General features: G+C 45.8%; 3 protein-coding genes, 1 non-coding gene and 1 pseudogene across 7 annotated transcripts; 1 reads left to right on the forward strand and 4 right to left on the reverse strand.

The window, feature by feature from the left end:
• Nucleotides 1-2,093: 2,093 nt before the first annotated feature.
• Nucleotides 2,094-2,165, reverse strand: Trnaw-cca. Its single transcript has one exon. It is a non-coding gene; the product is annotated as a tRNA-Trp (tRNA).
• Nucleotides 2,166-26,463: 24,298 nt separating this feature from the next.
• Nucleotides 26,464-27,083, reverse strand: LOC104858070 (annotated as a pseudogene).
• Nucleotides 27,084-30,020: 2,937 nt separating this feature from the next.
• Nucleotides 30,021-39,571, reverse strand: Rnf112 (ring finger protein 112). Of its 2 annotated transcripts, none has more exons than XM_010618143.2 (15): nucleotides 39,509-39,571; nucleotides 35,649-35,861; nucleotides 35,451-35,491; nucleotides 34,491-34,776; nucleotides 34,110-34,316; nucleotides 33,837-33,971; nucleotides 33,537-33,641; nucleotides 33,094-33,144; nucleotides 32,751-32,807; nucleotides 32,596-32,670; nucleotides 32,351-32,468; nucleotides 32,044-32,213; nucleotides 31,912-31,965; nucleotides 31,667-31,741; nucleotides 30,021-31,560 (listed from the first exon to the last, which is right to left on the reverse strand). In XM_010618143.2, the coding sequence occupies exons 2-15, from the start codon at nucleotides 35,700-35,702 to the stop codon at nucleotides 31,090-31,092; spliced, it is 1,899 nt and encodes a 632-aa protein (XP_010616445.1). In that variant the 5' UTR covers nucleotides 35,703-35,861; nucleotides 39,509-39,571; the 3' UTR covers nucleotides 30,021-31,089. The 2 variants fall into 2 exon arrangements, with proteins under 2 accessions (XP_010616445.1, XP_010616446.1); XM_010618144.3 differs by lacking the exon at nucleotides 39,509-39,571 and adding an exon at nucleotides 35,263-35,331 and having other exon boundaries at nucleotides 35,649-36,043.
• An 11,922-nt stretch (nucleotides 39,572-51,493) lies between these two features.
• Mfap4 (microfibril associated protein 4) lies at nucleotides 51,494-54,956 on the forward strand. Of its 2 annotated transcripts, XM_010618141.3 has the most exons (6): nucleotides 51,501-51,797; nucleotides 52,076-52,154; nucleotides 52,367-52,521; nucleotides 53,208-53,304; nucleotides 53,383-53,565; nucleotides 53,918-54,956. In XM_010618141.3, exons 1-6 carry the CDS (start codon nucleotides 51,792-51,794, stop codon nucleotides 54,163-54,165), a joined length of 768 nt encoding a protein of 255 aa, XP_010616443.1. In that variant the 5' UTR covers nucleotides 51,501-51,791; the 3' UTR covers nucleotides 54,166-54,956. The 2 variants fall into 2 exon arrangements, with proteins under 2 accessions (XP_033618643.1, XP_010616443.1); XM_033762752.1 differs by having other exon boundaries at nucleotides 51,494-51,797; nucleotides 53,208-53,565.
• A 112-nt stretch (nucleotides 54,957-55,068) lies between these two features.
• On the reverse strand, nucleotides 55,069-60,162 carry Mapk7 (mitogen-activated protein kinase 7). 2 transcript variants are annotated; one of them, XM_010618138.3, is made up of 7 exons: nucleotides 59,893-60,162; nucleotides 59,383-59,619; nucleotides 58,679-58,844; nucleotides 56,841-57,919; nucleotides 56,075-56,739; nucleotides 55,596-55,729; nucleotides 55,069-55,451 (listed from the first exon to the last, which is right to left on the reverse strand). In XM_010618138.3, exons 2-7 carry the CDS (start codon nucleotides 59,612-59,614, stop codon nucleotides 55,298-55,300), a joined length of 2,430 nt encoding a protein of 809 aa, XP_010616440.1. In that variant the 5' UTR covers nucleotides 59,615-59,619; nucleotides 59,893-60,162; the 3' UTR covers nucleotides 55,069-55,297. The 2 variants fall into 2 exon arrangements, with proteins under 2 accessions (XP_010616440.1, XP_010616441.1); XM_010618139.3 differs by lacking the exons at nucleotides 58,679-58,844; nucleotides 59,383-59,619 and having other exon boundaries at nucleotides 59,893-60,157.
• Between the last annotated feature and the right edge of the window lie 6,232 nt (nucleotides 60,163-66,394).

Below are 66,394 nucleotides of genomic sequence, written 5' to 3' on the forward strand. Positions count from 1 at the left end.
CAGTCATCTGAAAGCTCATGGGGGTTCATTCACGAGGCCGTTGCCTGGGAGCTTCGGTTCCTCATCAGGGGAACTTTCCAATGGGACTCATCAGTGGTGTCACAGCTGGGCAGCTGACTCTCCCCGAGGCCAGCAACCCAGATGAGAGCAATCAGGAAGCCACAGTATCTTTATGAGTTGGTCTCAAAGTCACATACTATCACTTCTGCTTTTTATTACATATAGTCATTAAGTTCAGAGTACACTCAAGGCAGAGGATTAAGTACCACCTTTGACAAGGTCAAAGAATTTGTGAACTTATTTTGAACCACTACAATATTCCGTCTTATTAGGGTTTTTTTTTTCAGCTATGGCCTGCTGTTTAATGTACCTACTGTTTCTAATTTCAAGTATTAAATCTTTTATTGCTAGAATTGTTTTAGTTATTTTAAATGTACTGATCTTTTCGTTGCTTTTTGTTCTGTGGTCAATTTTTTGGCTCCCTCTTCTTTCTTTCTTTCTTTTTTTTTTTGTACCGGGGATCAAACTTGGGTACTTGCACTTGGGTACTTGCACTTGCAAAGCATGCGCCAGAACCACTGAGCCAAATCCCTTTTTTTTTTTTTTTTTTTTTTTTTTTTTTAATTAAACATGTCCATTGTGTATTCTCTATCTGATAATCCCCATACCTGAAGTCCTTGGATCTGAAACTGTTGTCTACTGTTTTTTCTGCTTCTTATTAATAAAGTCTTGGCCAGGCGTGGTGGTGCATGCCTGTAATCCCAGTACTTGGGAGGCTGAAGCAGGAGGATCACTGTGAGTTCGAGACCATCCTGGGCTACATAGTGAGTTCCAGGTCAGTCTCAACTACATAGTGAGACCCTGTCTCAAAAAAAACCAATAAATACATAAATAAATAAATAAAAATAAAGTCTTCTCTTTTAATTTACTTTCTCTTAAAATTCATTGTAAGTGAACTGTTAGAACTTTATATACAGAAAAATTTAAAGCCCTGATATGAAGGTGTATTTCTTGTGCCAGAATGCTGTGTGTTCTAATACCCTGGGAAACTATAGTTCCTTGCCCTAAAGGCTTTGGACCCTGCTGGTGGAGCAAACTCAGATGGAAGATCATGATCATAATAGTAGACCTCACAGAGCTTCTAACAAGATTTATTAAATGTTAATGGTATATATATATATATATATATTTTTTTTTTTTTTTTTTTAAACATCACTATGTAGTTATGTAGTCCAGGCTGGCCTCGAACTCATGGCACTCCTCCTACCTCAACCATCTAAGTGCTGGGATCGCAGGCCTCAGCCACTGCATGTCTATTTTTTAAGAATCTGCCTCTATCCATTTTTCCTCATTTGCCAGAGGTAATCACTGTCCTAGAGTTGATATGTATAAGTCTCACCCATATTTTAAATATTGATCCAAATTAAGTACCATATGTATTAACGGTTAAGCATCCCTGATCCAAAAATGCCAAATGCTCCAAAACTCATAACTTTTGAGTACCGACATGATGCCTGCCACAGTGGAAAATTTCATACTTGGGTTGGGGTGTGGCTTAGTGGCAGAGAGCTTGTCTAGCATGCATGAGGTCCTAAGGTCCATCCCCAATACCGGGGGGAAAAAAATCCAAACCTAATATTATGGGTCGGACTTTCAAAATGCAGATACATCAAAAATACTTTATGTACTTACGTTCAGGCTATGTATATAAGGTATGAATGAAGAAAGTGAATTTTGTTTAATTGAGAAGAGAGTTTAAGGTAAACAAGGAGAGATACGTAGACAAAACCCAGTACGAGACTGAATGGTCAGCCCACCTTTGGGCAGAGATCTCTGGCAAAGGAGTCCCGGAGTGATTTGGACCAACGGGGGCAAGTGGGTGTGGCCTGGAGGGGAGGCGGCACCCTCCCTCCGGGATCGCTCCGGGACTCCTTGCAACGCCTCACGTCGGTCATCAGGAGGAATCTCTTTCTCTAGGAAATGCTCAAGGAAAGGAAAAAGGAATAGGGACTCCCTCGGCTCTGTGGAGGTACAGCTGAACTTGAAGTGGCCTAACTTGTCTCCTTTTTGAAGTGCGGGAAAAAAACCCGGGCTGACCCCGACGTGACTTGAACACGCAACCTTCTGATCTGGAGTCAGACGCGCTACCATTGCGCCACGAGGTCACATCGGCTCTGGGGCTCTGAGTTGCTAAAGGCCTTGCTCTGCCGGCTCCGTCCGAGGCTCCGAAAGCTCAGGATCGGCCGGGTGTTTCCTCCCGGATCCCAGGGTCTGGGGACCGAGCAAAGAGCCCCGAGCCTCACTCTCGGGAGCTGGGAAACCGGCGCCTCCGAGGCAGCCGAGTTTGAGCTGCGGCGCCGCCTCCCGCCGTCACCAGGCTGCGACACTCGAGCTCCGCCTCCTCGGTGTCTCGGAGGGACCACAAGTGGGACGCGGGGTTCTAGGGGACGCCGGGCTCGGCCCAGACGGGCAGAAGTGGCCCCAGGTCGCCGGCTCCCTGGGTGTGCGGGAGAACACCGCGGCCCCGCCCCGCCCCGCCCCGTGAAATGGCAAAGTCACTGTCTCCCGGCGAAGGCCTCGCGACATTCCGAGGCCAGGACGCGGGGCCCCCGCAGCCGGGCCCTCCCTCCCTCCTCTGCTGACCCCTGCGGAAGAAAGAACTGGGGACCCGGGAGGCGGCACCCACAGCCGGCAAACAGCTTGATAGGATAAGCAAGCTGGAAAACGAGCCAATTTTTTAAAGCCATGAATAGTTTTTCCTTGAAGAAAGTCAGGTTATATATGGAAGAAGATTAGGATCGAGGAAAAATTCCACCAGCAAAAAGTACTCTTTGCTGATAGTTCCACGTGCTGTATTTCTTCCAGATTTTTACCCACTACAATATAGGAGTTTTTTTTTTTTTAAGTTTTTTTTCCCAATGAACTGATCACACACAAACAGAAAAGTATCTGAATTTTCAAAAGGTGCAAATACTGTATCGAGGTGCATCCAGATCAAGATAAAAAAATAAATAATCAGCATCCCCTTTCCAGTCACTCCAAATTCCTTTTTGAAATGAGATTATATTGTCAATAACATTTTGATAATTTTTAAACTTTTTTTTCCTTGACCTGTACATTTGAGTTAATGCTTTACCCTGGCATAATTTTAAAGAGTTTATTGTCTATCTCTTAAAGTCTCTGCTTTTTTAAAATTCCTATTCGGTGAATAAACTATTAAGAAAAAGTTATTAAATAAGGTAAAGCACTATCCTGGTATGTTTAAAGACCATCCGTCTTAATAAACACAACACCCACAGAACCTGGTGGATTTTAGAGAAGGAAAGATCAAGGATGGGCCCCAGTCCTTGCAAAAACGAAAGAGGTCCCCAGTGGCTTCTGTTGCTCCTAGAGAAGCTTGTGGGTGGAGGGGTCTCCACTGACAGAGGCCACTGCTTCATTGGAACAAAATATCCAACACCCATGACTTAAAGGAGGTTTATTTGGCTTACAGTTTCCAGTGGGTTCAATCCAGAGTTGGCTAGCTCCAAGGCAGAAATGGCATGGTGGAGGGGCCTGGCAGACGACAACTGCTTCACCCAATGGCATCTAGGAAGCAGACAAGGAAAGAGCCAGGGACAAGAATATGCCCTTCCAGGGGACACCCAAAGACCCACTTCCAAACAGGTCCCAGTCCCTACCAGCACTTTTAGGACTGGATTCATCCATGGATGAATCACTTTCTGAACACATGAGACGTTGGCCAAATATTTCAGATCTAAACCGTAGTAGTGCCTTACCTGCTCACCCTGACTGGCTCTACTGCTCCTTGCAGTTCTAGAAGCCTCAGCCCAGAAATCATAAAGAACTGCTTCTTTATTTTACAAAGTGTATGTGGAAAGAATAAACCTTTTTTTTTCCAGAAAACAAATTCCTATGGAAGATAAAAATTTTCAAAATTAAGAACAGTCAATGATCACTAGATTAAAAAAAGATAAAGATAATTAACAACATTGGCAAGGATGTGGGGAAATAGATACTGTAATACAAGACTAGAAAAGAGCCGGGCATGATGGTGCATGCCAGTAATCCCAGCACTCCGGAGGCTGCATCAGGAGAATCACTGCAAGTTCAAGACCAGCCTAGGCTACATAGTGAGTTCAAGGCTAGTCTGAACTACATAGTGAGATCCTGTCCAATAAGGGAAAAAAAAGAAAAGAAAAGAAGCAAACTGGTACTCCCTTCTCTGGATTGTTTTTTAAGTGCTGTCCAAGCATTTCCTCTTCTATAGAATATGAACTAAAGAAACAGTTGAGGATGAAGGCAAAGGTGCACCCTCCAAGATGGTTTTCATCAAAATTGTGTTTTAATAATGAGGCATTAGGGCTGGGGATGTAGCTCAGCAGGCACAGCACCTGCCTGGCAAACATGAGGCCCTGAGTTTGATCCTCGGTACCAAAAAAGAACAAAGTATTAATGAAGCATTAGAGCCATCTTCACTGATTAGGGTTTGCGTTCAGCCTAGATATCCCAGGCAAGAAAACTGAACTTTTCAGGTGCTTGCCTTAACACTGGGTGTCCAAGGCAACTAGAAAAGGGGATGCAGGGGTGAGAACACAGTCACTGCATTGGAGGGATAATAGTATTATGCCACAGGCACACTATAAGTATTGAAAACACATAAGGTTTGGCTTTCTCGTCCCTGTTTAGTTTAGTATCATCTCAGACCTGGGAAACTGCTCTGTTTGTTAACAAGAAAGTAATTTTTACTTGGCTCCTATTTTCTGAAGGGCTCAGACTATCCCAGCTCCCCAAAGTCCATGTCTTCAATAATCCTTAACAGATTCTAACCAATGACCTATAAACTGATCCCTACCCCCAAGAAAATCATGCTACCGTGTGGAGTGGGTTATTTGCACCACTGTTGTGAAGGTTTATAACAGCCTCAATATCATAGGCATCTGCGGGGACACTGAGTGTGCTGGGGGAGCAACACATGTGAGAAGCCATTGGTCAGTGGGAGAGCCAGGCCACCAGGAATCCCTAGCCCAGTCTCCCAGCTGGTGGGAGCTCGATAGAGAAATTAGGTGGGAATGGCTTGCCCTGTGTCTCAGTTACTTTCTTGCTGAGACACAATACTAGACACCACAACTTAAAGAAGAGGATTATTTTGGCTCACAGTTTGTAGTGGTTTCAATCCTTAGTTGGCTAGCTCCAAGGCATGACCATGGGAAGCAGCGTGATCCAGGAGAGGGGAGGGAGAGATACACTGCCAGGCCATGCCGCTGTGACCCATTCCTCTGAACAGGCTTTATGTCCCAACATCATGTTTAGCTTTAAACTTATCAGTGGACTAGTCAACTGATGATTATCATGCCTTCATGATTCAGTTACCACCCATCTACGAGTACGTGAGGCTTTGGGGGACATCCAGATATAAACCATAAGACCCTGTGCCACCCCATTGCTCCTTCACAGAAGGACTACTTCTGGAGGGTGGTGACCTCGGCTTGAAAGCTGAGGTGGTGAGGGCTGGCAGCTCGAGACTGTCCACTAACTGCCTCCTTGTGGCTGGGTAGTCCATTCTTAGAACTGAGGGGCACATCAGGCATCTGCCACAGCATGCACTCCACTTTCTGCTTTGTTTCCCTCTTTGTTTCTCACCCGTCTCTGATGTCCTATTTAAAAGCATCAGTGTCAACTATGAATGAGTCAAACCTACTCCTCCAGATTCCTGGGAGTAAAATCTCTGGATCAGCTTCTACTGTCCTCTGCTCTCCCTGTCTCCCGTTAACCTCCTTCCTGCCAGAATGTAGCCCACAGGAAGAAAAGGAACTCCTGTTTGCACTATGACAGAAAACCTTTTCTCTAAATCCCAAACCAGCTAGCAGTTCAACTCTTCAGAAGGAAACCTACCATTGAAACTAGCACACTATGTTTTCTTTTGGGGAATGGAATTAAGGCTAGGGCCTTGCATGTACTAAGTACATGCTTTAACTCTGCCCCAAACATTCTAAACTTTTATCAGAAATACCCACTGGGGAGCAATATGGGCAGACAGTAGGTCTCCCTCAAGCCTCATCTCCTAGACTGGCAAAAAAAAAAAAAAAAGGCTACTCAAAACTCGTGAGAGGGAAATAGAAGTGGAATCTGGCTTCTGTGAAGAGGTAAAAAGAAAAGAAGGGAGAGAGGGAGGGAAGGAAAGAAGGAAGGAGAGAGTGGGGGAAGGAGGAAGGATTTGGAGAGTTTATAAACTTTAAGAATTTAGATTTTCATGATTATTTTGTTGGATGCCAGGTGTTCATTTTTTGTCTTGTGACCCTTTCTTAAAACAGAAAAGTCGTAAAGGATTTACCAGTTAAACAGTTGCTCCGTCTCCCCTCTTGGTCCTTCCCTCTTTTAGAGCTTCTGTGATCTCTTAGGCTTTGGTTTTTCTGAGGACATGATTCAGTTTAAACCCACACAAATCTGGCCAAGTGGAATGACCTTCCATGGCCTCTGCTACAGTTTAGATCTGAAATGTCCCTCAATGGCCCCTGTGTTGAACACCTGATCCCCAACTTGGTGCTATTGGAAGGTGGTGGAACCTTCAGGGTATGGGATTTAGTGGGAGGAAGTTAGATCACTAGAGCCACACCCTAGAACGGGACAAAAAAGTTTATTTCTTACAAGGTGAACGCGCCTGCTGAGTGTCATCCATTGAAAAGGCGAGCTGTATACACATTGCAGTGTGTGCTCCTCCACCTTCTTCACTGCGTCTGGCACCGTAAGACTCCTGGCTCTGCCTTCAGACGCAGAATGACCATGAAAGGTAAACGTTTCGCGTCAATTCGGGACATCGAGTCAGCCACGACAGTGCAACTAAAAACACTAAAGAGGACCTCCCGAATCGCTTTAGTAAATGTCAAGGGCAATGGGACAAGTGTGTTCAAAGTGAGGGGGAGTATTTTGAGGGGTATTCATGGCAAGATGTCTTTTACTGAAATAAACTTGTTAAAATGTAAACATTCACCGGAGTTTTCCATCCTAAAGCATATATACGTTAATATTAGCCATCAGGGGGCGCTTCAAGCACAAGGCTGGGAGAACCTCTGCCTGATCTTCCCGTCCCTGGGTGGAGACCTAGAATTTGAGTCTAACCGCCCAGAACCTCAGCCTGGAAGGTCTGCGGCTTCTAGCGTTTCCTTTAGGTGAACGGAAGCAAAGAAGCTACCAAATAAGATGCCACATTCTAGTAAGAAAGAGTATATCTTCTAGTAAGTAAGAGCCCCTTAATTTGTGCAGAAGTTATTATAATGGGGAACTGACATCTGACTTACATCCTCGGCTTTGCTTTTATTCTCAAATCTTGAGCTGTAGTTTGGTCTTGGACAACCCTTTCTTCTTTGGGTCACAGACTTCTCATGTGTAGAATGAACATTTCAGACGCACGATGTGGAAGATCGCATCTGGTTTAGGATTTCCAGGGTTCGCACATTTGCTTGGTGGAGATTTTCCTCCATACCACTCCATAAATTTTCCTGAGTCTGTGAGATTTTTGAAACCAGATAAAACTAGTGGATTCTTTCTGCATATTGCTAGGTGGTCTTCGGCCACCCATGGTGCTGGGTTACGCAGTTCTGCCACCTCCTGACTGGTGCCCAGTTCTTGGCAATCCCTCTTGCTCTGGCTTCACACAGGGTGAAGTAACTGGGAATCTCTCTGTGTATCTTTCCCCCACCGGTGGTCAAGGCACTAAAGCCTGTCTCTCGATGGAAAAAAAAATGTGTCATTATCATTTTCTCCCAGACTCTCAAAACCCATACCCAAACTTGGTTTCTAGCAAAGTGACAATTTTCTGGAAGGTTGCAAACAGTTTGAGATGGGTCTCTGCAGATTCTTCCCAAAATCTTTGAACCGAATGGTCAAGGGAAGCGAAGTGCTGAGAAGAGGGGAGAAAATGAGAGGCTCCTGGAGCCCTGGCAAGAAATTAGTGGCTGGCTCTGCAGTCTTCTCCTGCACCCTAAGTCAGCCCAGGGCTAGATACTAGAAAACTCAAGATGCCCCTACACACACGAGCCCATGGAAATCATTCCAACTAGCATTCCTGAGCCTGCTTGCTTTGCCATGCTCATTCCTTCCATCAGAAGCAACAACGGACTTCTGCTTGCGCTTTCACCCATCCTTCTCTGCCTTCTGACCAAGCTCAGAGCGTCCTGTGTGGCCCTGCTGAGGCAGTGTGCTCCTCATCAGGAACATAACAGTCAGATCACAGTTATCTCCTGATCTTTTGCCTCACCATATTGAATGTAAGCAAACTCCTAGGTATGCAGTAAAGTTCTGACCCTCATGGAAACTCTGCAGCTGTGCACTGCACGTGTGGGCCATGTGGGACCCACCTGGAGCTTGCCTGGAGAGGTGACCCAGGGACGCCAAGTGACTGCTGGGAGCAGAGGAACATTGACACTTCATCTTCACTTTACCAGTCACTCACTGGGGGTAGTTGTTGTCTTCCAGGCTACTAGATTCGTAAGGAGCCACAGAATGGAGTTAACCTCCTTTATCTGAAGAGGAAAATGGGTCTCAGAGAGGAAGTGATACCAACATAGCAGAGTATAGTTCAACCTTGTTGCCTCTCTCCATCTTGTTCATGGCCTAAGCCAGGCTGTAAGTGAGAGAGGAAAACTATAAGTGAGCCCACATAACAGAAGGAATGAATGTTCTTCTCTTGTAAGAGGCTTGAATCAGAAAGAGTCCAAGGAGATTCCTGAAACAGAGGTGAATAATTTAAACCTGCCCTACCTGCAAATAAGTTTGCAGGTTCGTTGATTCCCATCACAGAATAAGAGGCATGGAAAGGATTTATTAGGCAGAATTTTTAAAGTATACACTCAAAGAAATAGAATGAGGTAGTCAAGAGAGGAAGAGGTGTGCTATTTTCTGGCTTTGGGAACATTTATGTTTCTTTTGAGAGGTAGAAACCTATGGAAAACATGCCCCACCCACCAGAAGGATACTGGCTTATTTTACAATTATTAGCCCAGTTGTTTTTTTTTTTTTAAACTGGTTAATTTAAGCAATGTTTGAATTTTATCAAGCTGCTCTTTATTTTAGGTTTATATTTTAGGTTCATATTCCTTACTTTCTCAATAAGCCAATTTATGGTCTTAAAATATTTTTAAGGAATTTTGGGTTTGACAAGTCTGGAAGGAAAGAAGCCTAACTTAACCAAGGGAATCATGGTATGAACAGCCTTGGGTAACTTGGAGCAGGGCCTAGAAGTGGCAGTTTTCTTAAAAATACACTTTTTAGTTATGATTTTCCTTGTCTCATTCTATCTTCATTTCTTACTTCAGAACTATTCCTCCCACCACCACTTAAAAGTTTAGAAACAAAACAAATGGGTCAAGGATGGGTGCTCATGCCTATAATTCCAGCTACTCAAGAGGCTCAGACAGAAAGATTTCAAGTTCAAAGTCAGCCTGGGCAACTTAGTGAGGCACCATTTCAGAAAAAAATTGAAAAACACTAGGGATGTAGAACAGTAGTAAAGTGTTTGCCTGGCATATACAAGACCCTGGGTCCATTGCCCAGTACTGAAAACACCCAAATAGAATACATTTTTCTCTTTCCTTTTGTCAAGCTGACCAGGCTCTCTGTCCTCATTCCTGCAATTATCAATTGCTAACTTTGTTATCTTTGTTAGAGGAAAACAACAGTGCCAAAGGGTGATTTACAGTTTATTGGTGAATTTATTGGGGCTCAGAGAGGTGACCTGTCCAGAGTCACTGAAAACAGAACAAGTTGCTAAACCCAGTATTTCCCTGCCCAGAGAGCAGCAAGGGCCCCAGAAGCCCACTAGAAGTCTGACTCCACAGACCAGTCCCTCTGGAGTTTGCATAGCTGGTGTGGTAGATAACCCTGGTCAAGCCACGGTCTGGTTACTGGTGTTAATAAAAATTATGGTGGGTCCTTAGCTACCTTATTCACTGGATCTAGCACCCATGTAACTTCTGCTTCTTTCCCAAAGTCAAAATGACCATGACAGGTAAATGTTTTGAATTGATTTAGGACACGGAGGCAACCATGACGATGCAACTAAAGACTCGTGAAAAAGGGTACCCAGTAGTGCTTCAGAAAGTGCCAAGAACGATAGGATGAGTGCGTTCAATGTGAGGGGAGTACTTTGAGGGGGATTGGTGATAATGTGTCTTTTACAATAATCAGTTGTTAATTTAAATATTCACCATATATTTCAAGCACTCCTCCTACATTCACGATACTGATGGAGAAGAAAATGCCAACAGAGAGTACTGAGTCAGCAAAATTGCCCTTGGAAAAATGAGGGAGAAATTGGGGCTCTTACAGACAGATAAAAGGTGAAGGAGTTCATCGTCACTAGAAAAATCGCTAAAGACAGTTCTTCCAGTTGAAATGAAAGTACATGAGACAGAAACACTAAAGCATATTAAAATATAAAGTTTTCTGGTAAAAGAAACATAATATAATGGATACAAAATACAGAAATATATGGGCCAGGGATTTAGCTCAGTGGTTCTGCCACCTGCCTCACAAGCAGAAGGTCTTAACTTTGATCCCCGGCATCAAAAAAAGAAAAAAAAACAGAAATATGTAATTTATGACATTGATAAAGTTTTGGAGGAACATATAAAAGAGTACAATTTTTGCATGCAGTTTAATATATATTATTACAGCTCTAAGATGTTTTCTACAATCTCCACTGTAACTACAAAGAAAATATCTATAGCAGATGCACAAATGAAAATAAAGGAATCAAAAGCATGACACACACACAAAACACATACACAAAGGAAGGCAAAAGAAAGAAAAAGAGGAACAGATATAACTATAAACCATATGGAAAACAAGGACCAAAATGGTATTATAAATTCTTTTCTATCAATAACTATTTTAAATGGACAAAACTCTGCAATCCAAAGCATAACCAAATACATATAAAAAATGAGACTGATTGAGTTGGAGGTGTAGCTCAGTGGTAGAGTACTTGCCTGGCATTTGCAAGGCCTGGGTTCTAGCCCAGAAGTGGAAAATGAAACAGAACAAAATAAACAAATGAACTCTATGTTGTCTACAAGAGATATACAGTTTAGATACAAGAACAAACATAAACTGAAAGTGACAGGATGGAAAAAGATATTTTATGCAAATGGTACATAAAAAACAGCAAAGTTAGTCATTGATACACCATAAAAAAAAACTCTAAATTGAAAACTGCCAGAAGAAACAAAAAAGGATAATCTCTTGTATAATGGTAAGTCAATTCACTAAAAATATCATAATAATTATAAATATATATGTACTTTATCTACAGACTTATAAATCTACACATTTTCATCATTCCATACTTTGCTTCTCTCTAGACTTTCTTTAAAACAATATGGACCATTTTTACTAATGAGGAATGTAAACTCACACTGGCTAATGATATGAACTTAAATTTCTAGAGAATGAGTAATTTAAATTTTGTACATTTTGAACTATAATTTGGCTTGATTCAGTTGTTCTGTTTATAATTTGCCCAAATTATAAATGTGAGTCACAGAATTGAATGAATCCATATAATTTATTTGTGCATGTGAAAATACACGTGCACATATATACATGTGTGTGTGTGTGTGTGTATATATATATATATATATGAAAGTTCACACCAATGTATAAAGCAAACACTGGCAGAGGCGAAGAGAGAAACAGAAACACAACAACAATGGGAGGTTTCAATGCATCACTTTTAATAAGGAATAGATTAACCTGACAGAAGATCAATAAGAAAACAAAGGACTTGAGCAACTCTGTAGATCAGGACTTACATATGCACAGAACACTCCACCCAACAAAGGAATACACATTTTTCTCAAGCACATATAGAACATTCTTCGAGACATATCATATGTTAGGCCATGAAACAAACTTTAACAAATTAAAGAAGACTGAAATCGTATTAAGTATGTTTTCTGAACACAATGGAATGAAATTAGCAAAAGAAAAGTAGGAAAAAATCACAAATACATGGAAATTAAACCACACATTCTTGAACAATCACTGACCAAAGAATAAATTACAAAAGAAATAAGAAAATATCTTGTGGCCCATCATACTAAATACATCATACTAAAACTACATGGATGCAGCAAAATAGTACTGAGGGAAGTTTATAGCAATAAACATCTTTAGAAGATCTCAGAAAAGCAACCTCACTTTACACCTCAAGGAATAAGATAAAGAACAGGTTTTACCTAAAATTAGGAAGAAAGTCATAATCTATAATAAGCATAATTAAATGAAATGAATAAAAAACAATAGAAAGGGCTTTTAGCTCAGTGGTTCTGCTGCCTGCCTCACAAGCGCAAGGGCTTGAGTTCAATCCCCAGTACCAAAAATACAAAACAAAACAAAAAATAATAGAAAAAATTTAATTGAGTTGGTTTATTGGAAAATATCAAGAAATTGACAAATGCTTAACAGGGCTGAGGAAAAAGAAAATATTCAAATAACAAAAATCAAAAATGAAAAAGGAGACATTACAACTGACATCACAAGAATTAAAAAGGATTATAAGACTCTAATATCTTAGTTCATTTTCTGTTGTTATAGCTGAATGTTACAAACTGAGAAATTTATAAAGAATAGAAGTTTATATATATCATGGTTCTGGAAGTTGTGATATTGAAAATCATGGTGCTGTCATCTGCTCAGCATCTCATGCCCTCCTGCTGGATCTTTCCATCAGGTGATGAGATAGAGCAAGAATACTAGAGAAGATCACTTTTATAACAAAGCCACTCCTTCAAATCACTTGTTAATCCATTAATCCTTGAGTGAATGAATCTATTCGTGAGAGGAGAATGCTAATGATACAGTTACCTCCCAAAAGCCCCAACTCTCAATAATGATGCATGGGAACCAAGGTTCCAACACATGACATTGGTAGATACCATAGCAACTACTATGAACAATTATATGTCAACAAATTGGATGACATAAAAGAAATAATATATCCCTGGACACAGATCACCTACCAAGATTGAAGCTTGAAGAAATAGAAAAATATGAAGAAACTTAGAACAGAAAGGAAAGTGAATCAAAATATTCCAACAAAGGAGAACCCTGGACTAGATGACTTCCCTGGAGAATTCTACCAAACATTTAAAGAATTCATGCCAGTCATTTTCAAACTCTCCCCGCAAAAAGGTAAGAAATGGTACACTTCAAAACTCACTTTAGGGCCAGGGATTTAACTCAGTGCACAGCACCTGCCTTGCAGGCACAGGTTTCAAGTTCGATCTCTGGTACAAAAACAAAACAAACAAACAAAAACACCTCACTTTATAAGGCCAGCATCACTTGGATACAAAAAGCTGAAGATACTACAATAAAAGGAAACTATAGGCCAATATCCCTAATGAATACTAATCCAAAGATCCTCAATGAAATACTAGCAAACTGAATTCAACAACATATTAAGTGATTATACACCATGACCAAGTAGAATTTATCCCTGGGATGCAAGGATGGTTTAACATAGGAAAACCAATAAATAGAATACAACACAGTAACAGAAGGAGGGACAAAAATTATATGATTATCTGAGTTCACATAGAAAAATGTTTGACAAAATTCAATCTTTCATGATAAAAATCAACAAAAGGACTAAAAGGAAACTAACCCAGCACAATGAAGGGCATATATGAAAAGCCCATGGCTAACATCATTCTCAATAGTGAAAAATGAAAAGCTTTCATTTAAGGCCCTGAAGAAGGTAAGGATGGACATGCTCACCACTTCTGTTCAACATAACTAGAAGTCTTCCAGAATAATAGTTAAGATAGGGGCTGGGGATTTAGTTTAGTGGTTTCACCACCTGCCTTGCAAGCAAAAGGCCCCAAGTTCCATCCCCAGTACAAAAAATAAATAAATAAAAGAAAGAAAGAAATAGAGGCAGAGTAAAAGGCAAGAAAAAGGTTCATCCAAATTGGAAAGGAAGAAGCAAAATGAGCTCTGTTCACAGATAACATGATATTATCTGTAAAAAGTTCCAAAGATTATGCAAAAAAAAAAAACTGTTAGAAGCTGGATATGTAGTCTATTCCCTCAATCCTAGCACTCTGGGAGGCTGAGGCAAGAGGATCACAAGTTCAAGCCCAACTTCAGCAACTTAGCAAGACCCTGTCTCAAAATTTAAAAAAAAAAGATAGAAAGAGCTGAGCATATCGCCCATTTCCAAGGTTCTGTGCTCAATCCCCAGTACCAGGGTGGGGTTAGGGTAGTTGTGTTTCTATACACTAGCAATAAACAATCCAAAGAAGAAATGAAAAGAGTAATTACATTTACAATAACATCAATAAGAATAAAATACTTAGGAACAAAGTTAACCAATCAGTTAGGATTCAAGACTTACTCAAAACTGCAAAACATTGCAGAAAGAAATTAAACAAGAAGGTCTAGAGGTGTAGATCAGCTCTGGAGGGCTTGACTAGCATGCATGAGGAACTGGGATTGATCCCTAGCACCACAAAAAAGAAAAAAAAAAACAAAAAGAAAAAAACGTATGGAACAAAACATAGGCAAAAGTTTCATAGCATTGAAATGGACACTGATTTCTTAGCAATGACACCAAAGGCACAGATAACAAACAAAAATAGACAGATGGTACTACACAAATTTAAAAACTTCTATGCAGCAGGGAATACAATCAACAGGATGAAGAGGCCAATGAAATGGGAGAAAAGGTTTGCAACCCATATTTAAAATAAGGGGCTAATATTTAGAATAAAGAATTTCTACAATTCAATATCAAAAAACAAAAGCCCTAAAACAACCTGATATTTAAAATGGACAAAGGAGTCGAATAGACATTTTTCAAAAGATGTATGAATGGCCAACAGGTATATGAAAGGAAGCTCAACATCACTGATTGTCAGGGAAATGCAAATCAAAACCACAATTAGATAGCATATTATACTTGTAAAATGGCCACTTTTTAAAAAAGTCAGAAAATAACAAATGTTCATACAGATGTGGCAAAATTGGGACCCTTGTGTACTATTAGTAGGATTGTAAAATGGTGTCACCACTGTACAAAACAGTGTGCAGGCTCCCAAAAACTTATAAATAGAATTACAATGTGATCCAGTAATCCCACTTCTGGGTATTTATTCAAAAGAATTGAAATCAGAGTCTTAAGACATGGTACCAGATGGTAAGATGTTCAAAGCTGGTGTCTAGAAAGCACTCAACCCCTGTATACTTAGTGATGGGTAAAAGAGTGAAGTAGACCAGGCAGAGGGTACATCTACTGGTGAGCAAACTGAGGGTCACAGGAGGTAAAATCAATGGTGACAGGGCAGAAGTTAGAGACTAGGAAAATCTTAGAGCCACCACTTCCCCTCTTAGTAGCAGTGGGGCTCCTGGCTATGTTGTGAGAACTGTAGAGCCCCTGACAAAAGCACAGTCCCAAGTACAGCACACCCAATAGTATCATGGCCAATGGCTGGCAAATTATTTTCCTGTAGGACTGTGAGGCTCTATTCATCAAATGTAATTTGTATTCATCAAATCCTACATTATTGGAGTCAGTAGTTGTACATTTAGGCATTTCTTTTAAAGGGAAATTAAAATTTAAAAAACATACACCCAAGAAGAACATGTTATTCAATGATTTTTTTAAATGATGGATTCTTTGTAAAGAAAAAATTGGGGGAGTACTCTACTGGGAAATATTAATATTGATGTCAATTACATAAATAAATAATACAAACTGTTGAGTGTATGTATAACATGCTTAAGTACATTTAATTAATGTATTCAAATTAACATATTTGAATATTAAATATTAATATTAATCCATTCTTTTTTGTGGTAAATAAAATACATGTGATAAATATGGACTTGAAAACATATTTAAAGTATTAAATTTAAAAAAATAACTGGATTGTCTATATTTTTAAAATCCTCCTGGGATTTTGACTGAGACTGTATTGAATCTGTAGATTTACTGTGAAGGAATCAACACCTTAACAATATTGAATATGTCAATCCATGAAAATAGTATATCTGAGCATTTGTCTAAATTTCTTCAACTTTGCTCAGTAATATTTTGGAATTTTTTATTTAGAGGTTTTTACACTCTTTTATTAAAATGGAGACCTAGAAACTTCCAGGAAGATGGCAGAGTGGTAAACAGTAGAGAGAGGGCCTCTCCAATGTTTGGTGTCCAACCACTGGAATACAGCAATGTGAGAAAGCGAAGAAGGAGGGAAGTGAGTCCCTGAGACCCAGGAAGGATCTGAAACAAGTGAAGCCCACCATGAGAAAAACAAAGAGAAAGTCTCCAACAAGAAGGAGGTGGGAGGAGGCAGCCCAGACATGCAGTGTGAGAAGGGCAGTTCAAACCTGCAGACAAACCAAGACTACTGGCAACCCCAGAGACCTCCACAGAGAAACACACCAGTGGAGTGGAGCGGTGGACACAGTAGACTGCAGTGGTTGGTGAGTTGTTTGGGTTTTGGACATCTTCCAGGAGAGAGCAAATGGCTTGTAGCCATCTGAACAGCTGCAGGCTGGCTCCATCTAGTGGCTTCCAGTGTCAGTGGCAGAGTTCGAGTCAGCAGGTCAAAGAACCTAATTTGAGCCAGTGGGTGGTGCACAGACTGTTGCAGGTTCCCCAGGTTCAGTTCCAGCCTTACAGCCAAAAACCAATCTGAATCCCAGAGGAACTAAAAGTACAGGCTTTCTGGAATTATCTACTACCCTGTCATAAAGCTAAACCTGGCTAGCTGGGATTAATCAACTTCAATCAGGACTCAATGAAGTCTGTCTACCAGTGACAACATAGACATGGCTTGAGGTGGACAAATTTTTCCTGTCTTATTTTATTCTTTTTTAAAAATTTCTCTCTTTTCTTATTTTTGTTTTTTCTTGATTGTTCTTATTTTTATATGAGCCATGAACAAAGGAGCACTCCAAAATGTTCTGAAGGATATTCTAGAAAGAAATAATGACAGTTACAACTCGATGAACCCCAATAGAATGAATCCACTAGGCAAGGTAAGAAAATAAACAAAGGGGGAAGAAAGGAAGTCAATAATAGGAAAATAACTTGGCAAGAATAAGTCCATACATATCAGTTATAACCATCAATGTCAATGGTTTCAATTCACCAATCAAAAGAAACAGACTGGCAGAATGGATCAAGAAGCAAGATCCGACAATATGCTGCATACAAGAAACACATTAAACCCAAAAAGAAATTCATAGCCTGAAAGTTAAAGGATGGAAAACAATACTCAAAGTAACAGGAACTCAGAAAAAAGTAACTATTCTATTTGCAAATAAAGTGGAGCTCAAGTCAAAACTGTTTAAGAAAGACAAAGAAAAATCACTACATCCTTGTAAAGGGAATAATCCAAGATGCAGAGATAACAATCATAAATATATATGTGTGTGTGTGTGTGTGTGTGTGCACCAAATACTAGTGTGCACAACTATATGAAACAAGTATTAACAGACATGAAAAATCAAATAAGCACTAATACAATTATAATGAGGGACCTCAATACCCCACTGTCACAAACAGACCAACTACACAAAAATTCAACAATGATATATCAGATCTAAACCAAACTTTTCCACAAATGGATTTAGTAGATGTCTACAGATTGTTCCACCCTACAATACCAGAATATGCATTCTTCTCAGCTCCACATGAGACATTCTCCAAAATAGACCACATACTAGCTCATAGAATATGCTTGAGTAAATGCAAAGGAATTGAAATTATCCTGTGCATAATTGGAAATCAATGGCAAAAGAAAATACAAGAACTTCATAAAACACATGAAAATTTAACAACACCCTCCTGAACAACCAATGGGGCACAGACTAAAGAATAAATTAGACAGTATCTATAATTAAATGATAATAAGAATACAACATACCAGAACCTATGGGATGCAATGAAAGCAGTCCTATGAGAGAAATTTATAACAGTGAATACAAATATCAGTAAAAAGAATGAACTCAAATAAATGACCTAATGTTGAACCTCAAGCTTCGAACTCAAAGCTCATACAGAGAAGGAAATTATAAAGATCATAGAAGAAATTAATGCAATGGAGACTAAGAAAATTATACAAAGAATCAACAAATCTACAAGTTGGTTCTTTGCAAGATTAAATGAAATTTACAAATCTTTAGCCAACCACATCAAAAAAGGAAAGAAAAATCTTAAATTGATGCAATTAGGAATGAATAGAGTGAAATTACAACAGATCCTGCAGATCATCAATACTTACTTTGAGAAACTGTGTTCTACTAAGATGGAACATACAGAAGAAATGGACAGATTCCTAGATCCATATGAATTACCAAAACTGGATCAAGAAAACATAAAAAGTCTAAATAAACTAATGTCAATCAATGAAATTGAAGATGTAATTAAAAACATGCCAACAAAGAAAAGCCCAGGCACTGGCAGATTCGCTGCTGAATTCTACAAGAAATTTAGAGAATATCTAATGCCATTGCCCCTCTAACTCTTTAGTGACATTGAAAGGGAAGCAATACTCCCAAAATTCTTTCTGGAAGCAAGCTTTACCTTGATTTCCAAACCAGAGAAGGATCCAACCAAAAAAGAGAAACACAGGGCAAACTCCCTAATAAACATAGAAGCAAAACTCCTTAAAAAGATATTGGTACATAGAATTCAGCAAATCATTAAGACAATTATATACCATGACCAAGAAGTATTCATCCCAGGGATACAGGAATGGTTCAACATTTGCAAGTCAATAAATATAATATACTATATTAACAGAGCCAAGGACAAAAACCATATGATCATGTCAATACATGTGGAAAAAGCATTTGACAAAGTCCAACAACCATTCATGATTTTAAAAAACTTACATGAAATTGGTATAAATGATCTTTATTTCAATCCGATAAAAGCCATCTGTGACAAACCAACAGCCAGCCTCATATTAAATGGGCAAAATCTGAAAGCTTTCATTCCAAAATCAGGAAGAAGACAAGGATGGCCACTATCACAAGTCTTGTTCAATATAGCTCTGGAAACATTAACCAGAGAAATTAGACAACAGAAAGAAATAAAAGGCATAAGGATAGAAAAGGAAGGAGTTAAATTATCAGTATTTGTGGATGACATGATATTTACATAGAAGACCCCAAAAGCTCCACCAAAAGACTATTAGACTTAATAAACAAATTCAGTAGTATAGCTGGATACAAAATCAACACTCATAAATCAGAAGCATCCTTGTGTGAATAACAAACTCACTGTGAGAGAAACTAGGGACACAACACCTTTCACAGTAATCCCCCCCAAAAAATAAATGAAATACCTAGGAATCAGTCTAATGAAGGAAGTAAAAGAAACCTATATTATTCTGAAAAAAGATCAAAGAGGATATAAGAAAGTGGAAAGATGCCCTTAGTACTTGGGTAGGAAGAATCAATATAGTGAAAATGGCCATACTTTCAAAATTGTTATACAAATTTAGTGCAATGCCAATCAAAATTCCATCAGTGTATCTCACAAAATTAGAGAAAACAATCCTAAAATTCGTTTGGAACCAAAACAGACCTAGAGTAGCAAGGACTACTCTAGGCAACAAAGGCAAGATAGGGGATATCACAACCCCTAGTTTTAAATTATACTACAAAGCTACTGTGATAAAACTGCATGGAACCAGAGGGGAAAAAACCAGACCCAAGAACAGAACAGATTAGAAGATGCAAAAACAACTCCAGACATACTCAGCTACCTTATCATTGACAAAGGAGCCAAAAACATTCACTGGAGGAAAGTTAGCCTCTTTAATAAATGGTGCTTGAAAAACTGGCTTTCCACTTGCCAAAGATCAAAACTACATCCATATCTTTCACCATGCACTAAACTAAAATCAAAATGGATGAAAGATATAATTATTAAAATGGAAACACTAAATCTGATGGTAGATAGAATAGGTGGAATTCTTAAAGACATTGGTGTAGGCAAAGACTTTATAAACAAAGACTTTATAAAACCTCAGTCACACAGGAACTATCATAAAGAATCAACAACTGGGATCTCATCTTATTAAAAAGCTTTTGCAAGCAAGAGAAACCACCAACAGTGTGAAAAGACAACCCACAATGTGGGAAAAATTTTTGCCATCTGTTCCTCAGACAAAGGATTAATATCTAGCATTCTAAAATAAAGAATTCAAAAAAATCAGACCCACCCCAAATTTAAAGACCCTATCCACAAATGGGCATCTGAAATGAACAAACCTTCCCAGATGAAGAAGTAGAAATGGAAATAAATACACAAAAAGATGTCCAATATCACTGGTTATTAAAGAGATACAAATTAAAACAACACTGAAATTTTGTTTCACTCCAGAATATTGCTGCTATCAAGAAATCAACCGGGGCAAAAGAAAGAAAGAAAGAAAGAAAGAAAGAAAGAAAGAAAGAAAGAAAGAAAGAAAGAAAGAAAGAAAGAAAGAAAGAAAGAAAGAAAGAAAGAAAGAAAGAAAGAAAGAAAGAAAGAAAGAAAGAAAGAAAGAAAGGAAGGAAGGAAGGAAGGAAGGAAGGAAGGAAGGAAGGAAGGAAAGAGGGAAGAAAAGAAATGAAAGGAAGGAAGAAAGAAAGAAAATCAACCAATAGCAAATGCTGGAGGGACTGTGGGGAAAAGAAACCCTTCTCCACTTGTTGGTGGCAGTGCAGACTCATGCAACTACTGTGGAAATTCTCCAAAAAACTAAAACTAGAGGTTCCATTCAACCCAGCTATTCCCCTTTTTGATATCTTTCCAAAAGAATTAAAAGCATCATACCACAGTGATATATGCTCACCCATATTTATAGCGGCACTGTGTAATAAGTCTAAATCTTGGAAACAGCCCAAATGCCCATCAACTGATGAATGGATAAAGATGTGGGGTTTTTTTTTAATACAATGAAGTACTACTCAGCCATAAAGAAAATCTTGAGACATTTCTAGGTAAATGGATATACCTTAAGACTATACTCTTAAGTGAAATAAATCAGACACCGGTGTACATACTGCATTGTTTCTCTGGTGTAAGAAACTGAAAGTGGAAATAAAGTCCAAAATGTATAATAGACATTATGAAATAGGAAGAAAATGTTCAAATGGGGAGGGGCATGGGGGGGCAAGGGAAAGGAAAAAAATGAGACAAGAAGGAAAAATGGAAGCAAAGCTTTTATAAATAAGGTGGAAAAGAGGGGTTGAAGGGACGGTAGGAAAATGGGAAAAAATAAGAATCAAGATATATCATGTACAGGTACAAATTCCCTATGATAGATGTGATCATTCTGTATACCTAAAATGTACCATTTAATTTTTTTTTTTAAATGAGGCCTATGCCAGGCATGGTGGCACAAGCCTGTAATTCCAGTACTCTGGGAGGCTGAGGCAGGAGGATTGCAAGTACAGGTCCAGCCTGGACTACACAGTGAGTTTGAGGTCAACGTGTAACATAGAGAGACCCTGTCTCAAAAAAATAAAATAAAATAAAATTAAGAGACCTAATGTTTTAGTTATTTTGAATCTATAGTAACAAAATTACCATAGTTTTTTACTGACCTTTTATCCTGCGACTTTAATAATTAGTCCTAATTTTTTGTTAATTTCATACCTAATCATGTTTTATGCAAATATTGACCATTTTTTCCCTTTTCCTTTCTTATTGTACTGGCATGCCTCTCATTGTAATATTAAATATTAAAAGGAATCAAGATGATGTGTCACATTCACAGTGACCCTTTTTTTTTCAAAGCCCAAGATCATGAAGATTTCTTTCATTTTCTTCTGAGTGATTTTTCACTCTTATGCTTTATTTTGCCTGTGAATATCTACTTGTTCCAACAAAATTTATTAAAAAGAGTATTCTTACCCCAAAATTTAGGATGAGAGAAGAACCAGATTCTGTCCAAAGAAGCTGACATTTGGGGGCCAGGGATTTAGCTCAGTGGTTCTGCCTCCTGCCTCGCAAGTGCAAGGTCCCGAGTTCAATCCCTGGTTCCAAAAAAAGAAGTTGACATTTGGTCCCAGTAATAGGATGCAATTTCTGTTTCCAAAGAGAAGGTATTAAATAGATGTATTAACTAAAGAGAAATAATACATTGAAAGTTGTTGTTTGTTTGTTTGTTTGTTTGGTACTGGGGATCAAACTCGTTTAAATAGATGTATTAACTAAAGAGAAATAATACATTGAAAGTTGTTGTTTGTTTGTTTGTTTGGTACTGGGGATCAAACTCAAACTCGTCCTTGCACTTTTGAGGCAGGCAGCTGCACCACTGAGCTAAATCCCTGGCCCTAAAGTTGTATGTTTTTAAATAACCAAAGAATTGGAAATGTAAACACAATTAAATCACTAAGATTCCAGGAAAAGAAGGGCCCTCATTAGGTGAGGTGAGATCATTAGATATCCCCAAATAATTTGCTTAGCCTGAAAATCGACAGAATTGCCACAGGAAGAAAAACCCTAGTAGAAAAGAAGCAAGGGAATGTAGGATGTTACACCAAATTTTTTTAAATCAACTAAAAGCTAGACATTATTTTGTAAAGAAACAACCAGATGGAAATCTTAGAATTAAAAAGAATAAAAACTGTAATTTACAACTCACTAAAGGAGTTCAACAGATTTTAACTCGCAAAAGAATTAGTAATCTCGAAGGTATAGTGAAAGAATTTGTGCAAAGACTATGAACAAATTAAAAGAAGAATGAAGGAAGGGCCAGGGACTTAGCTCAGTGGCACTGCAACTGCCTTGCGAGTGCAAGGTCCTGAGTTCAATCCTCAGTACCAAAAAGAAAAAAAAAAATACTGAGCTCAAAAGAAGAATGAAGAAAAATGAACAGAGCCTGGAAGAACACTGAAACAATTGTGTTATTCTCATGAATATGAGGAGTTATGTTCTAGAATCACAAATAGAAGCCAATTAAGATCTTCAGGTTTATTGTACTTTTGTCTTTTTATAGATTTTATATACTAAGAAATCATGTACGGGATGCACGTGGCCAGTTTAAGCCTTCCTGTGCTGTGGCAGCTGCTCAGGAAATCTTAGAAGCTTAACTTTTCCCTGGAATTAAACCAACACAAACCAGGTTAATAGCAGTAGTTAAGGCTGCCATTCTGGGGTCAGGACTTAAAATAAATCTGCATACTAATATTAAATGTCTGCTTAGGGTCTTCATGGAATAGGGAAGATTTGCAAAGATAGATTCTTGAATTTGACAGGAACTAAAATATCTCATACAAAATTAAGAGCTGAGTCACCCTAGCATTGCTACTCACATGGAGCAAAATGATGACATTTCTAAGGGAAGTGATTTTGATGCAAAGCAGCAAAAGCAGTTGTTCACGTGAAACAGAGCCCAAACTTGGAAGTCTCACCTTAACATGCCCAACTTTTATTCATTTTTAAAAATTTGTGTCACAAAAAGAAATGGACTGAGAACCCACCTTGAAATTTTTCAGCTGGATGAGGATAATTAGCTGACAGAATAATTCATGTACCATGGTCTCAACTTGCTTAATTATGTTGAATCATCAACAAAAATCATCTCAAAGAGGAATGTTAAAGGCTCTGGACCCCTACTCTGTATGCTGAGCTGATGGCATTATCCAAAACATGGTAGAGACTTGCTGTTCAACAGCAGAATGCCTTAAATACAGGATTCCTTACCCAAAGTATTTGCAGAAGTTTCTCCTCAAACTTCACCAGGTACTTGGTGGCAGGTGGATTCCATAAAATCAAGGCCTGCAAAAGGTAAGAGATTTTGCCTCATTCTGATTTGTAGGATGTCCAGGGGACCTGAAGTCTGCTGTCATTCAGGAGTGATGCAAATCATGCTATCACATGCCTTATCACCTTCGATCCTCTGGGAAAGTAAAGCAGATGAATTGGACTCTGAAGAGTTCATCCAGTGCTTTCAGCCACAGCAAGATCAGAGAGATCTGGCTCTGCCAAGGATGTCAAGACTCATTCATTATCGTCATCATCTTCTCAGCCCACTCTGCCTACCTCTAAGCCCCTCAATAAAATGATTCAGCATTCAACTTGACTGCCAGCCTTGCTAAAAATGAGAGCAAACCCTACAAACAAGCACAGTTGGCTCCTTTGAACATTTGTCTGGCAGGTTCATGAGTTTGGGTCTGAGATCATATCCTGTGCCCAATTTAGCTAAGTCCTCTTATAATCACGTTCTATACTTAAAGGGGCTTCTCTCTTCCCTGGAAACTCTAAAACATAAAGACAGAGGGGCCTGGAAGGAACTATCACAGGAAGTCCACCACCTTTATCAGGCAGTGGGGAGACTTCATGTACCTAAAGATGTTTCAAAGGAAAGACAGGCTGTCACCACACTGAGACCTTCTCAAATGTTTATCAAAGGGAAAGAAAAATCTGAGTGGAGTCACACTTTCCATATGAAACCAGCTTCTCTAGAGGACTGGATTAAGGGTCCCACAAGGACATGAAACTTCTCATTTCTAGAATAATTGACCAGAAAGAGCCATTCTAGTGAATTTACTATTAGTGTTATTATTATCATAGATAGCCTTGCTTGCCTGCATTAGTCAACTCTCCATTACTGTAGCAAAATACCTGAGAAGTTCCTTATGAGAAGGAAAGTTGTGCTTTGTCTTGCAGTTTCAGTCCATGTTCAGTTGGCCCATTGCTTCTGGGCTGAGGTGAGGCAGTACATCATGATGGGAACATGTGGTAGAACAAACTTTCTCACTTCATTGCAACTGAGAAACACACATGCACAGAGAGGAGAGAGAGAGGGAGGGAGGAAGGGAGAGGGGTAGGGAGGGAGACTGGAATGCCCAAACTTTCCCAGGGACCTAACTTCCTCTCCCTAGGCTCCGCTCCTTCACTCCTTAAAGGCCTCACCACCTCCCATCTCCCAGTAGCACAGTGGGCTGGGAGCCAAGCCTTTGACACATGAGCCTTTGGGGGACACTTATCCAAGCATAGTGTGGCCTATTCACACTAGTGATGACCTACTTTAAGACTCACAATTTACTAGAAACAAACATATTATTTAGGACATTGTTTTCTTTCTGTACTCCCTGTAGCGGTCCTCCTATCTCTCATCAGCTCCATTTTGTATTCCCAGGATAGACAACTCTGGACTTAAGCCCAACAATGAGAATGTCAGCAGAGTGGAGGCGTGGCCATCTTTCTGAGTAACTCTCGCAGTATTGAAGTAAACACAACTCAGGTAGCATCCCAATACTCAAGCCTTAAATTTGCCACAAAATGTCTGAGACTGGTAGCTTTCATAGCCGGAACTGAGGATGTGAGACAATCTGGCTGCGACATCTGTCACCCCATTGATCACCAGGGTCGATTCGGCTCATCTGGCTGGCTAGGAGGGTGTCCCCTTCCTCCCTCACCGCTCCATGTGTGTCCCTCCCGAAGCTGCACAGTTGGTCGAAGAGGACGACCACCCCAAGAGAGGAGGACGATAACTGGAAATGGGAGCTTTCATCATGGAAGCCTATTAAGGAGACTGCTTGAGGCCCTACACTATTGGAAAGAGATGTATTAAATCCAATCCTTTGAAGGAACAGAACTAGGCAAGAGTAGCCTTGGTACAGAGGGCAGTCTCTACTCAAATAGCTAAATTTATGAAAGTGCAAGCCACAAAGACATGATTTCCTCTCTTCTTTTCATGCTTATGCAAATCTTTTTAAAGGTAAAATAAACCATTTAATGGGATTTAAATCCAGGACTTTTTCTGAAGGACCTAGAGCCACCTCTTTCAGGTATAAATATCAAGGAAGCCAATACTCTCACCCTGTCACAAAAGCAGTGTTAGCCTGGGTGCTTAGACTGTGCACTTACTTGTCTGAGAAATGTTTTTTCAAAAAATTTTATTTCGGGGCTGGGGAATTAGCTCACTGGTTCTGCCACCTGCCTTGCAAGCACAAGGACCCAAGTTCAATCCCCAGTACCAAAAAAAATTTTTTTTATTTCATATAAATTTTATACATGACAAAAGTATGCCCAGGGGTTTAGCTCAGTGGCACCATGCATGCCTTGCAAGAACAAGGTCCAGAGTTTGATCCCCAGTACAAAAAAAAAAAAAAAAAATGCTTGATCCTGTCTCCCAAATAGAATTTTTAAGTTCTTCAACCCAATCTTCCTCCAGAAGCAAATAAATATAAAACCAGCCATACTACATCAACTATACCTATTAAAATTTTTCTTTCACAAGAAAAAATCTATTTGCATATCTTAGCAGTTCATGTTATGTTGACAAATTTGATTCATTTTCAGGGATTATCCATTTTCTATGCATAAGAACCCAGTAGACATCTACTGTGTATTTTTACCATAAAGGACAAAATCTCCAATTTAGCTTCTTTCTTGTATTTTTAAAGAAGATAACTTCATTTGTAAAGTCAAGTTGGGTCGCCCCTTTTAGTCCTTTTGCTCAATATTTTGAACACTTCCACTTTTTTTCTTTTTGTAGAGCTTTTGAGCTTCTTCTCTCTCTTGTTTTCTCTTCTCCAATTCTTGTTTCTTAGCAGCACACTTAGCTTGTACCTGCTTAGCTTGTGCTTTCTGATTGGATGTTTCCTTTTTCTTTTTCTTTTTCTTTGGAAAAATCATGGAATTTACTGTTTTGCTACATTGTTCTTCTGGCTGAGGCTGATGACATTGGTCTTCAGAAAAAGCAACTCTACACTGTTCTTCAGCAAAAGCTGGTTGACTTTTCCTTCTGACAAAGGCTGGTTTTGTTTTTGTTTTTTGTTTGTTTGTTTAGTTGCTTCCTGAGTCTTTGCTCTTCAGCTAAATAGAGATGTTTCAGGTGATCTTGGTACTGATCTGTGAACTGGGATTCCTACGATGTTCCAGCCTTCTTTTCCTTCCATAAAAATTTCTTGTAATTTTACTGAATCTTCAATTTTCTCTGAAATGCAAAGCCTTGCCCCTCGCAAATGCTTCCCAGGAAGGCTTGAGGATGGTTAGATCTCCAAGTCCTCTATTTCACATTCTTATTCTTTAATCTGACCTGAGAAACCCCCTCACCTCGCATCTCAAAACCTCTACTCTGAGCCAGGGATTTAGCTCAGCGGTTCAGTGGCCTGCCTTGCAAGTGCAAGGACCGGAGTTCAATCCCTGGTACCAAAAAAAGAAAAAAAAATCAAAACCTCTACTCTGAGCCAGGGATTTAGCTCAGCGGTTCAGTGGCCTGCCTTGCAAGTGCAAGGACCGGAGTTCAATCCCTGGTACAAAAAAAAGAAAAAAAAATCAAAACCTCTACTCTGCCACCTCACTGCCAGACTCACTCTGAGTAATTTTTTTAAATGCTTCAATTTTTCTTCCCAGATGTCCACACCAGTGACCACTACTCTTGGTTCAGAGCAAACTATGAAAGCAAACTATGTAGCAAGTGAGTTTTCTCTCCTGAGGAGTATCCCTCACACATAAGAATACACTGACATGGGCCTCATCTGCTTTCTTATATAAATAAGGTGGGACTTCTTTTGCCTTTGTAATTGCATTAGCAAATTACAGCGATGTATCCCAGTCTTGCTGAATGCATATTCAATAGCAGAACTGTTTTCTTTGTTTTCCACATTGATAGAGAGGATATTCTGGGTTGGCAAGAGACTTTACATAAGAAAGTTTTCCTCAACAGCACAAAATCTGCCTTCCAAGTGATTGTAGGTGACAGTTTAGCAAATGTTTCGTCATGATGTAAGTGGGTCCCGCCATGTGTTTCCTTTCTGCTCACCACCCAACCAGCAATGTTTTAGGTGTTTGTCATGGAACCATTCCATTTCACAAGCACATTTCTGTGTTATCTAGGGTAGAAGAGGCAATGGCGTGATGAGAAATCAGCCTAGAGAGTTCACCGCTTAATGCAGTAAGAGTTGGTTTCCGGTTCACAGCACAGTATCACGCAAGTCATTGGCCTTGGGGCTCTTGCTTCATGTAGTTACAGTGCTTCAGGATCCAGCTTCCTTTGGTCTTGTGGTACTGCAATCCTCACTGGAATAGAGGCCTCAACAAAGGGATTAACAGCAAAGTAAGTCACCAAATTTCTAACCAGACACTCGACTTATGAGAATCTTAGAGTTGCTCACTTTTAGTAGGTCACAGAAGGAAAACTGACCAGATCTTAGTATGCTGTAGAGACCTTAGCTACAGAGTTATCTGGGCTCTGATGAATTATACAGCTGATGTTGAAAGCTCAGTGCTATTTTTTGAATATGATATATGTCCCCAAGAATCCATGTTTTGGAAGCCAGATCCCCCACATAGCTAGATTAAAAAGATCTTTAAGAGGTCATTAGGTCATTAGGGGCATGGCCCTCAGAAGGAATTAGTATAGTTTCCATGGCTTCCTGGCTTGACATGTGAGCTTTCGCTCTTGTGCCCCTTTCTATCATGTCCTGTCAACCACCACAAGATCCTCATTAGAGCTGAGCTGATGCTGGCACCATGCCCTTGAACCTCCAAAACTGTAAGCTAAATAAACCTCTTTTCTTTATAAAGGCCACAGCCTCAGGTATTTCATTATAGAAACAGAAAATCATACACTTATGAAGCCACATAACAGGGGTTGGGATCAAAGTGAAGGCTCTGTCGAGTGAGGGATTTGCCATCAGAAATCTTGGGTTCAAGTCTTGGCTTATCTCTGACTAGTTGTTTCTACTGAGATATATCATTTCCCTGAGCTTTGGTGTCCTCCTCTGTAAAAATGTGTCCTCTACATATTTCATAAGATGGTTGTAAGGCTTAAGGGAGATGGTGCTTGGAGAAATGCTTTGATAGCTATAAGGAACAAGGAAAATACCACTCAGTATTACTCATTATGTCGCTACAGAAGCTTCCCCAGCTGGGCCAACAGCTCCCCATATGTTCAAAGAGCAAGAAGTTGACTGTGAGCCTCTGTTCCAGTGCTTCTGGGAGAGGGGGTTCTAGCACCACCACCCTGTGAGTCCTCAGAGGCCCTTGAGTCCTGAGTCTGCCAGCCCAACCTCTTGGAGGTTTTGTAGCTCATGTGTCCACCAGATGATGATGGAAGAACTCACAGAGATGCTTCCAGAAAACCTTTCTCCACAAACACTATACAAAGTCTAGACCCTGTCCCCACCCCTGGCCCAGTTTCTAAAAGAGAGTCACCCTCATCCATCTTTACTCCACCCACCCCCACTAGGGATTTGGGATTTCTCTACATTATGTATTTTGTCCCCAGCCTGTTAACTGCAACTTTGACTGCTAAGGCATCTGTCTCAGACCATGGCCCCCACCTCTGCTTCCCCCAGTCTCCCAGAGCTGGACCTACTCAATAAGAAAAAACATCCAAAAAGGAATGTCTCTATTTCAGCAGAGCTGACCTTAACAAAATGTCCTAGGGTGTCTATGTCTGTGGGTGGTGTTAGCCTGGACTTCAGGGTTCCCCTGCCTCTTTGTTGTCAGCTGGGTAGCTCACTGAGGACCTTCCCTCTCAAGACTTGCATCTTTAAAATCCAAACTTTGGATTCAGTGACCACTGTTGTAACTTTTATATGGGAAGTAGGGGCTGGAAGGAGAACTGGACAGGTGAACTCCCAGCTGCTTGAGCCCTGCCCAATGGGTCCTGGATCTTCTTTTTCAGGGGACTTACTAAGACCTCCCTGCTGATGCCTCTATTCTGTTCCCTGTAGAAACATATGACAACTGATATCTGTTTGCAGTGTCATCTGAAGTAGTGTTTCGGAGGAGAGACAAGAGAAATAGGACCTTGCCAAGTCCTAGTGGAGAAGCCTACAAAGATAGCCATGAACCTAGCCTTTGGCCTGGCCTTCCTGCCACTGCCAAACAGGAGCCTCTGACACTCCACAGGTCACTTTTAAATTTCAGTGTCCCTTTTTCCATCACACATCCAATAATGGAACTACTTGATCCACACCCCCACATACACCCTGAAGTCCTCTGAGAGCAGAATTCTTCTTTTAGTAACTGGGAAGCTAATGTTCATGTACACACGTTTTATTTTTTCATAAAATAAGAGGTCATGTGCCCAGCACATTTTACACCTTAATAGCCCAAAAGTCTTCCTAGTAGGACTTTCCATCTTCCAGAGAGAGGCTCCCCACCCCCAGATTCCCCATGGAGCTGGTATTTGGGGAGCAGCATTAAGAGATCTTCTAAGACAGAGCAGAGTGGTCTCTCACAAGCTCTGGGGAGAAACATCATGTTTAAAGATATAATCTGTTCCCTTTGGTTTCCTTTATTGAAGCGTTGATAGAATCTGGAATAGACTAGTTTAGCTCAGAATGCAACCGAAGTGTGATTCTTTGGCATTTAGTCTGTCGTGGTGAGGGCGTTCCACAAAGAATATGGGCACTCCTCTATGCGAACAGATTGGACAAAAGGCATGAGCCCAAGCTGGGCACAGGGCCACTCAGGATGCACACACAGCTGCCAGGCTGAGAGGGGAGGGCAGGCAGCCACCTTAGTCCTGCAGGAGTAGCTTTGGAATGAATGCATCTGGGAGCAAATGTCTCTGTTGTGGGTTTTCAGCCACCATCTGCCATAACTTGCCTCACTGGTTTAGCCCAGGGTCCCTTCCTCCACTCCTCCCCAGCCCTGTCAGTGCTCTTCACTCTTGAACACCAAAGTCAACCATCCCAAGGACTCTACCATCTGTGAAATGACAGGGCTGTTGACCCGGGGTCGACGTGCAGGATGGCATCTGCTCAACTCTGCTCCAACCCAAGGTCATCTGGGGAAATAAACTAGAAAGGATGGAGCCTCACTCGTAGCAGAAACCCTGGGGTCAAATTTATCTGGGACCAGGACAGCAGCAGATCAATAATCATCTACAACTAGAGACAGACCCTATGCTCCACTCACTGGCTGCCTTCTGGCTGCAGAAAACCTCCCCAGGTTCCTGTATGCAGTGCCCAGCTTGGCCAGTGTCCAGGACATTCAACAGGGGCAGTGTGGTACATGTGGGCCCCTCAAAAATCCCTGTCATTATCCTACCCCTACCCTCTACTTTCTCCCCGACCTCACATCTCTCCCACTCTTTAATGTTTCCTGGGTGGTCACTCTTCCTGCAGAAGGGGCTCTCGGTCTCCTCCTTGAACCCTCTCATCTTCTTCCTTCTCCATGCAGCCCACAGTGGCAGCCAGCCCAGCACCCACACCCCCCCCCACCACAGCAGCCCCCGTGGCCCCCACTGCTGCCCCTGCTGCCACCATCCCAGCCTCTGCTGCCAGTGCGGCCGCAGCCATGCCTGCACCCACGACACCCCCTGCCAGGCCCATGAGCCCAGCTCCCACGGCGCCCCCAACTGCAGCCAGGTGGCCACAGAAGCGCATAGTATAGGAGTCCATGAAGGCCTTGGCCTTGGCCTGCAGCTCAGCCTCCAGGGCTTCTAAAGTCTGCTCACGCTCCTTGCACAGCAAAGCCACTCCGTGACGGGCCAAGATGGTCTCCTTCTGGGAGGACAGCAGGTTCCGCATGGTGTCTGGCAGGACCCGGAGTGCAGAGAAGATGCGCTTGGTGGCTACATCCTGTGGTGACAGGAGGAGGGAACAAGGTGCTCCGACTGGGAGACCCATGCATCTCCACCCCAGCACCTGGCCAGCCCCCTGCCTCCCCGGCAGGCCCGGGACTCACCTGCTGCCTCACATACTCCTCAAACTCCTTCTTGGCGACTTCCACTTTCCTCAAGTCATGCAGCTGAGCAGCCATCTGTCCACGGGAAAGCCCTGGCTGCCTCCCCCCTTCCTCCTTGGCCTGGCCACCTGTTCCTCATGTCTACTCCCAGGCATGAACCCCCACCACCAGGGTTCAGCCCAGACCCCACACACACCTGCCTCCCTCCCAGACACCTACCCTTAGGGGAAAGGGGGGCTCCGTACCTCATCCGGAGAGCTGAAGCCAGGCCCTGTCCTCCCCATCCAGCCTGAGAGGTTCTGCAGAGACACCACCGCCCGGTCAGGGAGAGGAGGGACCTGCTGAGCGAGTGCCAGGGCTCCAGGGAGTTTTCACACCTTGATTTCCTGAGCTAGCTGCTGCCCAGTGAGCAGGCGTCTGTCTCCCCTGGCCATGGTGCGCCCCTCACTCCAGTAACCCTGGCAGCGGCTCTTGGCGTGTTGGGGGGCTGCACTCAGCACATCCAAGACATAGGGCCGCAGAAGGTGGCGGAAATCATCATCTGTGTCTAAGAAACGATTCCACATACTGAGGAGACCAGGGCTTTTCAAGAGAAGGGCTTGGGAGGACTGGATACCGCAGGGGGTTCCAGGGAGTGGAGCTAGGGAGCATTGCACAGAAGGACTTTGCCTTAGGGACGCTCACCACCTGGGCTTCCTCGGCCTTTGTTCATCCATCGCCTCCCTGGAGATGGCAGGAGGTAACAGCGGGCTCGGTTCCCCAGGAGGAGTTCCTGGACCTTGGGATACTTGCCTGACAACTTCTGAGAGAAGGATGGAGGAGGGAGCTCATCCAGGGCCCTAGCCTCCCACTGTGAGCACCCTCCTAGAGGCCCTTCCAGCCTCTCTGCCCTCAGCATACCTTCCAACCCTTCCTTCTACACCACTCACCTGGAGGATGTCACCCACGTGACCCTGCCCTGCCTTGTTGGAGTGGGATGAGTCACGAAATAAGAGGTCCAGATGCTGAAAGAGAAAGGGTCCTAGTAGCAGCTTCCGGGGAGTGACAGGGTTTAGGTTGGTGAGTCCAGAAACAAATGCCTCACCTGGATTGGCACCATCCCATAATGCCTGCCCATCACCTCAGCCACATGGACAAACATCTGGGAGTGGACAGAGAGAATATCAGGGTGGGGCCCTCTGAGGGCTATAATTGTCTCAAGTTATCTCTCTACCTCCCTCTGCTTGTCTGGAGGAGTCAAGCTTCCCACTTCCCAGCTCTGAGATTCTCTTGTCTCTCCCCACACCAGGCATCTTGTGCTGCACCCTCCACCCTCAAACCCACCAACCCAGTTCAAGAATCCTGGGCTAGACTGGGAAGACTCTAGTTTCCTCTGGCCCAGGCCCCAAGCCTTCAGTCAGGGGTGAGTTGTGCCCAACTTTCCTCACCTCCAGGTAGTCCAGATCTATGTTCTTTAGTTCCTGGGAGGTATTCAGGATCTACAGTCAAGGAAAACAGAATGCAGGAGGGTGTGTCCAGAAGCCAAATGCTTCTAGGAAGGCCTGTGAAGAGGGCAGCTGCAGGCCTCAGAACATGGGACAGACCTGGCCTGAGGCCTCTGCATGCAGACAGGTGATCTATGCCTCCCAGCCTGCAATGGTCTTGGAATCCTGCAGACCTTCAGTTCCCCTCTCCCTACCCCCATAACCAAGGATCATCGGCCCATCCATGCTCCCACCTTCACAGACTATGAGCATCTTCCCCCTTCCAGGGGCACTGCCAGAACCTATAGGGACCCCAGATACCAAACCTGTGAGATGACCTCAGCCTTAGGAAAACTGAGCTAGGGAAGGGCACTCAGGATGAAGACTTTGACCTCCATGCGTCTCACCTGGTAGGAGCTCAGCATCGTGGTGAGAGCACAAAGTTTGATCCTTGTTTCCCTGCTCAGTTCAGGACTCATGGCATCCCCAGCATCCACTAGGAACACAGCCACCTATGCAGGTGTGGGGAGGGTGATCCAAGGGGTCAGGTCTGCTCCCTGGACCCATCTTCTTATATTCACCCCAAAGCCTTAAAACACTTCTGCTTGACTTCCCTCTCCTCTTTATCTGTCTCTCTCTCCCATCTCCTCCCATACCTTCCCCTCCTTGATCTAACCCTAACTTCCTTTTTCCCTTCCTCCTCTCACCTTCTTCCCTTCTTTCCCTAGCAAGAAGGGGTGGCTCCACATCCATATGCCCCTGCTGAGGCCATTGGCACCCCATCTGAGCCCCTGCAGGGACCCTTCTCCTCCTCTGGACCAGCTGCCCTCACCACCAGGCTCCTGCAGGCAGAGAAGGAAGCATCAGCTGGTCCATTCCAGGTCCATGGAGACTGGGTTTCAGACTCAGCTCCTCACCCGTAGCCAAGCAAGGACTCCCGCCCTGCCCCCTACCCAGCCTCCTGCCAGCCCTGCCCTCACCAGGCCTGGCAAGCCCCGGAGCAAATGGTCAAGGAGGGAGGACTTCCCTGAGTGCTGCTCCCCCAGGACAGCAAGGAGGCAGACAGGGGTGTCCCTGGCCAGGGGGTGCTTCAGGCAGCGGTTGATAGCCCCCATCCTGAGGATGAGGCCCCCTGAGGCATTGATGCGCACCAGCAGCAGTGGTTCTGCCCTCACCGCACAGCTCTCCTAGACAGGGGAAAAAGTCCACTGAGCATCCAGAACAGACCCACATCCCTAGTGTGTCCAGCCTGGAACTCCATGCCCTGTCCTAACATTGTCAAACAGCACCAAAGCCACCCTTCATTTTTGACCCAGAGACTTCCGTGCACCCCATCCCACAGGGAGGCCTGGTCCAGACACCTGCAGTGCAGGGGGCAGTGGCCGCTGCGGCAGGAGCCTCATCTTCTCCCCCAGACTGCGGAGGCCTTTCTTCTGCTTGCAGATCTTCCGGCACTCGGGGCAGCATGGTGGCTCGCAGCCGGGGACTCGGTGCGTGCTGAAGCACCGAATGCAGAAGTCATGGCCACAGGCCAGTGAGATGGGCTCACGGAGCCTCTCCAGGCAGATGGAGCAGGTAGGCAGCTCCTGGGGTGCAGTCACACGGGGCCCCAGACCCAGCTCCAACTTGGGGAATGGTGCACGGGACCTGGGGGAAGGGTAGGCCATTTAAAAGCAAAGTGTTAGGGATTCAGGGGTCAGGCTGATGGCTGGGGGTGGAGCTCCCTCCATGCCACCTCAGTTTCCCTTAGGGCTTCCCTGGACCGATGGACCCTCCCAGAGAAGGTGAGCTCCACCCAGTCCTCCCTCCCTCACACCCCATGTCCTTCCCCAATGGGCCACAATTTCCTAATTGTGCAGTGGAGAGGTTAGCAGAAGCCAGCTTGTGGGTATAGGGGCAGTCATCTGACGTGACCCGTGTGCTCTCCCTGCTGCCCAGGGTCCCTCAAGGAAGTGCTGATTTGGGCCAGATCTCCCAAGGAATGATAAACTCTGAGCCTTTGTTGCTGGGACAGCAAGAGACTGGAAGCCTCCTGGTGTCCAAGGAGCCTGTTAAGCCATTGAGCAGATGGCTCTGGCTCTCAGAATTCCTTCCATTCTCTGAGCTGAGCATCTGCCTCCCTGCAGCACCCACCTGCTTGTCCTGGTCCACCCCTCCACAGCCAAGCCAGTCCAGCCTGCTACTCCCTCCCCATGGAGGGCCCTGTGGAGCCTCAGCTGACTGGGCCGGCCCTCAGGACTCCATGCTCCTGGCCCCGCCATTTCCAGCTGACCTGCCAGGCCCGCTGCACCAATCCCAGCCCAGCAGTCACCGCTGCTCACCAACTGTTGCTGCTGTTTCCCATGAAGCTCCGTTTTCTCTCCTGGAAAGGGGGGGGGCGGGATTTAAAACAGAATGCAAACTCTTCTCCATCCTGGGTTTCCAGGGGCCCCTCCTCCCCTTCTCAAACCCATCCCCCACCCCAGGTGACTCCTTCCCACCCCCAGCCTCCTCCCCAGATCTGAGGACTGAACACTTGCCCGTTTGCCCAGCCGATGACAGAAGGAAGTGACTGACAAGGTGGGCCTCGGCATGGGAGGCTGAGATGGGAGAGGGTCTGCCACGGAGCGAGGAGGCCCCTGAGACCTTCAGCCGGAGGTAAGATTAGGCTTTCCTGAAGAGCTAGCTGAGCTGTGGCAGGTGGAAGGAGGGGCAGGGGACGGTCTCCCCAAGGAGCTGACTCTCTGTCAGAGCTGGAGAATCAAAGTGCGGGTTAGTCGATTGGTCCAGAAAGAGGATGCTGCCGCTGGACTCACCCGAGGGGGAGGAGACAGGGCTGCGGGTACAAGGCTTCAGAGGAGGGAGGGAGCCCAGCTCCAAATCCCTGGCAGAGGCTGGGATGCCGGCAAGCTGAGGTGGTGAGTCGCCATGGAGACGGAAGGGAAAGATAAGGACAGGGAGGGGGAGGGGGACGGAGAGAGAGAGAAGCCATGCGGGTACATAGCAAAAAAGAAAGAGCCTCTGGGTGTGACCGTGGACCAGTACTCCCCTTACTAGGCCAGGCAGGGTCCTTCAGGGCCACAGGACAGGATGGGCAAAGAGAAAAGATGCGGAACAGAAGAGAAGGCAACCAGAGTGAACCAAACCCAAGAGGCTATTGGTCTATTTGTTCCTATAACCTACTTTCCTTGAGCTGCACTATGTGAGGCCTGCAGGATACCATTAGGCTATATGTAGCTCTGTATATCCTACCACCTTCCTCCAGGGATACATCACTGATCAGTCTCAGCTGAAACCTTCCTCAGCACCTTTGGTCCTGCATGCCCCTGGTCTTTCCCTCCTATTGCAAAAAGCCACTTGTAACTGCCTCGATGGGGCCCCTCACCTGCTCCCATCCACCTCCACTGCAAAGCCAGCATAGATGTTCCTTGCACAGGTGAATCCAAACACCTTCCAGGATTCCCTACTACTACCAGAACATAATCCAAACTACCCAGCCTGCATTCCCAGGCCTGAGCCTTTATTCTCACCATGCCCTTCCTTACCTCTGCCGATTCCTTCTAGTTCCTCCTGAGACACCCTCCCCTACCTCCTTCAGGCACTATGGAAGCCCTAGAGCCTCCTTACCTCCAGACTGATGTGACATACATTTAGGTGACTATGGTTTGGACAGCTAACTCCCTGTAATGCTAACTTGCCTCAGGTAGGACCTCTGCCCATTGGCCAGCCACTTGGTGGCCACGTTCCTGCCCAGGATAGTGATGGCTGTGTGTGGCATTTGGATTTGGGTAGGCCCAAGGAGGCCCAGGGAAGCCTCTATGTATCTCTGTGGGTCCACAACTCAGTAGCTGGCAAGACTGGGCTCCTTCCAGGTCAGGTAGCTGCAACCTCACGCAGCGCTTCCCCTCCTGCCTGTGCATCCACGTGGCTGCAGGTCCACATGGCCCACATCCAGCCCTCAGTCTCCAGATCTGAAGCCGACAGCTCCCGGTACCTGCTCTATCTCTGCCTCCTTCCCCTGTGATAGATTCCTGCTGGTCCAGCCGAGATGGCTTACCTCCTGACCTCTGGTTCCAGCTTCTAAACTAGGAGGCGGGAGGGAGTGGAATGACTTGAAATAATGAGCCTAGAGTCTTCCTAGCTGGGACTCTGTTTGGGAAGGTTTCTGGGACCCTAATGTGAGCAAGAGACAGCTATACACACATACTTTTCCTCCTACCCCATACTCTGTGTGCACACATACTGCATATACAAATACATTCTCTCTTTCACCTTGTCTGATAGACTATAGCACTCACACATGTGTATAGTCATAGACTCATAACTGTTCTTGTATATACATACACACACATGCTCACATATTTACATAAACATGTGTACCTCTAGGCCTCATACCTATGCACACTTGCACATGAGCTCACTCGTAACTATTGTACACACACAGACACACATCCATACTCAACAAGTCTGCCCTAAGTACTTTATGTAGTGAACTTAGCCTCAATAATTCAGCCTGTGAGGGAGGTATATATCACTCCCATTTTGCAGATGAGGAAACTGAGGTACCAAGAGGTTAAGTATAAAGTCACACTGTTAAATATTAGGCAGAGCTAGAATCCAAACCATCAGCCTTCCTAACCCAAGCACTTAATCATGATATTCTATAGTCTCATTGGTTACAACAATAATGTCAATTATAAAGATAAGCCTGGGAAAGAATATGTGGTCTGTCTGTGTCTCAGTTCACAGTCACTTGCCAGAGATGGGGAGTTAGCCCCACCCAGTCTATATAGAGTATTGGAAGTAGACAGAGTTCTGGAGGGTTCTGGCCCCAACCTGCTGTGTAACATTGGCCAAGTCTTTGAATTTCTCTGGGCCTCAGTTTCCTGAGGGTGGGCCTGACAAGACCAGATGCCCCTTGATTGGGGTGTCCCCACTGATCTCCCACTTCCTGGTCTGGAGCCTCCGGAGGGCAAGTCAGGACAGTGCCCGCCAGAGAGGCTGGCGAGGTAAGCACAGGATCCCTCCACTTCCTGGTGCTGCTACCTGATGCTTCCCAGATCTGCCAGCAGTGTGGGCTATGAACCATCAGCCGCTTTCCCTCTGGGCCATCCATGGGATGGATGCAGATCTCAGGGCCCATGTTCTTTTCCCAGAAGGTCCAGCCATATGTCTCCTCAGCCTCTGTCCTGCTACATAGGGACAATTCCTATTGGGTGATTGGCTGGGAACAAAGGAAAGAAGAAACTCCTGATCCAGGGACCCTGGGCCTGTAAGTAACACTCTCACCCTGTCATCACCCTGAACCCCAGTACTCTTCTCAAATCACTCTCTGCTCCCCAAGTGTCTCCCCTGCCATATCCACAGTACCTGTCCCTAAATATGAGCAGCTCACTGCCTGTGCCCAAGGCAAGACTCTGTCACTCCTCATTTTCTACTTCTCTCCAGAAATGTGCTTTTGTGCCGCTCCTGGGCAGGGAAGACTCTTTTACCACAGGCACCTGCAAAACAGCCCAGAATTTCCAATTGCTAGGTAAGACAAGCCAGAAAAGGGACACTCAAGATACCCCAGATGACTTCTGGGGTGAGTGAGGGGTCTACCCACCTACCTATTCATCTGTCCATGCATGAGCATTATTTTTCTGCACTCTTCCAATCATCCATTCAGGCATATGCTTATTATCTGCCTATTTATCCATTAAGCTGCTCACTCCTGCATTCATTACCCATGGGTATGCCATGTGTATACCATTCATTTTCTGTATTAACTATCCACTTTCCAACTACCTACCCATGCATCTGTCCGTATGTCCACATATGTAAATGTCCTCCATCTAGCCATCCCCAACCCATTCAACCAATCACTCGCCCACACATCCATCTACCCAACCACCTACCCATATATACTCTTTCCCCTATCACATGTCTACCTATCCACCAACCATTCTTACACTTATCCATCCATGCAAAGGTTCAGCCATTCATCGATGTTACAGTTACTTGTGGAACACTGCACACCAGGCATCACACTAGGCCCTGGAATACACTGATGAACTCTCAGAGTGACAAAAAGGTCAATTGGAAAGTACTGGGCAAGAAGCTCTCTGATGAAGAAGAGTTGGGGAAGATGTGAGGAGAATCAAGCAAAGGACCTGGGCAGCTGAGAAGGCTTCCTACACAAGCCACATCTGAAGGGTGAATGTGAGGTGGCCAGACAAAGGCAAAGAGATGAGCAGACATTTCTAACAGAGAAACCAGCCCATGCAAAAACCAAGAGGCACAAGATCAAAACTCTAGCTGAAGTACAGTTTGTGAAGCAAGGGGAGCTAAGGGGAATGAGCATCCACATAGACACAGAAACCCTCCCACCATTGGCATCATCCCTCAGCCAGTGCCTCACCTCCATCCCACCCAGCTCTTTCAGAGCTCAGGAGATCTGTTGTCCTGAAGTCCACAGCCTCTCCATACTGTCAGTGTGAGTTGGGGGTGGTGATCTGGAGTGGGAAATAGGTTGCAGAGTCCCCACCTGCCTTGGTGGCCATCCCACCATGGCTGCCTTCATTTCAGGACCTTCACCCTGGTCCCAAAAAGCAGCAGCCTCTGTTCTAAGTGCCTGCCATCCTCCTGTTCTCAGGCTCAGTAGGTCTCCCTGCTCTCCCTTGACCCTCAGCTAGGCTGTGTCTGAACCACGCCTCCACACATGATCAAGAGACAGCCAGACCTGAATGAGTAGGCCCTGGGGGTCAGACCTCCTTCCAGTGCAGAAGTGGGTCTTGGAGAAATGAGGTGAGAACCAGGACCAGACACAGATAACAGAATTTGAGCAATGTCACATCTGACTTTTAGTTTCAAATAAACACCAAGATAAGGTTGGGCTTACAGCAGAATTACTGCATGAAAAGGAAACAAGGATTCAGCTTTCTGGACAGTCCTTGCCAGGAGTCTGCAGCCCGTTCCCATTACAGGTGGTCCCATTTCTGCCCAGGTCAGCCCCTAGAATGGCGAGGCCCATTTCAGGCTGCAGTCCAAATGGAAACACGGATGGCTGGGAAGAGGCAGCAGCTGTCAGTTCTATCAGACACCCCGCAGATGAAGCCATGTGTCTCCAATCTATCCATGACCATAGTTACATGGTTACAAGTGGGTGTCTATTTGGACCGGCATGTTTGGGCTGGAGGTTGGGGAGGAGCAATCAGCAGGAGGGCCCAACTCTATAGTTGGGCTGGAGACAGTATAGACACAAGAAAGGTCAGGCCGCCCACAGCTGTCAAAATACTGCACCTCAGAATGGCTTCCTTCCTCTCCTGCTGCCAGCTTCTGGGGACTTCCATCTGCAACTGAGGGGTACAGCTGAACACCCCTTTCAACTCCCCGCCTCAATTTGGTCTTGGGCTTCCCAAAATAACTAATAATAATGATATACAGTTATCTGATGTCTGCCTAGCAATTTAGGGTTCACACTATGTAGTCACAGAAGTTGTAACTGTAATCAATTCCCATAACACTGTGGCTGGTATCTGTTTTTCCTGTCAGGAAGCTGAGATTCGGAGAGTTGAGCAAACCTTGACTCAGCAAACCTTCCAGTCCTGACTCCCAGGTGTGTGCCATTCCTTCTCCCCAGCCCACAGTGTACTGAGGTCCCTACCACCTGCCACTTCCTGTACCAAGCATGGCCTCACCATTCAATGCCTGCTTACATGAGGCCCATACTTCAGGCCCAGGTTGGCTCAGACTTCTGGCAGAGAACATTGTGGGTCATTTTCTTTTCTTTTCTTTCTTTTTTTTTTTTTTTGGTACCAGGGGTTGAACTTGGGTTCTTGCACTTGCAAGGCAGGCCACCGAACCACTGAGCTAAATCCACGGCCCTGTGGGTCCTTTTCTTTCCTTCCCCAAACACATAAAATACCTTTTTTCCCCAAACACTTATAATATACCTTTTTATGTACCACACATGGTGCAATAGTTATGGAAGGAGACAGCAAGTGACACAGAGAGGCAGCAGAATGGAAGTAAAATAAAAAAGCTTACTCCATCGATGGGGATCGATCACACCTAATGGTGGTACCCCATCGACTCCTCCATTGGGCTACAACTCTTACTTTTATAGGGTTTTACAGCTTTGATCTTACTCAGTTGGTTACATTGCATTTTCACAGATACCCAAAACATGATAGCAAAGCAGTTGAACTTCAACCCGGATGCAGTTATTTGTTAGGGAAGTTACCTTTTAGATTCATTCAGTTGCCTACTCTAGCAGGAGGAAGGGAGCTTGTTGGATTAACAAAGCTAACAACAGTTCTTTTCACTTACAAACTTTTGTGGGAGACTAGGTGTCTCCCCGTACCAGTTAATTCTGAACTAAGCAGGGTGAGGCAGAAGTTATTGTGTCTCCCCGTACCAGTTAATTCTGAACTAAGCAGGGTGAGGGGCAGAAGTTATCTTATATTGTGACATTTCCTACATTTTCACTTATTAAGGTTTTCCCTATCATTATGAAGGAGCTACAACAAATAAGATGTGATCTGCCAAGTAAAATTTGGAGGAAGCCATTGGTTGGGGTTAATTCCCTACAAAATGGGGTCCCCCGGGCTGAAGCTCAAAACCAAGTGGTTTATCTGACCTTCTGTGCCATCAGGAGGAGAGCTAACAGGCCAATCCCCCAATGGGACAGTTTTACCGAGCATGATAAGGATGTCTCTTCTGCTTTAACTTTACAAAGAAACTAACTTTGAAAAAAACCAACCTACCTTTTGTTCTCACTTTCTGCTTTCTTCATCCCTTTTCTGCCTAGAAAGCTGTCTTCCTCCTTCATTCAGCTCATTAAAACACTCATTCTAGGGCCAGGGATTTACACCTGCCTTGCAAGTGCAAGGACCCGAGTTTGATCCCAGGTACCAAAACAAAAAACACTCATTCTATAAGAATGAGGTATGGCCTGATTTTAGAATTGCAAATAAAAGTCAATGTGATCTTTAAACTAATTTGCTGTAATTGGATCTTTTGACAGGCCCCAGAGAGTACATGAGGGAGCAGCAGCTGCCTCTCAGCCCATGTTGGTACAGAAGAAGCCAGGGAATGGTGGGAGCCCAGTGGGAACCCTTTGCCAGCACTCACTGAAGCTCAGCCTGGCAGGACAAGGAGTTAACTGGGAGAAAGACACTGAGGCTGGAATTTCCCACCCAAGGAGCAGCACAGGCAAAGGTCTAAGGGGGAGTCTGCAGAACAAGCTCCACATGGGTGGGGGGTGTTGGTGCAGGGCCTGGCTAAGAAGACAGAAGAGCAGAGGCAGGGCAATGGGACGTGGTCACAGTCCACAGAGGACGGGTCACAAGGATCATGTGGGGGATTTTAGATTCTACTTGCATGACAGTAGGAATCACACACAATTTTAAGCGGGGATGCACAGGGCTGGATTCATGTTCTTAAACCCTGACTCTAAGTGCTCACGGCCAACAGACTGGAGGTAGTTGCTGTTTTGGACAACCACTTGGTATAGACACCTTAGGGTATTGTCCCAGTCCTCTAGTGACACATATCCAAAGCATTACTAACATTTTCCTCTAACAAACTGTGCTGTAAGAGATATTCCCGTTCTTACACCATCTGCTGCTTGCATTAATATAATTTAGGATATCTTCACCAACACAGAACATAATCAAGCATATTAATCATCATGGATTTTGTTTTGGGAGCTTTTTTGGCAATGCTGACGATTAAGTCAATGGCGTTCATTGAGCTACATCCTCAATCCCTCCATACCTTTTTAATTGTTCTAAAATTTTGATACAGGGCCTCAATAAATGGCTAAGTTGCCCAGCCTGGGTTTGAACTGCCTTAGCCTCCTAGGGTGCTGGGATTAGAGGTGTCCCCCACCAAGCCCAGCTAAATGTATTCATCTTTACCAATATCAGTTATAAACATTAAAGGATGGGCCGGGATTTAGCTCAGTGGTTCCACCACCTGCCTTGCAAGTCCCAAGTTCGATCCCCGGTATCAAAAATAAATAATTTAATTAAATAAAGGATGATTCTATTTCATTTAGTATTTCTAGTTTGTTCTGGAATTTTAGGGTTTTAAGGAGTTTCAGGTTCTGCCATTGCAGAAGTTAGGACTGCATTATGTGAGGGAGGTGCATAATTCAGCCCATAACAGGCCCTGAGGTGGATAGTTGGTATGTGAATGCAGACATGGTAAAGCAAGGAGTATGAAAAAGCTGGTAGGGGCCAGAAAGGCTATGGACATCAGGCTGAGAAAACTGGATTCTGTGCTCTAAAAGCAAAGAATGGCTGCTATCAAGAAATCACACAACAAATATTGGTGGGGTTGTGGGGAGAAAGGAACCCTTCTCCATTGTTGGTGGGAGTGCAGACTGGTGCAACCACTATGGAAATCAATATGGAAATACCTCAAAGAGCTGGGACTAGAGATTCCATTTGACCCAGCCATCCCTCTGCTGGGTATCTTTCCAAAAGAATTAAAAGAATCATATCACAGTGATATATGTGCACCCATGTTTATAGTGGTACAGTTAGTTTGTGATAGCTAAAACTTGGAAACAGCCCATTTGCCCATCCGTTGGAAACTGTATAAAGAAAATGTGGTTTTTCTATAAAATGGAATACTACTCCGCCATGAAGAATGAGAAATTAGATTCATTCATAGGAAAATGGATACATATTGAGGATATACTCCTAAGTGAAATAAATAAGTCCCACATGTATAAATACTGAATAGTTTCTCTGGTGTGAATAAACTGTAATAGTACATAAGATCCTAATGAGATAACTGACATTGTGAAATGGGAAGAAAAGGGCTAAAATTGTAGTGAAAGTGGGAAGGGTAGGGGAAAGGTAATAAGGGAAAAGAAAAACGTGCAAAAAATGAAAAGATGGAAATAAAGTGTTTGTAAATGGGGAGGGGAGGAGTGGGTGAAGGGAGGGCAGGGACAAGGAGAAAAAATGAGAATCAAGACCTGTCATGTAGAGGTACAAGATCCCAACAATGAATGTAACTACTGTATCCCTAAAATGTACCAATAAACTCAATTAATTAAAAAAAAAAACAATAGAAGGTAGCCACAAAAGCAGAATTTTCAGAAGAATATAAGGACCACTGTTCTAGTAGTTGGCATGGGCAAGACATCAAAAAGTGGAGACCAGTATAGGAGTGGGAGAAGGGGCAGGAGGCACTTGGAGACTGGAGTTGCCTCCTGTTAACCAGCTCCTGAGGTGTTAGCCCACAGCACCACCAGCCCACCACCATTTTTCAGACAAGAAAACCTCATCTTGTCTTGGAAAGATTAAATCACTTCTCAGAAACAGCAATTCCTTACACTGAAGTGTTGACAGCTGAAATAGGCCTATACTGAAAAAAAGTAGAGATGACAAAAGTAAAATATGGCTCTTTTCCTTTAGAGGTACAAAGCTAGGTACATAGAGGATGGTAAATGTGGAGGTGGACGCAGAGGTGTGGAAAGCAGGACCCACGAGCCGAGGCACAAACTGAAGAGGAGAGCAGGGAAAGGAGGTGAAAATGCTGAAGCTAGATGACACCTTAAGTAGTTTTTTGGATGCTCACCCTGACTGGCAGCAGAGAATGGGGTTAAGCAGGGATCCTAACAGCTGGCGGCCAGTTTCCGCTCAAACATCATCAGCCACCCTCAAGAACTGAGACTTGGCTACAGATTCCTCACCTCCTCAGTGCCACCGCCATTCCACCTCCAACATGGTTCACCATCACCCTGGGCCTGGAGCAGCCAGTCAGAGAGGGAGTTAAGAAATATGGCCTGCTGGCCCCCCATGGTGCAAACTGCCCCCAGCCTTCAGACTGTGAGCTGGACCCAGGCACTCAGACTCTTCTGAAGTGAGAAGTGGCCCTGTGCAGCTGGCTTGGTGGGCAGACGGCCAGAATGAATAAAGCTTGGGAGCAGCTACAGTCCAAGCCTCTGTGCATGCCTTCTATTGTCCAACTGGTCTGCACCCTCCTTCAAGAGGGTACGAGCAGGATCAGATGGAGTGAGGTTTAGCAGGATTAACTGCGCAGCACCCAGGCTTTGACACCAAATAGGCCTTGGTTCAAATACTGGTTCTATATAACTCCATTTTCCTCTGCAGTAAAACTGAAGATATGATTATTACCATACAGGGGCACTGTACAGAGTACAATGTATAGTTGGTGCTTAATAAATGCTAGCTGGTTATCAGCCTTGCAGGTAACTGTGAGGCGCTCACCTCACTGTGTCCAGATTTTTCCAGGCACCAGCCAGTCCTTCTTTGGCTCTGAGACCTCATTCCCAAAGCTTTACCCTTTCTTCTCTGTCAATGCCTAAAGAGTCCTACAGGAACAGGGCTTAGGGAGTAGTCTTGTGAAAAGGTGCCAGGTAGATAAAGAAGCAGTTTTCCATTATTTTATCACATTTATAATAATGCTTGTGTATTTTTTCCTCCTACTATACGCTGAGTCTTTCATACAATGGAATTCCCAACCCTCTTCTTCATTCCTTCAAAGCTAGCAATAACTGGCTCCATTTTACAGATGAGAAAATTGAGACTACCTAAGTGATTTACAGCCAAGCCCATGTAACATCTAGTGTCTGTTTCTTACACGAAGTGTTTCTCTGTTCTGTCTTTCTTACCCCCAGCCAATTGCTCTCCCCTTTACAACTTTATAATCCAGGGTTGAGCAGAGTAAAGCAGCTGCAGCAGCCATTTTGGATCCCTTAAGGATCCAAAATACAGCATATTTGTGGATAAAAATGTAGACTCACTGTGGAGTGAGGTTGAGCAACAGGAAATGAACAGCTGACCCCAGAGGTCAGGAAGAGGGCATCCAAAGGCTGGAATTTGTTTCTGCTTCCTGACCGTGAGCCTGATGGCAGACATAGTAGAGCTTCCCCACCTGCATCAGACAACCCTGGCCTACTTGGCCCTATCCAGTGATCCAGGCCAAAGAGAAGGGACATGGCCAGCCAACAGGCCTGGACACACCTGGAAGTCATCCACAGGACCCAGGCCACCTCACTCCAGAGAAAGATGAACCCCTGGTTGCTGTTCCCTCCCCCACCTTTCATCAATCCTTCTGGTAGTCCCTAGGTTTTTCAAAGCTGCAAATAAAAATGTGTCCCTCCCAAGACAAGGGAGCCTGCTGGGAGGTAGTTCCCAGATTACACGCATATGGAAAGACTGGTCCATGGTACTATGAGTTACACTTCAATGTAATGTTTTAAAGGGATATCCACTTGCAGGAAGATGGAGTAGGAGTATTTTTCCTATTCCTTGTGCTAAGTACAACTAAAAAAAATTCAATCATCTTGTATATAAGACAAACATAAAAAGAGTCTAAGAGGTAGAAAGAAGATAGATATTTTTGATTTGACCCACAATGTACCCACCTAGTGATTTGGCTCTATAAAACACTCAGAAACATAAGTTCTGTGACAACTTAATTTTGGGTCCCCTTCTGTCTCTCAGGAGCTATCTCTCAATAAATTTTCCAACTCTTAACCTCTGTTGTTCCTTAGAATTCTTTGACTGCAGGGAAATACGAACTCAGTGTTTCAAGCAGGTTGGGAGTTATGTTTCTAGTCCCTATATCACTGTGATGACAGATACATATCATTGGACATTTGCCCAAACCAGTAGAATGTTTAACATTAAATGTGAACTATCATGTAAACTATGGACTTTTGGTGATGACAATAAGTCCACGTAGGTTCATCTATTGTAACAAATGTACCAACGTGATGGGGAGACTGCGTGTGTCAGGGCAGAGGGTATATGTAACTTCTGCTCAATTTTGCTGCAGGCCTAAAACTGCCCTAAAGTTAGTCTTTTTTTTTTTTTTTTAAGGAGTAATTGTTGAACTCTATACTTACAACAGGTAATTTTATTATGTGTAAAATATAACCCAATAAACCCTTTTAAAAAGGATCAATTGGAAAACAAAAACAATATGATGTCTAAGTTTTTTAAGTCAGTGGAAGTACTGGACATTATGGATGTGCTCCTGAAGTAAGAATTAAAACAAAGTGATGGAAAATGTCACAGAAAAAAAATTAAGGGTAATTCAGGAATCCAACAACAAATAAAATCAGAAAGAGAAGAGAAAAAATGAAAGGGAAAAAAATAGCCAAAGAAGAACTAATTGAGAATTTTTCTGTGAACCAAGAAGCGCAAGCCTCTACTAAGTGGCCAGAACAATGAAATAGATAAGACCGAGCCCACAGACCTGCAATGTGTCTGGGTGCTGTGTGAAGAGGCCACGCACCAGGACCTGAGACCCTTGGCAGAGGAATGTGCCAGCTTCTGGGACCTGACAAGGAATGGAAGGAATATCCAAACCTCACTCTCCTCCCTCCCTCCAAATTCTGCAGCAAATCCTTTCTGACTGGACCCAATCAGAAACCAGAAGGTAAGGCCAGCTTCCCAGGGCATGGATTGGGATGATGAAAGGTGAGGAGGCAAACAAAAGCTGTCGGACTGCATCATTGGTCAAGAGAGTGGGTAAAATGCCCACACAAGGCTAAGGGGATGGGTGCTCTTCCTTCTGGAATCTGACAAAGCCACAGGTCTATCTGTGGGAAAATGTCACTCCAACTGGCTGTCCCACCACTGAGGGCCTGATTCCAAGAGCCACAGACCAGCCTAAGCCCCATCCAGCCCCAGTCCAGACTCCGAGGAAAGCAACAAAGTCACTCAGTGTCTGTTGCTGGCAATGAAAGTATCTTGATCTAAACTAGAAATAAATTGTTATAAATTTAGTGATGGAATGAATGCTTAGCATGCACAAGGCTCTGGGTTCAATCCCCAGCACCAAAATAAAATAAACTGCATGCGAGTTAGGATCTTTCACACACACACACACACACACACACACACACACACACACACACCACGCACAGTGGTTACCGAGCCCAATGGTACATGCCTATCATCCCAGCTTACTCAGGAGGCTGAGACAGGCAAATCACAAGTTCGAGGCTGGCCTGGACAATTCAGCAAGATCCTACAGAGGTTAGGGCTTTGTAGTCTAAACCTAATTGCTTAGCACCACATTTCCAAAGAAACCAGTCAAAGACCCTAGGACCAAGAGACTACTAGGATCACCACCACCCCAAGAATGGGTTCTTACGGCTCCTCCTCCTCAAATCATCAGCTCCCCAAATGAAGTCCAGGGCAGTGCACTTCTTTGGCTACACAGAGAACATGTGCCTCCCACAGAACTGTAAGGACACGTGGGGAAATGAGCCCTCAAAGATGGGAAGAGGTTTTCATCTGGACAGGCAAAAAATGTCTACTCTCTGTGTGTGACCTTTTCAATATGCTTGAGTATTTCAGACAATCTCTTCAAAGAAGGATTACTGACTGCCAAATTTCCTTCCCCATATAGTTAAACCACTTCCAGCCAATACATAGTGCCTGCTTTGCTATGCAAACATACACACAATCATTTAAAATGTTCAAAACTAATAGACAAAACATACCTCATAGCTTAGTCCTTTTTTTTGGTTGTTTGTTTTTCGTATTTATTTTTCATCATGTTTTTCAAAAGTCTGTCATGCTTGACTTTGAATACTTTATTTAGGACTGGGGATTTGGCTCAGCAGTTTGGTGGCCTGCCTTGCAAGCACAAGGACCCGAGTTTAATCCCCGGTACCAAAAAAAAACACACACATTATTTTGTTTTGATGACTGATTTTTTTTATTATTTTCCTTTTTTGTAGCTTTGTGCTAAAATTAGCTGGCACTTGCTGAAAGAAGAGATTAGGACTAAATTCAGCTCTGTTACAGGGAAAAAAATGGCTTAAGGTAGAAGTTTCTTTCTCTTCTACATAGAGGCCTAGAAGGGCCCAGGGCTGGCCTTGCATCCACTGTACAAAACCAAGAAGAACCCAGCTCGTCCCTGACCATTCTCCCCCATGAGGCCTCATCTCCACTGTCCAAGATGGCAGCCGGAACTCCAGCCATCACATCCAGTAGGACAGAGGGAAAGACAAAGAGGGGCTACTTTTGTAATGCTTGTTTGCGTCTTACTGACCAATATTGAAACATATGACCTCATATAGCCACAAGGGAGGCTGGGCAATAAGCCAGATGAAAATCAGGATCTTAGTACTCAAGACCAAGGATGAATACTGAGGAGCAGCCAACTATCTCTTCCACAGAGAAGGATAAAAATTATGCTGCCTAAGACAACTCATTCACATGAGAACGGGCATGTTTATGATGACAATGGTGTTCATTAATCTTTACTAAGTAATTACTATAGTGTGTTAAATAAAATGTGTGAGTCATTGATTTGGATTAAGCTTTTATACTAAGCTTAACAGACCAAACCAATATGGGTTATAACCACAGTATCTGAGCTTTAATTACAAGAGGCTCTGTAACCAAGTAACCAATTAAGCTGTAACCAATTGTCTCCACACCACATTTCTGTTTCCTATAAATGCTGTCAGATCCATGTTATTGGCGACAAGTCTCTGAATCTCCTTCGGTTCTGGGGACTGACCAATTCACAAATCATTGTTGTAGTACTTTGTTCTGTTTTGTTTATAATTGCTCAAATAAACTCTGTTGAGATTAATCTTTTTTTTGTTATTGTTTTGTTTGAGACAGAATTTCATTATGTAGTTCAGACTAGCCTCGAACTCACTATGTAGCCCAGGCTGACCTTGAACTTGTAGCAATCCTCCTGCCTCAGCCTCCCAAATGCTGGGATTACAAGCATGTGCTACCATGCCCATCGATTTTTTTTCTCCTTTGACAAATACTTGTGGGCATTGTTTTTGACACTGGATGTGTATTATTTAATCCTTACCATAATCTTGTGAAGTAGATATTATTACTATCTTATTGTATAGAGGAAGAAATCAAGGCACAAAGAGACTAGGTCAGTGGTGGCAAACCTTTGGCAAGCATGCCACAATGGGTTGGATCACTGAAAGCTCTAAAAGGTTCCCCCTCACTGGCCTAGGTAATTTGTCCAACACCACCAGCTAACAGGTGGCAAAACCTGAATTTGAATACAATCAACCTGGTGCTAGAACCCCAAAGATAAGACACAACAATGAACAGAGGTACTGTATCACTCGCTTACAGTAACCACAGAAGCAAATCAAGGAAGCCAATGAGCTCCTCCAAAGGGCTTACCTACTAACTCAGGAATTGAGACAGAGGACCACAAAGCTGTCCCCTGCTGTATCGCTGCACTCTGAACACTTCACATGTTCATCCATTCAACTAATGTCTTTTCCTAACACCAGCTGCCTTTGTAATTCACTGTCCAAAGCCTGTTCGCCAGGTGGGGGCAGAAACTGCAGCCAGCATTAAGCACAGCACATAGTAGTTGCTTGGAAAGTACTTGTTCTGAGTGAATGTGTGTGTTGCATTGTGTGCGACAATGCTGGGCATGCAGAAATGAGCACAGACCCTGCCCGTTGGCATTCATTTGTGGCCAAGAAGAGATGGACAGGTGACCACCAGAGGAAACAGTGCAAAGACACAGGGACTGATGGTGAGAAGTCTGGACTGGCCACACTGTATCCTGAGTCTCAAGCATTAAGTGGCAAGGTCCTGAGGGTAGGCTGGAGTCAGACTAAAAGTTCGAGTCCAAGGTTCAAATTTTAACCTCAGCTCAGAGGCAATAGGAACCACTGCAGGCTTAAGCAGGGGAACATCATCAGAGCAATGAAGATCCAGGAGGCACTTCTGGTGTGGAGGACGGAAAGAGGGGAGAAGGCAAAAGCAAGGAAGCAGGTGAAGGGGCTAGAGCAGTAAGTCACTCTGGTGAGGGGAGGAGGTTGGTGACAAGAATGGTGGGATGGCAGATTGAAAGAGTCCCAGGCTTGAAGAGGGGCAAGAAAGGAAGACGTAGTTCCTCAGGGCTGAGGGAATGGCAACCTGTTAAGATAGTCTGAGGAGGTAGGGGCCAAAGCAAGGGGCTTGGAAGAAGGAAGAGGGTGGGGTGAGGAGAAACAAAAGTGGCTCAGATGGGCAGGGAACTGTGGGAGAGAAAAGGAGGTGGGCCTGAGGGAAGGGGGGGGTGGTTGGAGAGGGGCCCTGGCGTGAGCTGGGACAGACAGAGCAGTTGGCCGCCTGCAGCTTAGTGCTCATGGCTAAGAAATGTCCTAGTCCTGCCAGGAGACAGCCTGGCCCCTGCTGCCCCTGTCCCCCACCACCAGCCCAGGCAGGCTCCCACATCAGGAGCGCTGAAGCTGCCCCCTGCCTTCCATTCCCTCAGTGCTCTCCGCACTAGGACCCAGGCACACCTACACCCAACCCTGCCTTCGCAGGCCTCCCCCCAATGGCTGATGAAGCACAGGCCAGGACAGGAGGGAGAATAAACAGACCTCTGCAGAGAGGCTGTCAGGAAGTAGGGGCCAGTTAGGGGTGCCAGGGGCCCACAAGTCCAGCAGGGCTGATGGCAGAGTGGGATCCAGGGAGCAATCAGAGCCAGCAGGGAGTTAACGTCTGGTCTGGAGCACTTTGCCAACAGGCCTAATGAGACCCAGGTGTCCCCTGGCCCCTGATAGTGTAAGCTGACGCTGGTCGTGTGTGGAAAGGGGGGTTCTGCAGCTCCAGCAGCAGGCGGGGCTGAGGCGGCTGGCCAGGGGCCCAGCACATAACTGGGCGGTTGCAGTCTGGGGCCTCAGACAACCAGCCGCTCTGAGCCGAACCAACAGCATGAAGGTATTGGGCCCGTGGTGGGGAGCTCCTGACTTTGAAAGTTAAGACCACTTGTGGAGAAGCCACTTGCCCACAAGGGGACTATGAAAGCATAGGTATTCTCTTGAGACTAAAGCTCCAAGGGGTTAGGCTTTGTCCAGGAAGGATTACTGGGGGCGGAAAGAGAGGCCCAAGGACATGAAAGGATTTCGGGCCAGGGCAGCATACACAATGGAGCGAATGAAGAAAGAACAGGAATCCCTGGGTCTGGGGGCTTCACCGAACCTGTTTCCTGTCACCAGGCCCTCCTGGCCCTGCCGCTGCTACTTCTTGTTTCAACACCCCCCTGCACCCCGCAAGCCACCGGGATCCGAGGAGATGGTAAGCAGCCCCAAGTTCAGACAGGCCTGGCCAACAGATTGGGCAAAAAGAAGGTGTACAGGCCACAGTGAGGCAGGCGATGAAATGATCTTTGAGCTACTCCCCTCAAAGAAACCTCACACTCTCTCATGAGCATTCCATCGTCCTGGGGACTGAGAAACTGCGGGGTGTCTGTCTCCCTCTCCTTACTGTCCCCACACTCCCACCCGCAGCTCTAGAGAAGTCTTGCCTTCAGCAGCCCCTGGACTGCGATGACATCTATGCCCAGGGCTACCAGACAGATGGTGTATACCTCATCTACCCCTCGGGTCCCAGTGTGCCAGTGCCCGTCTTCTGCGACATGACCACTGAGGGCGGCAAGTGGACGGTGAGTGGAAGGGGAGGCCAGATCTGGTTTCCTCCTAGCTGTGTGACCCTGAGCTTCACTTCTGTGAATCTGTTTTTCAGTTAAAATGGGTATGCTTATACCCAATGCATTTTCTTAGTGATTCTAAGTACTTTTAGGTTAATGTGTGACCCTGAAGTAACTTGCCTGCGGTCACACAGCCAGTACCGGGATTCATATCCAGCCACGTAAACTCTAGAGTCCTTTTGAGTTTTTGTTTTGTGCTTATGAGGAACCCAGAAGCCTCATGCACAGTAGGCAAGCAGTCCACCTCTGAACTACATCATCAGCCCCAAACAATCCCCTCTTCACCTCCTTCCCCTTTTTTTTTCTTGGTACCAGGGATTGAACTCAGGACCTTACGCTTGCAAGGCAGGCATTGGAACCACTGGGCTAAATCCCAGGCCCTCCTTCCTTTTCTCTTCCTTCCTTTCCTGGCCTCTGAGTGGAAGCTAGTGAAGAGTCCAAGTGGTTACACACAGTAGCTGCTCAATGAGGGGCCTGGCAGCAGGGTGCACCTTCTTTTAGCGACCTCCCCAGCTCTCTGTGTTCTTTAACAAGCCAGCCCTAGCAACAAAAGGTTCATGCTTATATGGGTCAAGTGGGGTAGGGCCTGTACCGGCTGGACCCTCGACCGAACAGTTAGTTCCCTGTTCTCTTGGCTCCAGGTCTTCCAGAAGAGATTCAATGGCTCAGTTAGTTTCTTCCGGGGCTGGAATGACTACAAGCTGGGCTTCGGCCGTGCAGATGGGGAGTACTGGCTGGGTAAGGCAGGGGCCAGAAGGGCTGGGGGCTGCTTCACGCACAGCCATGTCTCTGCTGACCAGCTCCCTGCATCCCCAGGGCTGCAGAACCTGCACCTCCTAACGCTGAAGCAGAAGTACGAGCTTCGAGTAGACCTGGAGGACTTTGAGAACAACACAGCATATGCTAAGTATGTTGACTTCTCCATCTCCCCCAATGCGATCAGTGCCGAGGAGGATGGCTACACACTCTACGTGGCAGGCTTTGAGGACGGCGGGGCAGGTATCCCCTCCCGCTAGCATCAGCAAGGAAATGGGGGGAGCCTGTGACCCCTCTGAGGTCCCTCTTTCATCCCTCTTGGCCTAGGCAGAACCACAGCTGGATCCAAACCAGCCCCAGCCAGCTCCTGCCTCAGCCCTGAGAGCAGCTGCCCTGGCCCTGCTCCAGGCAACCCTGTGAAGGACCAGCTGTTTCTCCTCACTACAGAGACCTATATATCCAAAACACATCTAACCCATCCCACCAGAATGCCACTTGATTTCCCTTACACTGACTGTCACGGCCACCACCCTCTCCTTCCCAGCACATGGATCAGCGCCCTGTCTCAGCAGACCCACTCTTCTCCCTTTGCCAGGTGATTCCTTGACCTACCACAGCGGTCAGAAGTTCTCCACCTTCGACCGGGACCAGGACCTCTTCGTGCAGAACTGTGCAGCCCTCTCCTCGGGAGCCTTCTGGTTCCGCAGCTGTCACTTCGCCAACCTAAATGGCTTCTACCTGGGTGGCTCCCATCTCTCCTATGCCAATGGCATCAACTGGGCCCAGTGGAAGGGCTTCTACTACTCCCTTAAGCGCACCGAGATGAAAATCCGCCGGGCCTGAGGGGCTGGCCCTGTCCCGCTCCACCCCTTCCCTGGCTTTCTGCATCTCCATGAGTGTCCCTCTGCCCTCCAGGCCCAACATGATGCTTCTGCTGTTCCCCGCACACGAGCTTCTCAGCAGTCTTGCAACTCTCAGCCTTCGCTGATCCCTGTCGCACACTAGGGTGACCATTTCTAAGCCTCCACCCCCTCCCAATAGCTGAGAGTCAGGACCCACCCTCTAGGCATGGGTATTTGTGTCCCACCTTAGCCAGCTTCCTTGCTGTGGACCTCTGTCTGGGGCACCCTAGACTGAGCAATGCAGTTTCACCAGCACCCACAGTGTATTCCAGGCCTCTTGGGCAGCCACTGCACTCCAGCACTCCCTGTCCATTCTCAGAGCACCTCCTATCCTTGTCCTCCTTTTCACCTACTCCTTGTGGTGAACACTGTGGACCCTCTGCCCCATCTCACCACCATACTCCACATCCTCCACCTGCATAGCCCAGCTCCCCAATGCTCAGTGCCAAAACAATATTCACCACAGCTACTGCAAGACACCCCAAAACAGCTACAGGAAAGGTAGGCATGGGAATGAGGTCCCCCACCTGCCCCAGGGATTGAGGTTTGGTCATATGAGGGGTAGAGAATAAGCTGTGGGCTGGGAGTGGGTGGGGAGTGGAGGTCTCAATAAATCTTCAGGACCTGAATGAACTGGCCTTGTGCACACAACGTATTTGCTTGGCCCCCAAATGTGGGTACCTGGCTCCTCCTTGTACCCCTACTTATATGTCCTGTCCCTACCCCACCCCTCACCCCACCTGGCTAAAAATGACACCTGGACTTAGGCATTAAAGGGAACCTTGTATTTCACAGGCTTCTTTTGATGGCAAAAAGACTGCATAATAATATTACAACAATAATAAAAATACAATACTGAAAAGGATTGTTCAGAGGGAGTCAGGGTCTCCCAATCCTGTCATGGCTCGGCAGTGGCTCAGGTGGCTGCTTAAGGCTGAAGGGTGGGTCTGAGATGAACCTGCAGAATAATCCAAGCTGAGCCTCACCTGGTGGCCCAGGAGCAAGACCCCAGGAATGCTCCCATGGACCTTGGAGCTGGGTCTGCCCTGGCAGCAAGGCACTGGCTGTGGGTCTTAGGGCTCTTGGAGGTCAGGCAGGTCAGACAGCAGCATCGGGGAATCCATCTGGATCTCACGCTGCAGAGACTCAATGTCGGCAGGGTTCATGCCATGGCCCTCAAGCCAGTCAGCAAGTAGGGAGGCTGAGAGTGAGGCCGAGTCTGCCTGGCTGCAGGAAAAGAGAGTCAAGGATGGGAGAGGGAGGGGTGCTGCTAGCCTAGGCCAGCTTGGCAGCCATCCCACAAGCAAGCTTTTTCTGCACCAGAAACCCTTCCGCACAATCCCATTCCAGAGTTCAGTCCAGGCATCTTACCCATCCTGTGGCCCATCAGCAACACCCATGTCAAAAGACTGGTTTAAGAATTCCTCCAGGTCAAAGCCAACACCATAGCCTGCCCCACTGCCCTTTGGTGTGCCTGAGAACACAGGGGGCAGGGGGTCTTCCACCTGTAGGGAATGATGGCAGGTTAGTTACGATACAACTGTCAGCAAGAGTACAACACTCCTCGCCTAAAGCTGCTGACCACTCTGCCTAGATATCCCTGAGGGCTAACACCAGTCTCACGGATCACTGAGTGCTGGCTAGGGGCCACCCCTAAGCCAGGAACTTCCCGTGCAGTATACTGTTTGTCCCTGACAACCTCTTCACTGGTTTTGTGCTCTTTCTATGAGCAAAGGGACAAGTTCAGAGAGAAAGACCCATCTCCTGCTCAGTTTTCACAAACCAAGGACAACTTCCAAACCCACGGGCCCAGGTATAGGTGTTCCCATGGTCTAGGTCTCTCCTCTTACCTGTGACTTAGACAACTGCTGGGTCACCAAGTTGACATCAGGTGACTCTGATGTGGAAGGCTGAGGGGGGCCCCCAGGGTCTGGAGGGGGTGGACCAGATGGGAAGTAAGGCAGAACTGCGGTGCTGGGGCCAGGCAACCCAGAGGCTGGCACAAGTGACTGGGGAGCCAGAAGGTTAGTAGAGGAGGCAGTTTGGAGTGATGCAGGGACAGAGATGGGTCCAGGAGGGCCAGCAGGGTGGGGAGCAGGGGGCGGACAAGCAGGCTGGGGTGCAGGAGTAGGGGTGGAGTTTGCAAGTTGTGGTGGGGGACCAGTGGGCTGGGCCACAGGGCCAGGGGGAGGACTGGTGGGCTGAGCTGGGGATGGTGTTGGTGCTGGTGCTGGTACTGTAGCTGGAGGTGGGACGGGGGGCTGGGCCATGCGAGTCCAGCGCTCTAGAAGGCTTCGATCATTGTCACTAAGCACCAGTCCAGCCAGGGGATCAGTGGAGGGGCCCCCCAAGGTCCCAGCCCCCCGCTCCTTGCGTTCCCGCTCTTGTCGCCGCTTCTCTCGCTCCTTGGCTCTCTCTTGTCGCCTCCGACGCTTCTCCTCCCGTTCTCGTTGACGCTCCTGTGCTGTCACAGGTTTCCGAGGCTCAGGAGCCTCCAGAGGTACACTGGGGCCATCTGCAGAAAGTGAAGGAGGAAAACAGTAAGAGCCTCCAGCCCTGTATGAGCCAGAGGGCCCTCTAAGCCCCAGTACCCAGCCAGCTGCTGAACCAAGGTACCTCTGAGGCGGCTCCGCAAGGACTTGAGCAGAGTAGCTTTGAGAGCTGCCTTGGTGTTGTCTGAGATGGCACCCTCTCTCTTTGGTGGGGCAGGCTCACTGGTGGGTGGCGGCGGCTGAAGAGTCAGATCGATGGGATCAGGCGCAGGACCTGCACAAGGCGGGGGGGCTGGGGGGGGTGACTCCATGGCACAGTCCCCACTGGGAGCCCAAGGACTGGGCATCTCAACATCTGGACAGCTAGGCTCACTAGCCACAGGCTGCAGGGAAGGCTGGAAGCGGATCTGTTGGCGGATGCCCTCCCGTCGTGCATGGAAGTCCTCAATCTCAGCCACGATGGCCTCCTTAATGCGCTCTCGGGTAAGGGCTTCACGGTCAAAGGCAAAGTCAAAGGGTGGGGCACAATCAGGTTCATCGTCAGGGTCGTGGTACTTGGCCAGGAAAGGGTGACGAAGGGCAGCAGCTGCTGAGATGCGGGCACTGGGTTCAAAACGGAGCATGCGGCCCAGTAGTGAGAGGGCCTGGCGGTCAGCACCTGGGTAGACTGTCTCCCAGGGAACAGGCTGGCGTGGTGGGAGGCTCTGAATATAGGCCCGCACTCTTTCGGCCCCTACAGCCTGAATCACAGCTGGTGATGGGGTACCCAGCACCATCATGATCAGTTGTAACTGATGCACATAGTTTTTGCCTGGGAAGAGCTGGCGCCGGGCCAGCATTTCACCAAAGATGCAACCCACAGACCAGAGGTCAATAGCCTGTGTGTACTCATGCAGGGAGAGCATAAGCTCTGGAGCACGGTACCAGCGAGTGGCCACATACTCAGTCATGAAGTACTGGTGCTCAGCGGGGGAGGTACAAAGGCCACGGGCCATACCAAAGTCTCCAATCTTGAGCTCACAGTTCTCATTCACTAACAGGTTGGAAGGCTTGAGGTCACGGTGGATGACCTGAGCTGAGTGCATGTACTTGAGGCCCCGCAGCAGCTGATACAAGAAGTAACGCACATGCTCCAGTGTGAGTGGCTGTGAGGAGTGGATTATCTGGTGCAGGTCGCTCTCCATCAGGTCCAAGACCACATAGCTGAAAATGAGAGGCATGTGTTGACCTAACCACATTAAAGACCCAAGCCCCATTCTTAGCATGCACTTCTGACTCTTGACAGGTAGCATTACCCTAGGACCTCAAAGGGCTGAGGGCATGGTATGGAGTAAGAGCACCAGTTCTAGATTTTCTATATCCTTTCCATGAAGTTGATTATTTTCCACCAGATCTGATTTCCCTAACAGACAGGGCTCAACTATAACAGGACTGGTCAACAGGTATAGCTTTGGAGGTAACTCCATTGTTTGACAGTGGAAGCTTAGGAGACTTATGGGAAGATGGCCAAGTGGTGAGCATCAGCAGTAAATCAGCCGCTCTGGGATTGGGAGACCAGATGCTGGAGTACAGCATCTCGGGGAAGAAAAGAATGAGAGAACTGCTAGTGGCTGCTTAAGGGATTATGATGAAAATTGTGAAGGCTAGTCCATGTTCTATTCTAAATATTCTATAATCAGTGAATGATGTATGTTATGACAATAGGATGGTACAGTGGTAGGATGAATATCCCATGTCTGCCAGGGTACATAATCAGATTTTATAAAATTTCAACACCTGTACTCATCTTGAGAAATAATAGCTGATTTGGTTATCTCCCTAAAAAAGAACTAGACTAGAATTGTGGTAACTTTCCCAGTCCACCTCACATTAGGTATAGCTGCCCTTCCAGAACTTAGAAATATGGCCCTGGCCTTCCAAAACGATTCCAACTATGCCTCCCTCTCCCACCCTGCTCCTTACACAGATTTGAACTCTCCATAGGGCACAGTAGGCCTCAGGATGTCCTTGATGGCAATGATATTGTCATGCTTGAAGTGTTTGAGGATCTTCAGTTCCCTGAGAGTCCGTTTTGCATTAGTCACCACATCAAAAGCATTTGGGATCTTCTTGATGGCCACCTGCTGGCCTGGGGAACAGGGAAAAGGCAGATACCAGAGGGTACCTTGGTATAACTGCAGGGCCCTTTCAACACTCACTTCTAGGACGCAAATAATGGCAGCTACCACATAAGCCAAGCAAGGCAAGTACTAATAATAGCTCAATTATAGGTGAATAAATCTGGCTCAGTAACTTGTTGGAGGCTGCAGAGCTTAGTGGTGGCCCTGACTCTAATGCTTGTGTTCGTTCTCCTCCCCTATACCCCCTCTCCATCTCAGATCTCACCCATCCCACCACCAAACCCTTGTGCCAGTCTCCGGCTCTACAACACATCAAGGTGAGCACTTGGTTCTGGTCTAACTAGGACCATCATTTTTCTAAGGAGGAAGTAGGGTGATAAGATGGCCAAACCTGAGGATGGCGACGAACTGGTGACCTGGTGCCTATCAGCTGAAATGCATCAGAACGCACAGCCTAGCTTAGCTTCCCCACTGGCTGAGTCGGGCAGGTTTCGCACCCCCTCTGGGAAGCACTTTCCACATCTGTGAGAGGCTCAAGAAGCTCACCCGTGAGGCGGCGGCGCGCAGAGGACACCACCCCATAGGCCCCATTGCCTATGGTCTCAATGATCTCGTACTCGTCCCCCACGTCAAAGGTCACATCGAAGGAGCGGGCTTTGAGGAGGGCCAGGTTCTTGGCAGTGACAGAGGCAGTGGTGTGGGTGGGTTCTGCCTTCACAGACCCGGGGGGCTCCCCAGAGCCGTCCTCGCCATCTTCGTCCTTTAAGGGCTCCGCCATGGTGTCTGTGTGGAGACGCTGGTGAGGAGGGGCCCGCCCCAGTGGGCCTCAGTTTCCCTGCTGTGGGTTGGGGAGCGGAACCAGAGAATCTCCAAATTCCCTAAACCGACAGAAGCCGCAAAGGGGGCGAAAGACACCGGCAGGCACGCAGCAGACATCCTACTCCAGGATTCGGAGCCCTGAGCCCAAGCCGGGGTCGGAGATGGGGGAGGGCGCTGCGCAGAGCCGTCCAGGAAGGGAGGGGCGGGGCACTGGGGCTTCCTTGGGACTACACTCACCGAATGGAGCCTCGCCCCCACGCCTCCTCAGCGCTTTGGAGGTCCCTGGGCTCGCCGGCCTCCTGTCCTGGGCCGAGGGTGGGGGGCTTTCACGACTCGGCCGTCTACTTGCTTAAGAACCGGCGCCACCACCTCAGCGTGGCGCACTGCCGAGTCTGTCTCACCCCCGCCCCGTCCTACCCGGTCCCCGAAGACCACGCTCCCTCCAGTCTCTGGCCAATCGCTGACCGGTCTCCGCGGAGGTTCCACCCCTTCGATTTGCTGTGCCCAATCCAAGCCCACGGGTCAGTAAAGCCACGCCTCCACCTACCCGCGCGCGCCCGCCGCTGTACTGCTCGCCGGTGGGAGACGCCCAAAGGGTGCTCAGAGCTTCCCTGAGGTACTTCTCTCCCGGCTCAGTCCTCCGACGCATGCGCGCCGGCAGTTTGGGGAGCCCGGTGAATGGAGAGCAGCACCCCTGCACGTATGCGCACGCGCTGCGGTCAATCCGCTCCACCTCCCCAGGCCAATCACCGAGAGCTCCGGGACTATCCTGTACTTCTGAAGGGCAGAGCTGACCGGGAGTGTTATCTTGGCTAACAGCTCCCGAAATCCCTCTTCTTTTGATCCATCGTCATCCCCCGGAGGATCGTGTCTCCCACTTTCTCTGTCCTGGGAATTCTGAGAGTGCGTCAACCACGGCTGAGAGTGACCAGTCTTGTCCAACCACAGAGATCCCAGTCCTCCCGGATACTAGAGCGGCCGTTCTGAAGCCGCCATTGGTGGATGGTCCTTTCCATACAGTTTGCGACAAACCTGGACCTCTGCTCGCGGTTTCCGGTCCTCGGCGTGTTCCTATTCTCGCCGGAGGTTGCCCTGTTGGGTGATAATATCGCTTTGGGCAGAATCCCGTAGTTCACTTATTCAGGTAGCAACTGTCTCTCTACGGCCCAGTGCCAAGCCGGCAAAAGTGGACCTAATGGGTTGTGTGCTCTGGCCAGAAAGGTTTTCAGCAGGGAACTGGGGTCGATCTCTAAGAAGTGGTTTTGGAATTGGAAGCCCAAAGGTTTCCGGATTTCTATCAGGTGAAATGACAAAGAAAGGCCCTGCAGCTTAGCAAAAGTGTATAGGGTGGGAAGTGGAGAAACAGAACCTGTCTACAGGTTCCTCCTTTGCCCTGAATGACCACTGAATGGAAGGGGGACAGCAGTGGATCCAAATAGAATCTGAGTGGCAGATTGTCCATTTAATCTTTAAATTGCAAACTAAAGACCCAACGGTGGATGCAGGCCAGAAATGAATTTAGTTAAACCTGCACTTTTGTTCACATTCTCCACTTTCTCTTGTTCTTTGCTTTTTATTAAAATGTACAGAAAGTTCCACGTCTTAAGGGTACAGTTCTGTAAATTTTCACAAACCTAAGGCACCTGTGCATTGCATTCAGCCTTCTTTTCTTTCTTTTCTTTTCTTTTCTTTTTTTCTTTTCCTTTTTTTTTTGTACTGGGCTTTGCAAGCGCTAGACAAGGATTCTACTATTGATCCCCGCGTCCCCCCCCTCCCCCGCGCAGCCCCTTGTATATGGCATTCAGATAGGAAAACAAAGCTACTAAGGAGACTGAGGCAGAAGGGTCCCAGCAAGTTCGAGGTCAGCCTGGCTAAGTAGTCAAAGGAAATAAGGGAAAAGAAAAAAATCTGTGAAAACGAAAAAATGGAAATAAACTTTTTGTAAATAGGGAAGGGCAGAGGGGGTGAGGGAGGACAGGGGTATGGGGAAAAAATGAGAACTAAGACCTGTCATGTAAAGGTACAAGCTCCCAATGATGAATGTAACTGTACTGTATACCTAAAATGTACCAATAAACTCAATGAGAAAAAATAAAAATAAATAAAATTCAAGATAATAAAAAACCTAAATGTTGAGCAGGTAATGTGAAATAGAAAAGCTCCAAAGGAGAAGGGGAATTGGGTGGGGGGGTGAGAGAAGGTAAGAAAGAAAAGAAATGAGCATAAGAGGAAAAGCAGAAATAAAACTCTCTGTAAATAGGGATGAGTACAGCAGATGAAGAGAGGGCAGGAAATGGAGAAAAAATAAGAACCAAGATAGATTATGTGTTGTTACAAACTCCCAATCATGAATGTCAATATATTTTATACCTAAAGTGTACCAATAACATTAATAAAAATGAAAAAAAGAAGAAGGCAAGACCAGTTAAGCGGGCAAAGGGTGATCTTTGTGGGAAATGTGTCTGGACACAGGTCAGGTTCAGAGAGAGCCAAACAAAACATGATCTTATATCCCGATTATTGGCCACATCAAGATGAACAGACTAACAAAAACTGATAAAAGACCGAAATGTACAGCAAGAATCTGTGCCATTTTGTTGTGCTGTGGCTCACGAATGTGCCCCGGAGTCTCATGTGTTTGGCAGGTGTTTAGATCATGCGGTGCTATACGTATTAGTGGATTCATCCCCCGGTGGGCTCCTGGCTGAATGAGCTGTTAAAGCTGTGCAGCTCTCTGTGTGGGAATGACCTGACAGATGTCCTGAGGAATCTGCCTTTTGTGTTCCTCCAATCTCAGGACACAGAAATGGGAGACAGGTGAATTTTCTGCTCTGTGCTTTTCCAGAGCAGAAATACAGGCACTGAATTCCTGTATTGGTGGCCAAGGGACGACTCACAAGTAAATGACTGTGAGCAGAGTCAACCCAGCTGAATATCTGCCTGAATCCTTGATTTGTTTTTTTATTTTTGAGACAGGGTCTCACTATGTAGTTGAGACTGACCTGGAACTCACTATGTAGCCCAGGCTGGTCTCGAACTCACAGTGATCCTCCTGCCTCAGCCTCCAGAGTGCTGGGATTACAGGCGTGTGCCACCACGCCTGGCTTGCCTGAATCTTTATATATCCAGGCTGCCAGTTGCCTGGTTGGTGTTCAGATAGATGCCCAACTGGTACCTCATTTTCCTCAGTTTAGGAGGCAGGATGGTTGTATGATTGTAGCCAACATTAGCTGTGACAATCACTGTAATCCCGCAGTAGCCCACCCTATCTCCAGCCCCTTTGTGTTTCCATATTTGATATGTAACTTTGCAAATAAACAGAATTCAGTTTGCAACTTGGTGAGTTCAAAGCCAATGTACAACACCAGGGGACAGGAGAGCAAAGAAAGTTTTGTGACTTGCAGCAGGTAAGGAGTGCTCCCAAGGTTACTGTAAACCAATGTCAGTTATATTGGGAGACTTACTCCATCCATACTGGGAAACGTTGTCCTTGTTTCTTTATTTTGAGGACGGGCTTCTCTAAGTCCCTAAATTGTCCAGGCTGGGCTTCAACTTTTCATCTTCCTGTCTCAGCCTCCTAGAGTATTGGAATTACAGGAGTGCACAACTGTGCCTGGTTCACAATGCAATTATAACAAGCAGTGTTCGCTCTTATTCACTTATAGGAGAGGCTGTGCAGTTTGGCCTGGTTTAAACCAATCCCTGTGGTCTTCTGAGGAGGACATCATCTGAAATAAATAAACACCTTGAAAGTGTGAGGAGACAGCAGCGTTTTCTTTCCCCGACCCCAGGAAGCGCAGGTCCTCAATCCTCGTGCCTTATGTGCATTGCAGAAGGTCTCCTTGTGGGGAGCCCTTAGGTGGGACTGCTGGGCAGGAGTCCTTGATCAGTGTCCCTTGGAGCATCTTCTCTCAGGCTGTGCTAACCAACTACCCTGCGACAAGTCACACCCAGGACACAGAGACCTTCAGTGCCCATCAAACCCACCCCCGTGCCCACCGGTCACTGAGGATCTGTGCTGCTCCGACCTGGAACTGGAGAGCACAGGTCTCCAAGCACTGGGCGTTGTCTTCCACAGCAGGCTGTCCAGACCCAAGCCAATGGGTGTCACTACCTGAATGGAGACCCAGGCAACGGTGCTCTCGGCCCCACTTTCACAGAGTGCAGATACTTACGTCAGTATGTTGGCCCCCCTGACCCCTTGTGACTCTCAGGTGTGTTTCCTAGCTTGGGTCCTGGTATAGTACACTGAGGCCCAGGATTAATTCTAGGTAATCAGTGACAACACATGCCCAACAGGACCCCTGCAGAAGGTGCTTCCCATAAACTCTTGGCCCCCTTTTGGAGCTGAGCACTCCAAGCTACAGGGAGAGCAAGGTTCTGAGGCACCCCCGGAGCAGGGGGCACCTCACAGCTTCATTTCCCAAACTCACCATGCAGTTCTGTGTACTGTGTACTGTGTGTTCTGAGCCATGGGCCCTGCAGACCCCAGGACGTGACCATGCCTCTAGCACTGCTTCTGAAGTGACTCTGACCCGGAATTTCCTGCTAGGATTCCATCTTTCAAACGGACCTTGAGAGATGCAGGTGTTTCCATCAGCTCTGCTATGGGTGTGAAAATTTGCAAAGAGTCTAGAGCAGAAGTTGCTGACACAACTGGCCCAATGTATAAAGGAGGAAGATACAGTGGAGCTGACTCTACCTGTGGAGGATGACTCTGTGTCTTTCATTATTCTTTTACGGTGCTTTCTGTACTTTACTGTAAAAGTTGTCTCCTGTCCAAAAAAAACCAAAAAAACAAAAAAACAAACCTGCATAATTTCCTATGTGATAATGAATCATTGGAATCTATGTAGGATTTTCCCTTCCTGCAATAAGGAAGATTGAATATTAGCTTTGAAGATTCTGTGGCTGAAGACCCATATGATTGCAGTTTTGTGAAAAATGTTCAATAGGTAAATTACAAGGAGATGAGATGAGTGGATCTAAGAGGAGGGGAGAGGGGAGGAAATACCTTTGGTTCTGGAATTGAGGAAAATCTTCGAAATGAACTGTGGTGAAGGTTGCACAACCTTGCCAATGTCTGAGAATGCACTGAAAATGCAGGAGGTTGATCATTTCAAACAAGACTAAAACCTTAAAGTTTATTTAAAGGAATTCCATCATTGCCCTGTCTCTGGGAAATAAGGGCAGCAATGAATAACAGGATAAGTAAATCTGTAGGAGAGAGAGATTGCAGATAGGGGTGAAGAGCTGGGTCCAGGTAGATCTGAAGAGAGGACACCTGCCATGGAGCCAGAAGTTGCAGCTGTGTTCCTGGTGGAGCAGGGCTTCCAGGTGCTGGCTCCTGCTGTGGGGCCAGAGCTGCCACGGGAGCTGCAGGTGGAGCTGGCACGAGTTTTGCAGGTGGGACGTCAGTGTGAGCCGGATCTGGCAGGGCAGTTGAAAGAGGAGAAAAGATCACCGACTGTTCTTGTTTCTTCCCAGGCAAAACTCTCAGCCTGTGAGAGACATCTGTGTGCACCAACACAGTCCCAGGAAGTCCTCCCAGCCTGCATCCCCACACTGACTGCCCAGTGTCTCAGTGTTCCTGGGTCCCTGAGCAGCTCAAAGCCTTGCAATGTTTCAAGGCCCATCTCCTCCCCCCAGGCCCATTCTACAGTCCTCTCACCATGGAGCTCTGCCTCAGTGGGCTCAGGAGGCTCCAGCTGGTTCAGGAGAAGGTCATCCTGGGGATCCACCTGGGATATCAGCTCCGGTGAGGAATCAGGAATGGAAGAGGCAGACCTGGGGAAGACACACAGGTGGGGCAGTGAGAGGTGGGGTTTTCACATCCACACTGCCTGCCAAGCGCCCCTGCAGGGATGAACACCTGGGCCTTCTGCCCATCTGTGCAGTGCCAGGCCCACAATATGCCGACCCTAATGGGACAGTGCAGTCCCAGGCAGCCCTCAGAGGCTGTCAGAAGGCTCAATGGGAGGCAGTCCTTGTGTTGTGGTGTGACACCTCTGTTTCTTTAGGGAAGCCTGACCTCTGCCTCTCCCCACTGGCACTGAACTCCTGAGGGCAGGGTTTGGGATCTGCTGTGTCCTTGCACTCAAGGGCACAGGGCTCCTGCATAAATATGTGAGAAGAGCGGAGTCAGTAGGAGGCTGTAAGTAGGAGTGAGAGCTGAGTCTCTAACCCATGCAGCCATGTGTTGACACATTCTCTGTGCCTTTTCGGGTCACAATTGCACCGCTTGTGTCCACATCTGTGGAGGCCAGCAAAGGATCAAATCGTGCTTTGTGTGAGGAATATCTATACAGTTGCCCAGGGGGACTTTGTGGGCCCCCAACCTTCAAGCCAAAAGGGCAGTAATGGCATCTGCTATGCCTATAGGATCATGGCGAACAACTAGAAAAATGTCTGCACACAGTGTCTCCTCATGTGTATTCTTGGACTGCTGATACCCACCTGCTCTTCCTCTCCGGGAAGTCCTGCTCCACGGACTCCATCACGGTGTGGGATGGCCCTGCCTGCACCATGCTCACTGTGCCGAGGTCTGCCAGGCTCTCTGCGGACTGGGTTCCCATTTGTGATGAGACAGTAGAGAATCATGGAATTAGTGTCTCCCCATTGACCCTGGCCAAGGTAGTGGCTGAGCAGAGAGGATGTTGTAGATGGGAACATGGACCCCAGGTTCCTTTGGGAGCAGGACCATGGGCCCACTGGTTACCAAGCTTTGGAGGAGATCCTG

This window comes from Fukomys damarensis, unplaced genomic scaffold, assembly GCF_012274545.1.
Source record: "Fukomys damarensis isolate Sample0158 unplaced genomic scaffold, DMR_v1.0_HiC HiC_scaffold_13, whole genome shotgun sequence".
NCBI classification, from domain to species: domain Eukaryota; kingdom Metazoa; phylum Chordata; class Mammalia; order Rodentia; family Bathyergidae; genus Fukomys; species Fukomys damarensis.

What these genes read in the sequence shown, in the direction of transcription:
- Rnf112 (XM_010618144.3), bottom strand. Translation starts at nt 35,702, where the DNA reads ATGCCGAGGCCCACCTTGTCAGTCACTTCCTTCTGTCATCGGCTGGGC. An exon ending in TAGGGAAAGAAGGGAAGAAG is followed by an intron (nt 33,642 to 33,836) that starts GTGAGAGGAGGA and finishes ACACCTGCATAG; the next exon opens with GTGGCTGTGTTCCTAGTGGA. An exon ending in AGGAGTATGTGAGGCAGCAG is followed by an intron (nt 31,561 to 31,666) that starts GTGAGTCCCGGG and finishes CTGTCACCACAG; the next exon opens with GATGTAGCCACCAAGCGCAT.
- Mfap4 (XM_033762752.1), top strand. An exon ending in CACCGGGATCCGAGGAGATG is followed by an intron (nt 52,155 to 52,366) that starts GTAAGCAGCCCC and finishes TCCCACCCGCAG; the next exon opens with CTCTAGAGAAGTCTTGCCTT. An exon ending in CTGAGGGCGGCAAGTGGACG is followed by an intron (nt 52,522 to 53,207) that starts GTGAGTGGAAGG and finishes TCTTGGCTCCAG; the next exon opens with GTCTTCCAGAAGAGATTCAA.
- Mapk7 (XM_010618138.3), bottom strand. Translation starts at nt 59,614, where the DNA reads ATGGCGGAGCCCTTAAAGGACGAAGATGGCGAGGACGGCTCTGGGGAG. An exon ending in TGCGCGCCGCCGCCTCACGG is followed by an intron (nt 58,845 to 59,382) that starts GTGAGCTTCTTG and finishes CCTGTTCCCCAG; the next exon opens with GCCAGCAGGTGGCCATCAAG. An exon ending in AGCAGTTGTCTAAGTCACAG is followed by an intron (nt 55,730 to 56,074) that starts GTAAGAGGAGAG and finishes CATTCCCTACAG; the next exon opens with GTGGAAGACCCCCTGCCCCC.